Source organism: Mesoplodon bidens, assembly GCF_964165515.1.
Source record: "Mesoplodon bidens genome assembly, chromosome: 9".
Lineage (NCBI taxonomy): Eukaryota > Metazoa > Chordata > Mammalia > Artiodactyla > Ziphiidae > Mesoplodon > Mesoplodon bidens.
In genome coordinates, this window is record NC_138166.1 from 393,211 (window position 1) to 456,000 (window position 62,790).

The following is a 62,790-nucleotide window of genomic DNA, read 5'->3' on the forward strand; positions in this document are numbered from 1 at the left end:
CACTCCTGAATGTTTGGGTGGGCGGCCTGAGAATACCGTGTGACACGGAGGTACCTTACCCCCCCCTCCCCCCACCACGTGTGCCAGGAGGGGTGCTTTTCTCCTCCATCCTGTCTCATTAAGGATCAAATGCTGGCTCTGCCCCGTGATGCTGGTTCATGGCCTCCTGATGGGTTTCTTCAGGGTTTCCACCGTGGCTCTGAGAGGCATCCAGGAAGTAGGGCCGCCCTGGGCTGCAGAGGGACTTGGCCGGTGGGAAGCAGCAGGAAGCCTCACTGAGTATCTCTGAAATACTCTCAGCTTTGGGAGAATCCGACCTTGGAATCACTCTGGGGTTTGGGTGAGCCCGACTGAATGGGTGTTACCACTTGGTGCAGGGCAACCAGTTCTGCAGAGGCCTTTGGAGTTCTCTGGTGGGTTGGGCTGGCCTGGGGCGGTGACGGCAGGGTGTCCTTGGCTTTGGTAGCTGAGGGAGCCGCGCTGGAGCTGGCCGGGGCTGGGCTGGGTTCACCTGTGTCGTTTAGAGAAGACTGGACACAACTTGTTTCCAGGTGTCACATTTACCAGGTGTAACTTAACAAATAGGTAAGTCTTTGGTATTTGGTTTTCTGGCTCGTGTGCAGCCTGTTGGAAAGGAAGGAAAAGGAGGCCTTCATCCCCCAGGGGTAGGAGGCCAGTGCCATCCGCCGCCCCAGAGAACAGGGTTCCCCGCACCTCCTCCCCGTACCCCCCCGCCCGGGTACGTGACGGGACAGGCGGCGCTGGCAGGAGACCCGGAGGCAGTTCCGCCGCCTCAGCTGGTGGTAATGAATGAGTCATTTCCTCCCGGGCCCTCCTGGGTGCCGGGTGCTCCCAGGACCAGGACGGTCCCAAACAGAAACCCAGCGGACCGCGCTGGTCTGCCCGGCCCCGCTCCTACCCCGGGGCCCAGGGCTCCCTATCCTCACCCTCTCTGCCACTCTCCCCCGGCCCCCCGGCTTGCGCTCGGGGTGGGCCCCGCGGACACCCGGGCTCTGGCATGAGCGGTGACCTCGGGTAGTCACCTCTGTCCCCCAGGTCTCTGCTGTCAGGCAGGGAGGAAGCCGCAGGGAGGTGTCTTGGGCGGGGCAACCGGTTTCAAGAGTAACCTGCTGGTCACCCGCCGCTGCCCGCTGCGGAACAAGAAACCAGGCGTGGGTGGGGCGGGGGCGCCGGGAGGGGAGGGGCCCCGGGAAGGGAGGAGGGGCTGGCGGGAGGGCGGGGACCCCCGGGCAGCCCTACTCCACTCACTCGCCGGTAGCTCTTGGCACGCGTCGGACGCAACCCGTGGCGATCCCTGCGCGCGAAGTGTCTGCGGCCGGCGTCCTGCTTTCGGGGATCACCGACCTGCCGGTGAGACGACTCGGGCTCGCGGACGCGGGGCCATCTGCGGGGAGGCTGTGCGTGGAGGGGGCGCGGGGAGGATGTGCGGGGAGGGCGCGCGGGGAGGATGTGATGGGAGGGCGCGCGGGGAGGCTGTGCGCGGAGGGGGCGCGGGGAGGATGTGCGGGGAGGCTGTGCGCGGAGGGGGCGCGGGGAGGCTGTGCGCGGAGGGGGCGCGGGGAGGATGTGCCGGGAGGGCGCGCGGGGACGGGGCGCGGGGAGGCTGCGCGGAGGGCGCGCGGGGAGGATGTGCGGGGAGGCTGTGCGCGGAGGGCGCGCGGGGAGGATGTGCGGGGAGGCTGTGCGCGGAGGGCGCGCGGGGAGGATGTGCGGGGAGGCTGTGCGCGGAGGGCGCGCGGGGACGATGTGCCGGGAAGGCGCGCGGGGAGGCTGTGCGCGGAGGGGGCGTGGGGAGGATGTGCGCGGAGGGCGCGCGGGGAGGGTGTACGCGGAGGGCGCGCGGGGAAGACTGCGCGGAGGGCGCCGTCTGGATGCTGGGTCCAGCTGGCGGAGGCGATTCGCGCGTGGCGGAGCTGGGCAGGTCTTCCTCAGTCCAAATTGAGCGGGAAGGGAATCGGGAGCACTTGGAACGTCCCCTTCTTGTGGGGGGACAGGGGAAATTACGTTTTGGAGAATGAGTGTTACTGTACTTGCAGAGTTCAAATAGACTCAGGTGAGCGCCTTGAGCCAACAGACAACAAAGTGTCACAGCGTAAAATACTGGCGTCGAGGTGTCCGGCAGGTCAAAAGAGAAACTTCAATCACAGAGTATCTGACACAAATACGATTTGCACCGGGGAGCGGGTCCATCTGCAGCTCTTGTACGCAGCAGGCTGTTCTTAAGACTGGCACCTGGGGCAGCCTCGCCGGCTCCGGGGTCGGGGCGTGACCCGGGGACTCAAGGTCACCGGCCCGCAGCCTCCCTGCCCCACCGCCCCCCCTCCAGGACTGGCGGTCTTTGGCCCTCCTCGCCAGAGGTCAGCCCTGCCCTGGGCGGCTCCCCGCCGATGGTGAATTGCAGAGAAACCCCGTCTGAAATCCAGGTTAGAACGGGCCATCTCCTGGAAGGCCTGCGAGGCCGGCTCCAGGCGTGGCGACCCTGCGCTCCGCACTCCCCTGGGCTGCTTTGCGTCCTTCCGTCCGCCTCTCCGCCACCTTGCCCTGACTAGCCTGGCCTCACTTTGGCCCATCTTTCCCCACTTATTCTGTTTTCCGGGTCAAAGAGACCTTTGGTTCTACTCGTTGGCTGTGACCTTGGCTTTTAAAAGACTTTCGATTTCCCTGAATAGAAAGATTGCCTCCACCTGAGTTTCCCACCCTGCCAACCCCTCCCATCCTGTCTGCTTTCACTCTGCCAGGCTCTCAGCACTGGGCTCCCCTCTCCCACTTCTCAGCCAGTCTTCCATGACTTTTTTCCCTTTTCAGAGGCCAAACTGACATTCTAGTTATCTCTCTAGTAGACTCCTTAATTCACCCAGGTTTATCAGGCATGAATTATATTCTTTCCTAGGACTTTCAGCCCTGGTGGGCACTGAAGTAACACTTCAGTTGAAACAGACAAAGTAGTTTTTCTTTACATTGGCTTTTGTCCAAGTGGACTTTTCCATCAATCATAACATTAATACAAACTCACTGTTAAAAAAAAAAAGAACCAAAACTAACATATAACAGAAAGTGAAACTTCCAGCTTTTCCCACTTCTTAAAGGTAAACCCTGAACATTTCTTTCCCTTCCTCCCTGCCCCCTTCTCTCTCTCCCTTTCTCCCATATACACGCACACAGATTCACTTTTGAAATACATTCATTAAAAAAAAAATGTTATGGGCTTCCCTGGTGGCGCAGTGGTTGAGAGTCCGCCTGCCGATGCAGGGGACACGGGTTCGTGCCCCGGTCCGGGAGGATCCCACATGCTGCGGAGCAGCTGGGCCCGTGGGCTGTGGCCGCTGAGCCTGCGCATCCGGAGCCTGTGCTCCGCGGCGGGAGTGGCCACAATGGTGAGAGGCCCGCGTACCCCCCCCAAAAAAAAGTTATAAACGTTTACACACTTAGCTATATGCCAAAGTAACCCACCTATCTGAATTTGGTTTAGTGGGTTAAAACTAAAATAAAACAGAACAAAAACAAAACAAGAAAACTGAAACCAACTGGAGGGCGTTTTGACTTTGCACAGGTAGTGTTGCTGAGACAGTCTTAAGTAAGGAAGGGGTGGGGTCAAACCAGATAATGTCGTATCTCATGGAAGTAGAACAGGCAACAGGGAAATTGTAACGTGCGCAGACAGGCCCACATTGAGAGCTAGAGTGCGAATTTTGTTCGCACTGTGCTCCCTTCAGTGGTGGCTGGGCGGAAGGTGAGCGATGGCCTCCTGTGGCTCAGGTGGAAACAGAGAGTAGTTCTCAGTAATTAATGATTTAAAAAAGAACAAATAGTTCAGGAACCACCAGCTGTTCTCAGGCAAGAGAAGTCACCATAGACAAGAAATCAGTCATAAAGACTCCCAGTTCTGTTTCAAAGGTAAAGATCGGCCTGAAGCACATTCTTGAGCTGTTTTGCAGGATCCAAACCCCTTTAAGCGCCCAACCACCAGATTAACTGGTGCCTAAGGGATGGTGACGCTGACCTGCTGACCTCTGGGACCCACGTGACTTACTCAATCAGGTGCCTGGATTTTGTCAACCTAGAGTGACCTTTGCCTCTTCTTAACGCTAAAATCTCTGCCCCAAGGGTGGGATTGCCGCCATGTTTGCACATGCACTGTGTGTTGGAGCATGTTGTCCACTGGGCAAGGGTGTCCAGAACTCCAATCTACACGGAAGGTCACGTGTGCCCTTTCATGAGTACGCATGTGCCCTTGGCTTAAAGCGTCCCCATCCTGCTGCTGGGGAGACAGTGCTTGGATGGCTAGCTCCCTGTCTCCTTACTTGTTACCAGCAGTAAAGGCTCCTGCTTTAATCAGAAGCACCTGGTGTGTTTATTGGCTCAGCGCCCCAGGCAGTGGGCCCATCGGGTCCCCTAACAGTCGAGGGACCTGAGACCCCAGAGCCAGGATCAGAGTTCTCTGGGAGGTGGCACCTCCCGGCCAGAATCTAGTGAAACCCTCCTGTTTAGAGAACATGGGGTCCTGGAAGGTGAGCGGAGACAACTTGAGGACACCCGCGGCCCTTGGGACAGTGTTTGTTAGAAGGAATGCTTGCTGAGACAGCTCCAGGTCGGCGGCGTCCTCAGGAGCGGGGTCTCCCGCTACTGGTCGGCTGGGCTGTGGGAAAGCCGTCAGCTCTCCTGGAAGCCCTGTGTCTGGACCAGGGCTCACCTGGGACCCTGCTGCCCCCTGAAAGACAGAGTGGAAAGTCCATGCTTCTCTAGTACTGGACTCGGCCCCAGGCGCCTAGTTCCTACCGGCCCTGTATCCCCCGGCATTTCTGCCTCAGGTGATGGCTGCAGGCACCTTGTGCAGGAACCCAGTGCCCCTGATGAAACGTCCAACCTCACCCCTTGCTTGGAACACCACACTGTGGCCTTCTTTCCCTATCCTCCTACTTGACACAGGCATCCCTGGCAGCCTCACCCTGATACCACCTTCCAGCCCTTTGGATTCGCCTCCTGGATGCAGAAGGTGCCACAATTTCCTGTTCTGATTGCATCTCTGCTCACGCTGTGTGCCTCTCAAATCCAATGGCAGGGAGGAAAAGCTTCTATCCTCTTAGATTCAGTTCTTGGGGGACTGCAGATTAAAAAGACAAAAGACAGATTAGCAAGAGAAAAGACAGATTTTTATTTACGTGTGTATGGGAGAGTTCAGAGAAAAATGTGGTTTCAGGAGGTAGTTGGAATTTGGGGCTTATATACCATCTTAAAAGAGGGTGGGGAGGGCTTCCCTGGTGTTGCAGTGGTTGAGAGTCCGCCTGCCGATGCAGGGGACGCGGGTTCGTGCCCTGGTCCAGGAAGATCCCACATGCTGTGGAGCGGCTGGGCCCGTGAGCCACGGCCGCTGAGCCTGTGCGTCTGGAGCCTGTGCTCCGCAGCGGGAGAGGCCACAACAGTGAGAGGCCCGCGTACTGCAAAGAAAGGGCACTTAGGGAAACACAGAGGACTTCGGAGAGACAAATGGTCCCTTAGGAAAAGAGATGAGATACAAGATAGGACAATATCTGTTTGGGTTTTTTTCAGAGAAAAGAGTTTTTTCCTAGGAGAGGTCGTGACATGTTTGGAAGTCTCTAGGTTCAGGCAGGTACGGGCTTTCGGGAACTCAAAGTCTTTAGCTCAGAATAGTTGTTATGTGACAGTGGCTCATTCTGGAGCCCTTCGTGTGGATCCAATATACAAACCTCTGACCGTCATTCCCTGCTTCCAGGTTTTCCGAGTCCCCCGGTCACCCCCAGGATGGTTGTCGGTGGTGACACGCGGCTGTCTGGGCACCTGGCCCCTAACCAGCGCCCCGATCCTATCTCCCCATGCTGAGCTGGCTGAGCTGTTTGTTCTGCACCCTCCACACATCTCATGGGGTTTCACGTCTCCTTGTTGTAAATACCGTTAGTCCTGTCCTCTCTATGCCGCATCTTTTCCTGGCTATTCCTAGTCAGGGACCACTAAGAAACATTCCTCACGCTGAACTAGATAGACCTCCGGGCGCTGTTCGCACCTTTCCCTGGCTTTCCGTCAGCCGACCTGCATTGCAGCTCATGGTCACTCATGTTTGCTGCAGTGGACTCCAGCTTCTCGGAGCCCTGGGTCTTTCTCATCTCCCTTCAGATCACACACACCACAGCGGGTGCGGGTTCTAACCTGAATAAGTACACCTTGAGGAGCCAGGACAGCTACCTGTTGGTGATTTTACACATTGGATGACTAACGTGTGCAATGCTTAGCACTTCCTGCTATCTTACAGATAATACTCAATTAGAAAGGCATTAAGTTACTAAAAAGGTGAACTACAAGTACCAGGCAAGTGCCCGAATACCCCCTGATGTTGCAGCTCCATCCACAGCCATAGGGGCTGAGGCGGGGCAAACACACCAACCACACTGAGTCTTTCCTGGTTGGACAGCGCTGTGGCGCTAATTCAATGATGGGGTTTGGCAAGCTGGATTTTCTCGGCCACGGAGGAAACGAAGTGGATGCTCCACACGTTTCGACCTGGGATGATGTCCAGGCTGGAAGTCCGCTGTATGATGTCAAGTGTGTGTCCTTAGGAAATGCACATACATACTATCTGTTGGAGGAAGCAGGTCCAGGTGCATGATAACATTAATTCAGGAAAACAATTGAAAAAGCGGTTGTCGGAAACATTCCCTACATTCTCTGAATGAGCTCACCTATGAATGACCGTGCCTAGTTGCACTGCACAAGGGCAGTGCTGGACAGTGCCCGCCCTTGGGCCTCTGCGTGCAGAGCAGACGGTGGGGCATCCCCCCACGAGCGTTTGTCCAGGCCTTAAGTTGTGACCCGGGGTTGAACAGACTGCAGTGGACCCTGGGGGACTCTTCTCCATGTTAAACCCCAGTGGACCAAACTTTGGCCTCGTTGGTAAAGGGACTGCAGCATTCCCTGGGCCTGTTTCCTGATTCCTTTGATGGTTAGAAAAAATAATGCAGCTTGTTGACTGAAAAAAAATGCACAACCTAAAATTTGGGAAGTATGTTCTATGCTGTGGCCTTACTGAGGTCTAGCCCAGCCCACAGCCTCTCAGAAAGCTCTGAGGGACTGCTCTGAAGAGGTAAGGGGGGAGCCAGGATGTAGAGGGGGTTTTGCTGAAAAACAAACAAACATGTAATTAAAAGATTACTATTAATCGGAAAAGCAGGCATCTCAATGATTTCAGTGCTTTTCTGTGTATGGTAAGATGCAAGAGTCTGAGCTCATGGAAGTCAGTCCTTTGATGTGCATCTTCACTACCTGGGGCCAGTGTCCTGCTTTTTTCCATCCTGAGTCCCCTCGGGGTACACCATGGGGGCTGCTGCGGTGGCTGATGGAGGTAACATTCCCCGTTTACAGGAATGACTGGTGCCATGTGTTTGCCTGCAAGTTCATGCACTTTTTCTTTTAACTTGAAAATTTCTTCTGAGACTCCACCATCGCCCTGTGCCCCTGCGTGGTTAACGCTCCCTTCTTAATCATCACCAGGGTCTCCTTTCACAACAGTGGGGCCCGCTCCCCTCGCTAGTGGCCTCTGGAATGGAATAAGGGGGAGTCTGGGTGAGCGACCAGCCTGCCAGTGAGAGGAGAGTGTCCCTTGGGCTCCCCCTTCTGCTCTCACTGGTCTCAGGGGAAGTAAATTGAGAGGTCCACCTCCTCCCCACCTTTGACCTGTTTCAGTGGGCGGGGGTGGGTGGTGGGTGGTGGTGGCCATATCGTTGATCCTCCGCACCCAGGTCCTTCTGAGAGCAAAATGTGGCTCTGGTGATTTTACCGTGACTCCCAGGTGAACCCGCCTGTGTGCTCACTCCACCTATAAGTGTCGTAAGATATTTAGTGGGGAAATTTCCAGTTAGAACATTGCAAAAGTCTGCGGTTTTCTCTGCAGAGTTGGTTCAGTAAAGCCTTGCTGCCCGCAGGATCAGGCCCAGGCCTAAGGAGGAGTTGCCTTGGGGGTGGGGGGGAGGGCGGGGTCGCAGCCTGGCGGGGAGCACTCCCCCGGCACTGGGAGGACAAGGGCAAGCAGACCCCGAGCCGACTCAGGAAGGAGCCCAGGTCTGGGGCAGCAGAGGGCAAGGCCGAGGCAGGGGAAACGGGTTCTCTGGTTCAGGGGCAGGAGAAGCCACCCGGCCTAGAGAGCAACACTTTCTCTGCAAGGCCAGACAGGATGTCTTCTCTGCGGCTGAGCTTACTTTCCTGGAAAATAAGGGTTGGGGACCTTCTGGGGTGCACTGTGCACCTCTGATTCAGCTGCTGCCCTGTGGGAAGGCACCTCTAACTCTTCCTCTTTCTGAGCTCCCCATCCCGTACCCCCAGAGGAAGAGCCAGCAGCCAGGAGGGGACGGATTGCAGGCGGAGGTGACCCCAAGCCCTGCTTCATCTCTCAATGGACAGGGGAGAGCCGCTAATGAGGGCTGTGGGCTGGCTTCCCCGCAAGGCACGTCTGCACTTACTGCAGACAGTGAGGTGGATCCCAGAGGGACAGCGGCTGCTGACTGCAGGATGGAGGCGCCGAGGGTTGCATTTCCTGGAAGCCAGACTTCTTCAGAAGCTGGGCTGTCTGCATCAGTCTGTCTGATGGATGCTGTAAAGGCAAACTATGACCTAAGATTCTGATCATCAAGTAGAATTCTACTTTGTTTTCCCCACACCGCCAAGCAGTTCTCCACACCAGCTCCTACACCAGGAGGTCCTACAATCCAACTCAATTCTGACACTGTCTACCTGGGGACAGTGTCAGACCCCAAAGGCTGAGGGCTCAGTCCCATAAGACTGCCCGCCTGCGCCCCCACCGCCCCGCATCACAAGTCCAGGTTATCATCTGTGCTTCTGACCCACTGGCTATAGAGAGGAAGCTCCCATAACCCCCCTCCTTGGGGTCAGTCAATTTGCAGTTGACTCACAGGCTGACGTTTCCTCAGAAGTGTCCTCTAAATGCTAAGGGAGGGTGAAGGCTAGGTGAAGAGAGACAAAGCAGCACTCCAGGAAACTCGGTGCTCTAGACCCAACTGTGACAGTGTTCTTTGGTTTTCAGAATTTGCCAGAAATGGTCAGGATCTAAGTGTACGAGCGGCCACCAATCCTTTTTTCCAAAACGAGGGCTTTGGGTTTTAGCTTCGTGAGGCTGGTTTTCTGGTAAGTGGCTGGTGAGGGGTAGCAGGTAGAGAGCCTGACCTGGGGATGGGGGAGCTATAGCTCCGCTGTAGACCGCTCACTGAGTTCACCCAGCAGGTGCTCGGGCGCAGCTCTGCAGGCACTGGTGCCGGGTCAGTGCACTGGTGGCTGAGCCCCAGTAAGAACTGCGGTTGTGTCTCATGGTTTTCCCTTCCTCTGGTTCTGGAGCGGGACCAGGGCAGGGGTTGATCCCTACCTGCCTCAGGTCTTTCCCTTCCCTTCATGGCAGGCCCTCAAGAGCTGGTGCCTTTGCCGGGCCCCTCTCTGCCCCCTGAGCTGTCCTTGAGGCCTGCTGGAGGAGAGTTAAAATTCTAGAAGCGTGAGGCACCCAGGTGTGGTCTGTTGGGTCAGGGCAGTCTTGGCTGAAGGACCAGGAAGTGAAGAAGGGTTTCCTACCAGAGTAGGAGATGCCAACCCAGGCTCGCTTTGGGCACATTTCTGCCAGCTCCGCTCTGAATTAGCAGCCCTTCAGGTCTTATACATGTGCGTGTATGTGATGTGAATGTGTCGGGTTCCTCTTGATGGCACTAACCTTCCACAGGTTAGTGTGGCCTTGCTGACGGTCCGAGTGACCTTGGTTCCTGTTGGATCCACTGGTGTTCAAGTAATTAAACGAGGAACCCATTGCCCTGAGGTGTCTCTAATGCCGAGGCAGCCTGTGTCAGCAAACTGAAATCTAAGCTGTAAATGCCTCCAGGCTACAAAGTCCAAATGCTACAAACAACCAATCACACAGGCCTCCTGGGCCTCACGCTGCAGCCGTCAGTCACGTCCTTGCTTTGCTTCCACCTTCTCTCCATCTGCCGCTCCCCTGCGCCCTTGACTCCAATCGAAATGCCCTCAAATAAGCTCCTAAAATGTTGACTATTACTTCTAACAGACTCTGTGCTGTTTTCTCCTAGGGTCCTGCCTCAGCGGAGGGATGGCCTCCCCAGGGGCTGAAACAAAGAAACCTGGAAATCACAAGTAAGGCTCTGACCTGCATGCGGCTGGGCTCAGTGATCCTCAGGATCACTGTGATGGCTTTGAGCCACACAGTTTTCTAACAGCGGACACACGTGGACACCTTGGTTCTCACGTCAGAGCCTGAAGCCCGGAGGACTGACCACTTAGTGGGCATACAGCTGAGCTGGCTGAAGACCCCTGGCCCCTGGTGCCAGGGCCGCTGCTCGTAGCCTTGGGATGTTTGTTTCCCAAGGACGTCTGGGCACTTGCTCGGGGTGCCCAGACCTGTGTCCAGTGGGGTTTCTTTACACCTGGACACTCTTCTGAGTCACAGTCCCTGCTTCTTTCCCAGCTCTCTCTTGGTTCTGACCTTTCAATACTTTCCTTATTTCTTTGCAGTTTTTCATTATTCCACTATGTGATTCACATGGCCAGTCTTTTTTTTCTTTTTTCTTTTTTAATTTTATTTATTTTTGGCTGTGTTGGGTCTTCGTTTCTGTGCGAGGGCTTTCTCTAGTTGCGGCAAGCAGGGGCCACTCTTCATCGCGGTGCGCGGGCCTCTCACTCTCGCGGCCTCTCTTGTTGCGGAGCACAGGCTCCAGACGCGCAGGCTCAGTAGTTGTGGCTCACGGGCTTACTTGCTCCGCGGCATGTGGGATCTTCCCAGACCAGGGCTCGAACCTGTGTCCCCTGCATTGGCAGGGGGATTCTTAACCACTGCGCCACCAGGGAAGCCCCACATGGCCACTCTTTTATGTATATTTGTGCATTGCTGGTGTTGATGAAAAAAATTACTCAGTAGTTGATCTAAGAAGAGAAAAGGAAAATTTTATTTGAGCCAATCTGAGGATTATAACCCAGGAGACAGTTTTTCAGAAAGCTCTGAGCATTGCTTCACCCATAAGAGGTCAAAACACGGTTATGTATGTTTTTGAGACAAAGGGTAATAATACCAAATTATGTGTTACTGACAGTTTACACAATCCAGATCTACGTGTGCAGAGTAGTGGGCATGGTCATCATGGCCCCTCACAAGATTAAGAAGGAAGGTTATCTCTTAAGGAGTCCCGACCCTTGATGAGATTAAAAAGGAATGCTGTTTCCTAAGGAGGTCTGGCTAGTACAGAGGCACAACCCACACTAAAGGGAAGGGAGGAGATCCAAATGGACAAAGGAAATGTTATGTTTAAATTTTTCTCATTTTAGATTTTAAAATAGGAACTTTTTCATCAGTTTCTCCCTTCTGATCATTAATCTTTTGATAGAAAGCCTTAGGTGATCAAATATTTGTTCCTTTGATGCCAGGGTGGTTGCTTACCTGCCCTGGGTCCATCGTGTCCCTTGATGTCCAGACCTAATAGCCTGCTCCTTTCTTTCCTCTTAAGGGGTTGTATTAGTAAGATGTCTGGCAAGGACTGTCAGTTCCAAGTTGTCCAGTAGAATTTATGCCAATTCAACCTCGCATGTACCTTGTGCATGTTCATTAATTTATAGTGAGCAATAGATGTGATCAAAATTGACAGTAAAATTAATGTCATTAGTAAGGGTTTCAGCGAAGATCCTCCTAAACCAAACCATTTTCCTAGTACGTTTACTAAATTTGGAAGATGATCATTCAGAACAGAAATTTGATTCTTCATATGTCATAAGGCGAGGTAACAAATATCTCAGCCAAATGGTCATACCACTGGAAAACCGATAGAAACCCAGAGTCCTCATATTAAAGGCAGATTGGCAGGGGTTGTTTTCAAGGATACCTGCAGGTGAACTTAAGCCCAAGGGAAAGCAACTATGCATCTTCCTAACCAACCCAGGGAAATCCGAGGCCATAAACTTTTCCGTAGGTCTACTGAGTCCTGTTAAGAGCTACCCAGTATTTAACGTCTAGTGAAAAGGAGTATTTATGGCCAAGTTCAGAACAGGTGTCATTAAATTGGCCAGGTAGGATGGTCTCACTTAGTGATATTGGTGGTAATGTTAGCTTGAATGGTGCTGATGGTGTTGGTCTTAGTGGAAGTCTAAGAAGGCCTGATACGGTCCCTTCCAAGGTGGCTGTAAAGAGTCCTTTATCTGATATCTTTTGCCATATGCATAATCCCCTGGTTGCAGGTCATGGCACGTGTGATCTTCATCCGAAGATAGATGACTGAGATAAGTTTCAGAAACAAACTCTACAGTAATGTAACATAGCAACCAGGAGTCATCTGAGAAGTGAGTCTGAGGTAGGAAATACAGACCTCGGTTAACAATTATCAGGTAATTAATTTTATTACCTGATAAAGCTGCTGGGCACCGAAGAGTTGCCAATTTCTGGAGAGATCAGGTAGAAAGAAAAGATAAATGTCTCAATTCCACTTACAAGGGAGTAATTTACCCAAATTGCTGTAAGTCATAATTAGCTTGAGGAGAAGAGTTTCCTGACACCAGGAAAACAGATAAAGAAACCACCAACCAGGGAATTAATTCCCTGGTGGTCCAGTGGTTAGGACTCTGCGCTTTCACTGCAGGGGGCTTTCACTGCAGGAGGCACGGGTTCAATCCCTGATTGGGGAACTAAGATCCTACAAGCTGCACAGCGTGGCAAAATGACAACAAAACAAAACCCCAAACACAAAACCACCAACCAGGGATTGATCCCAGATCCCTGCAGTGAAAGCAGCTAGTCCTAACCATTGGACCACCAGGGAATTCCCAAAAAGTCCTTTCTATGAATCTTTTTGAAGATGAAGCAGTCTATAAATGACAAAAAACTTAAAAACACAAGGTTAAAGATCTGATTACAATGCAATTGTCAAAGAAACTTGGTTATTGCTGTGTTATACAACATTTTAAGACAAGAACTAGAATTATGACTATAAACATTTACCAGGACATATCAGATTCTTAGGCGCTCCATATAATTTCTAGAATATGTATATTAATAATATTTACCCATACAATATAACCTAAGAAGGTTTATCACCACTCATTTGACAATGCTTCCCATGTAATTTAACATACCAAATAAGCTTAATTAGTTTAATATTCCTCCCTCTGAGATGCGTCAGGGGTCCTCTCTGAAGAACCCCAGAGTTAGCTAGAGGTCAAAAGAACTTCAGGGAGAATTTGATATTTGGGAGTTTGTCAAAATATAAAAAAAGTTTTAAAACACTTGGTCAAATAGGATATAGGTCACTGTGGAACAATACTTAATTCACTTAACTAAAGTGACAATAAAATATTTCACAAGCAAACACAGCTCACTTAAAAGGCTCACTTAAAAGGCAAAGAAACTTACACAGTCCATTACCAAAAGCAACTCAATGTTCCAAGAAAACTTTATTCTCTTAACAGAGAGAGAAAACCAAACTCCAGTCTTGCATCAGCTACTCTTAATAACAAATGTATTTAATTCAATTCAATGCCATCCCAGTCTCACCACACACAGAACTCTTTTCTCAGTGTTCCATTTTCCACACACCTTCTATAATGTTCTGTCTTTTGTCCCTTACTTTATTGATTATGCAGAAAAAAAAACAGCTCTAGGACAGAATTAATTTCTTTCCCTTGAACAAAATGATTTCCATTCCTCATACCTTCTTTGGCTGAAAACATGCCTCCTACTTTCCTTGCATACTGAAATGTTTCCCTTATTATTTTAGTGGCTTTAGTTACATATATATTATAATTCTTAACCTTGAAACCTGGTATCCAGCAGAAACCAACAAATAGGCAATTATGAACTGTCTTTTACATTAGCATCCCAAACATTAGCATCCCACACATTAGCAGACTTATACATACTATTTACCATTTCTAGAAAACACATCGTTTTTTTTTCTATCAGAAAATGTCTTAGTGTGGCACCAAATATATTTTTATTAATAGTCCTAAATATCTTTAGTTTCTCTGTAAAAGGAAGCCTATGTTCAGTAATTAATGTTTCAGTATCTTATTTGGAAATAAATTCTGGATAGTCAATGAATTCCCATCATTTAACTTAATCTAACAAAACTCTAAAGATTCAAGTTATCTAAATCTGGAGAGACTATTTTTAAGCAGACATTCCTAAAACATAATTATTCCTTTAGAGTTTACACCAAAACTCTCATCATTTCCATTTAATTCACTTAAAAGTTTAGCATACCAAGTCATTTTTCTTGCTGACAAATTTTGTAACAGGAATAATAAGATCTTATGTAATTTCTAGTGAACCTGGGTACAGTAAGAGTATTATACTTAATGTTGGTGACTGTAAAGACATGTCTATTAAACCATTTGCTTTCATTAAAATTAATTTTAATGAAATTAAAATTAATCCTAGCTCACACGATTCTGAAATTCATTCGAGATAGTTTCTTTTATATTTCTAGGTATGTATATAAGTAGCAGCTAACTTCCTTTAAGTCAATTAAATAGAGCTCTTATACAAATTAATTTTGGCAATACTACACATCGACAATACAGTTAGACACATACAGACACACAGACAGAGACCCCATAGATCCCAAAGTTCCGCAATTTCAGCCCTGAGTCAGGAACAATAATAGAAATCCCTTCAGTTACAAAAGAAGTTGGATTCAGATTGGGTTTCTGGCAGATGCAACAGGGTTGCCTGTCTAGAGGGCCAAACCCTTTTTACTACTATTTATGAAGAAGACACTTAAGATTTGTGTGTCCTTGACAAGTCAAGTTCCAAATTACCTATCCCCCTTTTGTTTTTTTCTTTGGATAAGAGTTGCTTTCCTGAAATCTGCATTTTAAAAAGATTTTGAAGAGATAATCCGTTCTGGAGGTGATCAGGTAGAATATTTGCATCTCAAAGGCATAGAAGGAGAAAGGCAAGTTCCTCCTAGGAGGACTTTTTCCCCTTAAGGCCAGGATTTTTTTTTTTTTTTTTTCTTCCTCAAACCTCTGAAGATAAATAGGGGAGGATTTTGGAGTGGTGAAAGGATTGGTAAGCTTTGAGATGTTTCTGAAGGCACACCTCAGGTCCTGTAAATACTAGATTTGTAAAACAAGGGCAGCTGTGTTTTTAATTCCTCAAAGAATTGGGTGGCCTTCTCAGTGTATCAAACGACTGACATGCCCATTCATTTATGTTGGAATGTTGACTTTCCCTCACTTAGCTTAGGGGAGAACCCCCCCCCCAAAAAAAAATTCCTATCAAGCTCTGAGTATCAGGTCTGGTCAGTTTAGTCAGACCACAGACCAATGGCCTCCCATCTTGGTAATCCGTTCACAAAAAATTTGAGGATCCTCCCTGGCTTTAAGAAATTCTTTAACTATGGCCCTCAGTTCCAACTTTTTGAGACAAAGGGTTGTATGTCAAATGATGTGTTGCTGACAGTGCACACAATCCAGATCTACAGGTACAAAGTGAGTAGTGGGTCATGGGTCGTCATGGCCCCTCACAAGATGAAGAAGGAAGGTCATCTCCCAAGGAGGTCTGGTTAATGCAGATGCACAATCTACAGTAAAGTGGGGGGGAGGCGGAAACAGGCAGAGAAAAATTTTATATTTAAAATGTTCTCATCTTGCCCTAAAATACGAATTTTTTTCATCACTGGAAAAACAAGAATTTTATGTCTTAATATCAATTCCTACATGGACTTGAAATCCACCACTTTTCCCAGTTTCGTCCCCACCCACCTCTGCTGGGGTTCCCTGGGAAACCCCATCCTGGGCGGTGACCTCTCCTGGTTCTGGTGGCCTCTCGCCTTGATGATGTCCAGGGCCGTATGCTGCCTTCTGGGAACCCAGCTTAGGGCTCCTTGGTTCTCTTCTGGGAGGTCCCTCAGGAACTGCTCTGGATACTCACACGTGTGGGTCACCTAATTCCACATGTACACCTGTCCCCCCCTTTCCTTCCCCATGGGTTCTGAGGTCCATTTTCAAGTTTTGGAGCTGCCCTGAGTATAGTACTTGCAGAGAGAATTTTTTTTTTTTTTTTTGTGGCGGTACGCGGGCCTCTCACTGCTGTGGCCTCTCCCGTTGCGGAGCACAGGCTCCGGATGCACAGGCCCTGGACGCTGGTTCTCTAAACTGCCTCCTTTCCTGTTTTGGGACAGCGACTTTGTACAGCTTTGCAATCCCCACGTGGCTGCAATGGAAGAAGATGTCCTCTACCATTTCAGCCTTAGCACCAGCACGCACGACTTCCCGACTATGTTTGGAGACGTGAAGGTAAAAGCAGGGGTTTTGATTCTGGGCATTTGCCCCAAGATAACCCCCCTTTCAGGTGACACATGTCGATTGTGCCACACAGGGCAGAGGTGACAGAGGACGGGCTCTTGAAGTTATATGTTGATCGGATTTTTGCAAATTGTTACCTTTCAAGAATATGAACTATTGAGTGCAAGAAAACGATCACAGAGGCTGCCGTATTTGTTCCTATAATTGAAACAATGTAAAATAAATTTCCTAATGCTTCACTGAGAGACTAGAAAGGAGCAGACACTAATCCTTTTCTGGGGGGGGGGAGGGATACCCAGGAGGAGCAGCCGCATGTGTCTGCTGTCTGTCATTTAAGATGCACATCCATCTGTTTAGCTAGTTTGGTCCTGACTTATCCTCGCAGAGGACTTTTAAAGTGTCTAATCCCCGTGTGGAAAAGTGGGCTAACGTTTAGAATTCAAAACTGAAGCAAGCCAGTGACCCTAGATCCGGGGCTGCCTCACGCGATCGTAAAGTCATGACCAGGTCACGTCCTGTCAGCCACCCAGATCTTCTGTGCTGCTCGTTTCAAAGCGAGGGATGACTTTCCATGTGCTGTTGTCTTTTTGTTTTTAAATTTTTAGTGGAGTCTAGTCGATCTACAATGTTGCATTAATTTCAGGTGTACAGCAAAGCGAATGAGTTTATATATACATGTATCCACTCTTTTTTTAGACGCTTTTCCCATATAGGTCATTATGGAGTATGGAATAGAGCTCCCTGTGCTCTACAGTAGGTCCTTAGTAGGTATCTGGTTTATAGACAGTCGTGTGTAGACGTCAATCACAATCTGTCAATTTATCCCTTCCCCTCTTTTTCACGTGTTCTTAATTCATTCAGTTTTCATTTTTTCCTTAAGTTCAACCTGTAAGTTTTTCTAGGCTATAGAAATTTTCCTTTTTATGTTAAGGGACTAATAACTATTTGATCACCAAGTCCTTAAGACTGGCTTATTTGCCTGTTTTTCTTTTGACGCTTTCACGTATGGCACTTTGCAGATGAAGGATCTACTTCTAGAGCCACCCGCTCCCCGCGCAGCTGCGGCTCCCCGAGCCCCCAAGGGCCCCGGCCCTTTCCACAGGTTGGCCATTTGGGCCTCTGCCGGCCGGGGAAACAGCGGTTAGAAGCCCATGTCACAGATGGGCTGTGGGGCCCTGGCTGCACCTTGAGGGGCCCGCAGCATCTCATTCCAAACGCCGGCTCTCTCCAGTGCCGTGGGCTGCTGTGCACACGATGCACGGAGCCCGGGCAGGCGTGGAGCCTGGGCTTTCCTGCCCGGAGAGGGCAAGGGTGTGGTTGTCCTGCCTTGTGTGGAGCTGATTGCTTTGCACTGCTGGGGCCTCTTGCTCCGAGCTGTGAGTCCGTGAACCAGTGCTTCTTAAACTCGAGGGAGCTCCAGAATAACCAGGGGGCTCCTTAGCGCACACATTACTGGCTCCCCGGATGCGGGGGGGCCAGGGAAGGGACCTGCATTTCTAGCAAGTTCCAGGAGATGCTGCCGCCGCTGGCGGGGGGGGCACTTTGAGGACCCCCGCTGTACAGACGGGGTGCAGTGCCTGTGCTGATGGGGGCTCTGTTCTCTGTCTGCAGTTTGTGTGTGTTGGGGGAAGCCCTTCCCGGATGAAAGCCTTCATCAAATACATGGCCGTGGAGCTGGGCCTTGACCACCCAGGTGCAGAGTATCCTGACATCTGTGAGGGCACCGACCGCTACGTCATGTATAAAGTGGGCCCGGTGCTGTCGGTCAGCGTGAGTACCTGCCCTCGTGGTGGGCTCAGCCCTTGGCCCTGCAGGCCCCATCCCCGCCCTGCACGCAGCCTGACAGAGGAAACAGGAGTCGAGGGGAGGCTGGGGCTGGGCTGCAGAGGTCGTGGAGCCCGTCTCCAGGAGAGACAGATACACACGTACAGACACACGCACGCACCCACCCAGCTGTGCGCACACGGTGAGCACCCAGGTTGGAGACCCGGGAGGACGCTGCTCTGCCTGAACCAGGGCCATGAGGAGAGCCGGGCACCAAGTGGCCCCCTCACTGGCCGCCTGTGTTACTTCACACACATGCGGTTCAGCGATGGGTGAACACAGAAACCTCTGGGGTTCTCGTTTTCCAGTTTTGGTTCCCTTTGCAGAGAACATTTTTAGAGGAAGTGCTGCCTTACAGTAAGGCTGCCCCTGAGGCTAGGACAGGCGCCCACCCCTCTGGGCAGCTGAGACGTCTGGTGGCACCAACCACCCGCAACACACCCAAGATCCAAGACGTATTCAGGTCCAGATAATCCACGGAAGCACTTCCCACGGGCAAGACTGCAGGACTAACACGTTCTCCAAAGAGCGCTTGGCCGCAGAGGCAGCTCCCGGCAGACGTGGCACCGGGAGGGCCTCTGAAGAAGGGCGGTTTCGGGGATGCGGAGGCGGAGGAAACGGCCCAGGCGGAACCGCGGAGGTGGAGCCACCAGCCAGTTACCGAGTTTGGCTGCAGCGGAACGTGTGGAGAAACGGGAAAACGTGTGCGGGGCTTCCCACGCCAGGGGCTGTCTGTTACCTAGCAACAGCAGCCCTCTGGTCCTCAGCTGCCATCTGTTCCACGGGTGGTGTGGATCAAAGGGGTCATCCATTCGACAGCGTCGTGCAAACCTTTACACTTCCCCAAGTGTTCATAGTTTTTAAATGTACGTTAGGAAGTTCATCTGCTTTACCACCAGTTAGCAATGCACCGCAGAACCCACAGAGGTGCTACCAGAGTGTGACGCTGGCATTTCTCCCCGGTTCTAGCACGGGATGGGCGTCCCCTCCATCGCCATCATGCTGCACGAGCTCATCAAGATGCTGTACCACGCCCGGTGCTCCGGCGTCACCCTCATCCGCATCGGCACCTCTGGCGGGATAGGTTAGTGTGCAGAGCGCCACAGGGAGCCGGCTGGGCAGCGTGGGGACCCAGAGCTCCCTCCTGGGCCGTGCTCAAGGAGAGCTCAGCAGCAGCAGGCGTGTTGCTATTTGTTTTTCTGGTCCAGCTACTTCTCCCAACCCACCCCCCAGAAATAGGCACAGAAAGGCACCAGGTCACGGGCACCCGAAAACCCGTCCTTTTGGAGTTATACAACGTGTGCGTTCTTGTTTGCTTGCTTCTCTTTTTATTCTTGCTAATCCCTCTTTTCTCTGCCTTTCTCCTTCACTTTGCTCACTCCTCTTTATTCCTGAAAGGATGTGAAGCACCTTATGAGAAAACCTACGGGAAAATCAAAGGGGGAAGAGAGAGGCACATACAGATTTCAGATGTGCCCTTAGGTTGCCTGAAAGCACCCCCTGTTCGCAACATAATTTTTTTTAACATCGCAAAGGCAACAAAGAAAGAAGAGGATGCAGTGAGAAAGTAAAACGCTAAACATCACGTTGAGTTTTCAGCCAAAGTCTTTGAGGCAAACTTGCTTTACTCTGATGTCCCAACTCTGGGCCGGTTTTTCTGCTGAAAACTGGGTTCTAGTAATTCTCGCTCCCGCCAAGGAGCTGGGAGCTGCTGAAGGAGGCCTGCTGTCATCAGCCTGGCCTCTGTGCATTTGTTTCGAAAATTTAGGTTTTCTCGCTATGAAAGAGGATTGCTGTAGGTCCTAAATCTTCTCAATGCGTTATCTCATTTTTCTTTTCACTATATAGACAGATTGATGGATAGCATCCGTGTTTGCAGATTGTAATTCAAAGTTGAAAGGAGTTGTTCTCGGGAAAACACCCCAATGACCGCGAGCTCCCAGGCTGTGCACACTTAGTCTGTGATACCATCGACCCAGCGGACTCGCGGCTGTGCACATCGCACCAGCGTCGGCAAGGAGCTCCAGCAAATCCTTCCTGAGTTCCTGCTTTGGAGGCATTTTAAAATAATAATCAGAGAATTCTGGAGGGAGTGGGGTGGATTTTGAGTCACCCAGAATCACCCCATAAAAATGGAGAGATCAACTATAGAGCCAGACCCCAAACCCCTGGCAGCAAAGTGTGACATGGTGTCCCCACAAACCCCAAAAGAGGAACAGTGGGTGGCTGGCATGGGCCGCCACTCGGGAGGGAGCACTGGGTGACTCCAGGGTTTCTGCCAGATGTGAGAATTCTGAAATGGCCAACAGGTATCCCGGGAAAGGGCAGGGCCTGTGTGAGGAAGATAAGCTGACACTGGGAGGGGGGCTGCACCCTCCAGTTTGAGGGCTGAAGTGGCTTGAAAATCCTAGGCCCCATGAATTCATGAAAGCCTCCATCTGAGTTTTCTTCCAGGTCCGCACTCGGTGTGGGGAGGCACCTGAGGAGAGTCCACGTTGACCAGAATAGGGACAAAGCGGCAAGGGAGAGGAAGTCCAGATGAACGTGCAGGGGGCAAGCAGAGCCCGAGCCTGGCAATTGGCCACATTTTTTGTTCTTTAAACTAAAGTAGAGACACAATTTATACTTTATTTTTTAAAATTTATTTATTTTTGGCTATGTTAGGTCTTCATTGCTGCATGCAGGCTTTCTCTTGTTACGGCGAGTGGGGACTACTCTTCCTTGTGGAGCACAGGCTTCTCATTGTGGTGGCTTCTCTTCTTGTGGAGCACGGGCTCTAGGCACACGGGCTCAGTAGCTGTGGCTCGTGGGCTCTAGAGCACAGGCGCAGTAGTTGTGGGGCACAGGCTTAGCTGCTCCGCGGCATGTGGGATCTTCCCGGACCAGGACTCGAACCTGTGTCCCCTGCATTGGCAGGTGGTTTCTTAACCACTGTGCCACCAGGGAAGCCCCTGTTTCATGAGAGCGGCAGACGTGGGGCTCTGGGACAGATCTTCCGGCTCCTTCCTCCTCCCTAAATGTTTAGGAAAACCAGTATCACGTTAAAGTAAGCAGTAGCGTAGTAGTAGGAAAGGCTCCTGGTCAAACCCCACGCAAAGTTATTACAAGACCAAAGAGCAAGGAGCAGAGTGACGTCTGTACAATCTTGGAAACGCCCAGAGAGGCACAGGAAGCAGGACCTCCGGTGGGTCAGTCCTGGAGGGAAGCCAGGGCGTCATGAGCTGGTGACCGCAGGAGCCGGGTTTGGGGTGCCCCAGTGCTCCTTACTCAAAACCTGAAATAATAAAAAGGTACAAAACAGGGACCAGCTGAACACATACTGGTAAAGGGAGCCTCGGACAGTTCCAGCAGCAACTGACAGACGCTGCTCTGCGGGGAGGGGCCACCCGTCAAGTTCACTGTCTTTGCACTTTTCTGTACTTTCTGCAGCGTCTACGCATTGGAAAAAAAAATCTGGTGCTGAAAAGAGATCCTTACCTATTTCTGTTTAGGGCATTACTGACCCTTCAGTGTTATAGTGTGTGGACGGGGCCCTGCCCTCCCTGACCGCCCCTTGCAGCCGGGACACCCGCTTCTTCCTGCAGGTGTGGAGCCCGGCTCCGTGGTCATCACCAGGCAGGCGTTGGACGCCTGCTTCAAGCAGGAGTTCGAGCAAATTGTCCTCGGGAAGCGGGTGGTCCGGAACACGCACCTGGACGAGCAGCTGGCGCAGGAGCTGGCGCGGTGCTCCGCGGACCTGGGCGAGTTCCCCACGATCGTGGGCAACACCATGTGCACCCTGGACTTCTACGAAGGTGAGGGGTGCGCTGGTCTCCCGCCCGGGGGTCCTCACCGCTGCGGGCGTGTGTCTCAGCACTGGTTCCCTCGCGGGCCGGTGGGTCGAGGGCAGGCGGGGCCCTTCGGGCTGGACAGCATCTCTGTCTGGGGGGCGGGGCGGGCATGCAGTAGGCGTTTACTGCATGACCGGGGGTGGGGGTGGCGGTGGAATGGGAGGTGGGAGCTCCCGGGCCATCGTTGGCTCTCCACGTTCCCAGGGCAAGGCCGCCTGGACGGGGCGCTATGCTCCTACGCGGAGAAGGACAAGCAGGAGTACCTGCGGGCGGCCTACGAGGCCGGCATCCGCAACATCGAGATGGAGTCGTCCGTCTTCGCCGCCATGTGCAATGCCTGCGGCCTCCGAGGTGGGGTCCCTAGGCCGCAGCTCCCCCAACTCCCCGCCCCCGCCCCACCCCCCAACTCCGTCCTCCCGGGCCCCGCCCATCGCCAGCCTTGGCCTTGCCCCCGCCCTGCCCCCAAGGCGTGTTTCTGGACCCCTGCGCTCAGACCTCCTTGGATTGTCACGTGGTCCAAGGCAGGGTCCTCAGTGTCTCTGCAGGGATTCACGTGCCACTCAGAGACCAGAAAGATGAGAAAGTCCCCCCTTCGGCTCTGGGCAGGCTTCGCTGCCGGCCTCTACAATGAGTCTGGCCTTCAAAGCTCTTCGGATTTCTGAACTGGGGCTAATCCACTGCAGTTCCTGGCCTCACCCTTGGAGGTCCAGCTCTGCCTTCCAGAACACCTGCCTCACAGCTCTCATATCACCTTGCCTTTCAAGGCGGTGCAGGGCCCCCGAGCTGGTCCTGGGGTTTGCTTGGGAATCCCTGGGAACAAAGGCAGGAAAGGATAAGGACAGGACAGGATAGTGCGGCCCTCCTGGCTTTCTCGTGTTCTCCGTCTATCAGAAGCCACTGTCAGCCCCTTCCCTTGAGGCCTGGACGCTGGTCTCTGTGAGCTAAGCTAGAATCCCGCTCTTTGCACTGACCTGGCGTTTGCTCTTTGCAGCGGCCGTGGTGTGCGTCACGCTCCTCAACCGCCTGGAAGGTGACCAGATCAGCACCCCCCATGAGGTGCTGGTCGAGTACCAGCAGCGGCCCCAGCGGCTGGTGGGCCACTTCATCAAGAAGTGCCTTGCGGCAGCCTGAGGTCCCCAAGTCTCCAGACGTGAGCGTTGGTGTTTGCAGCAAATAAAATCATTGCCACAATCTCTTTCTGTATGACTTTCTGCATCCTTTGTAGAAGAGTCTAGGGAACTGATCGTGTTTAAGAGGCAAAGAATCCTGCATTAACTACGCAGGAGTTTTTGTTTTTTTAAAGCTTCATGGGAGAATTTCCACCACATTAGCCTGATCTGGGTTTTCTTTAAGAATGTTCCTCTGAGTATTTGAAATATTTTTAGGGAGGTTTTTCAGACTTGTAAATTCTGATAGTTGTCAGATTTCACTCACTAAGAGAGAAGTCACGTCTGCCCTGGCCTGACACCTCCCCTGCATCTGTGCCCCCGTGTCCCTTGGCTTCTTCTTGGGGAGTCAGGACCCCCCAGATGGGAGACTGGAGGGCAGGCAGAGGGAGAATCCAGTGTGTCCCCCCCTGTCTCAGGTGGGTCTGGCAGCTGCTTTTGGGCTGTCCCCGGGTCCCCCCAGCCCAAGGACAGTTGCCCCAGTTGTCTTCTCGGCACGTCTACACCCGTGTGACAATGTTTGGTTTTCGACTCTTTTAAGTGCCCGAGGCGTGCTATTTACTGATTGCACATTTGTGCTACTTGGCAGGTAGCTCTGTGACTTTTCGGGGTGCGGGGAACCGTCCGGGGACCCTGGTGTTGACGTACGAGTATGGTCCACACACTCTTCAAAAACCCTCTTCCCTGAGATTCTTAGGTTCACCCCAAAATGAGGGTGGGTAATCAGGTCATTCGAGACCCACTGAGCTGGGCACCGGTCCAGATGCTAGGACCCCCTCCTGGCCCAGCTTCTGTGCTGGAGGCTGCAGTGTGGAGAGGGAATGCCTGCGGTTTCTCCCTCGGCACCCTGGAGAGGTGTCTGCTGCACCCCAAAATTGAGGCTGCCCAGGAGGGAGCCGCCTGGAGAACCCCGGAAGGCTGGCAGGTCCTGAAATGTGTGTGTCCACTGGCTCTGGGCGGCCTCCAGCCCTGGCACAAGCTGCAGGAGCTATGCCCAGGTTCCTGTCACCGGGCTCCCATCTGCCCCCAAAGTCCGAGTGACCCCGACTTCAGCAAGACATTGCCGGTGCCTCTGGACGCACGGCTGCCCGGCTGACCGGTGGCCCCTACAGCCCACGTGTCCGGTTGGGCCCCCGGTGCTTGTAGTCACTAGGCCCCAGGCCAGGGTGAGGGGCCGTGGGGGACCTGCGAGCTGGTCCTGTGTGCGCCCCTCCCACGCAGGTGTGGCCGCGGGGTCCCTCGTGGTGAAGCTGAGGGGTAGGGGGTTGCGGGGAGGCAGAAGCTGGACGGTTGGCAGCCCAAGGGGCTGTTACAGCCTGAGAAGGGCCGGTTCTCCTTCGGCCGCTGTCGTTGCGGCATCTCCCCGTCCACGGCCACACAGCCCCGCGTCCACTGCTGGGAGCTACCCCGGAACCTGCACACCGACCCCCTCCTCTGGGGCGAGGCCGCGGCAGATGAGTCTGGACAAGGCTCTTCCTACAGATGCTGAGGCCCCGCGGAGGCGCCCGGGTGGGCCTGCGCCGCCCTCTGCTGGCGGGGAGGGGCCCTGCCCATCCTTCGGGAGAGACCCCGCCCTGCCTCACCCGGGGCGGGGCTTGTGAGGCCACGTGACGGCCCCACGAGGGCTGAATGGTGCCCACCCGCGGGGAACACCAGGATCCGCAGGTGAGGGTCACCTGGCTCCGTGGGTGTCGGTTTCTCTCACGCGACCACGGTGGTGCTCCTCCCATCAGGCTCGCACAGGCAACGAGGGGTTCCTGGGATGCTCGCTGCCTCGAGGAGACCTCTATCGCGATCGGTCCTGAGGTGGTGGCTGGACTGCCTTCCAAGGTTCTCCCTCCGTTGCTGTGGTTGCTGCTGGCCTTGCTTTACTCTCCTCTGCGGATCCCCTGAGGCCATGGAGTGGAGCAGCCCCCCTCCCACCAGCACCCCCGGGCCCGGCTCTGGTCTAGGAGTCAGGGATGTGCAGATGTCAGTGAAGATGTTCATTGTCTGGCTACTTGTCTAGGGCCCAAGGGCTTTCCAGCTTCCCCAGGATCGGAGGTTATGAGAGTCCCCTAAACCATATGGTTAAAAAAGTCAATACGGGGCCTCCCTGGTGGCGCAGTGGTTGGGAGTCCGCCTGCCGATGCAGGGGATGCGGGTTCGTGCCCCGGTCCGGGAGGATCCCATATGCCGCGGAGCGGCTGGGCCCGTGAGCCATGGCCGCTGAGCCTGCGCGTCCGGAGCGTGTGCTCCGCGGCGGGAGCGGCCACAACAGTGAGAGGCCCGCGTACCGCAAAAAAAAAAAAAAAAAAAAGTCAATACGGCAGTTCCTCCAAGAGTTCTACATAGAATCACCGCGTGATCCAGCAATTCCATGTCTGGGCATTTGCACAAAAGAATTGAAAGCAGGAACTTGAACAGATGTTTGTACACCTGTGTTCACAACAGGCAAAAGGTGGAAATGGCCCAAATGTCCATCAACAGATGACTGGATAAACAAAGTGTGTCAATCCATACCATGGGAATGATTCAGCCTTAAAAAGGGAGGAAACTCTGTCACGTGTTATAACACGTGATGAACCTTGAGAACACTATGCTGTGTGGAATAAGCCCGTCACAAAAGGACAACTACTGTAGGATTCTACTTACATAAGGTCCCTAGAGAGTCAAGTCCATAGAGACAGAAAGTAGGATGGCGGTTGCTGGGTCTGGGGAGGGAGACGGGGAGTGAGTGTTTAATGCGGACAGAGCTTCCGTTTGGGAAGAAGAGAAAGTTCTGGAACCCTCCCCCTAACGTGCTTCTCTGACAACCTCCAGCACTGGGTGTGTGGGTGGCCTACAGATTGATTCGATTCTGACAGTTAACTACCTGGAATTATGTCAGGTCCCACAGGTTGAAGGACATGGTCTTGACTTGACGATACTGCTCTTGTTTTAGACGCCAGCTGCAAGCGGGGTCCCCAGGTTACCCACGCTTCAGACTGGAGGCTTCCCATAACCCTTTCAGGTTTGACAGTTTGTTAGAATGGCTCACAAAACTCTGGAAAGTGTTATACTTACGACTACCATTTTATCATAAAGGCTGTAACTGAGCAGCACAAGAAGTAGGCCAGGTCCAGGAGGGTCCCGGATGCAGGCGCTCCTGTCCGCAGCGGTCAGTGTGAGCTTCCCTCTGTACATCCACATTTTCACCAACTGGAAGCTCCCTCAAGCCTGGCGTTCGGAGTGTTTAAATTGAGTTTTCAGTATCTAGACATGATCCAATAAACCACTGGCCACAGGACTGAACCCAATCTCCAGATCTGTTCCCCTCCCCTCCCCGGGGCTCAGATACGGTGGCAAGGGGTTTGTTATTATTCAGTTGGCTGGGGACTGCCAAAACAAAATACCATAGACTAGGGGCTGAAACGATAGGAAGTCATTTCTCGCAGTTAGGGAGGCTGAAAGTCCAAGGTCAAAGTGCCAGCTGATTCAGGTCCCTGGTGAAGGCCCTCAACCCAGCCTGCAGATTGCTTCTGATAAGAACATTCATCTTATCACGGGGGCCCCACCCTCATGACCTCATTTAACCTTCATCACCTCCCAAAGGCCCCACCTCCAAACACCATCACGTTGGGAGTTAGGGTTTCCAAACATGAATTTCAGGGGGACACAAACATTCAGTCCATAGCAGTTGTAACAAAAGACATTCCAACATACAGTGTTGTATTAGTTTCTGCTGTATAACAAAGTGAATCGGCTGTATGTATACATATATCCCCATATCCCCTCCCTCTTGCATCTCCCTCCCACCCTCCCTATCCCACCCCTCTAGGTGGATCAGCACCGAGCTGATCTCCGTGTGCTGTGCAGCTGCTTCCCACTAGCTATCGGTTTTATATTTGGTAGTGTATATATGTCCATGCCACTCTCTCACTTTGTCCCAGCTTACCCTTCCCCCTCCCCGTGTCCTCAAGTCCATTCTCCACATCTGTGTCTTTTTTTAATTTTTAAATTTTATATATATTTTTTATACAGCAGGTTCTTATTACTTATCTATTTTATACATATTAGTGTATATATGTCAGTCCCAATCTCCCAATTCATCACATCTGCATCTTTATTCTTGTCCTGCCCCTAGGTTCATCAGAAACTTTTTTTTTAGATTCCCTATATATATGTTAGCATACGGTATTTGTTTTTCTCTTTCTGACTTACTTCCCTCTGTATGACAGACTCTAGGTCCACCCACCTCACTACAAATAACTCAATTTTGTTCCTTTTTATGGCTGAGTAATATTCCATTGTATATATGTGCCACATCTTCTTTATCCATTCATCTGTTGATGGACATGTAGGTTGCTTCCATGTCCTGGTTATTGTAAATAGTGCTGCAATGAATATTGTGGTACATGACTCTTTTTGAATTATGGTTTTCTCAGGGTATATGCCCAGTAGTGGGATTGCTGGGTCATATGATAGTTCTATTTTTAGTTTATTGAGGAACCTCCGTACTGTTCTCCATAATGGCTGTATCAATTTACATTCCCACCAACAGTGCAAGAGGGTTCCCTTTTCTCCACACCCTCTCCAGCATTTATTGTTTGCAGCTTTTTTGTGTGTGTGTGGTATGCGGGCCTCCCACCTCCATGGCTCCTCCCTTTGCAGAGCACAGGCTCCGGACGTGCAGGCTCAGCGGCCATGGCTCACGGGCCCAGCCGCTCCGCGGCATGTGGGATCTTCCCGGACCGGGGCACGAACCCATGTCCCCTGCATCGGCAGGTGGACTCCCAACCACTGCGCCACCAGGGAAGCCCTACTGTTTGTAGTTTTTTTGATGATGGCCATTCTGACCACTGTGAGGTGATACCTCACTGTGGTTTTGATTTGCATTTCTCTAATGAATAGTGATGTTGAGCATCCTTTCATGTGTTTGTTGTCAATCTTTATATCTTCTTTGGAGAAATGTCTATTTAGGTCTTCGCCCATTTTTGTTGTTGTTGTTGTTTTGATATTAAGCCGCATGAACTGCTTGTATATTTTGGCGATTAATTCTTTGCCTGTTGATTCGTTTGCAAATACTTTCTCCCATTCTGAGGGTTGTCTTTTTGTCTTGTTTATGGATTCTTTTGCTGTGCAAAAGCTTTTAAGTTTCATTAGGTCCCATTTGTTTATTTTTGTTTTTATTTCCATTTCTCTAGGAGGCGGGTCAAAAAGGATCTTGCTGTGATTTATGTCAAAGAGTGTTCTGTCTATGTTTTCCTCTGAGAGTTTTATAGTGTCTGCCCTTACATTTAGGTCTTTAATCCATTTTGAGTTTATTTTTGTGTATGGTGTTAGGGAGTGTTCTAATTTCATTTTTTTACATGCAGCTGTCCAGTTTTCCCAACAACATTTGTTGAAGAGGCTGTCTTTTCTCCATTGTATATTCTTGCCTCCTTTGTCATAGATTAGTTGACCATTGGTGCATGGATTTATCTCTGGGCTTTCTATACTGTTACATTGACCTATATTTCTGTTTTTGTGTCAGTACTATAATGTCTTGATTACTGTAGCTTTGTATTATAGTATGAAGTCAGGGAGCCTGATTCCTCCAGGTCTGTTTTTCTTTCTCAAGATTGCTTTGGCTATTTGAGGTATTTTGTGTTTCCATACAAATGAGAAATTTTTTTGTTCTAGTTCTGTGAAAAATGTCATTGGTAGTTTGATAGGGATTGCATTGAATCTGTAGACTGCTTTGGGTAGTATAGTCATTTCCACAATGTTGATTCTTCCAATCCAAGAACATGGTATATTTCTCCATCTGTTTGTATCATCTATAATTCCTCTCATCAGTGTTTTAAAGTTTTTTGCATACAGGTCTTTTGTCTCCTTAGGTAGGTTTATTCCTAGGTATTTTATTCTTTTTGTTGCAGTGGTAAATGGGAGTGTTTCCTTAGTTTATCTTTCAGATTTTTCATTGTTAGTGTATAGAAACACAAGAGATTTCTGTGCATTAATTTTGTGTCCTGCTACTTTACCAAATTCATTGATTAGCTCTAGTAGTTTCCTGGCAGCATCTTTAGGGTTCTCTGTATAGAGTATCATGTCATCTGCAAACAGTGACAGCTTTACTTCTTCTTTTCCGATTTGGATTCCTTTTATTTCCTTTTCTTCTCTGATTGCTGTGGCTAAAACTTCCAAAACTATGTTGAATAAGAGTGGTGAGAGTGGGCAACCTTGTCTTGTTCCTGATCTTAGCAGAAATGGTTTCAGTTTTTCACCTTTGAGAATGATGTTGGCTGTGGGTTTATCATATATGGCCCTTATTATGTTGAGGTAACTTTCCTCTATGCCTACTTTCTGGAGAGTTTTTATCATAAATAGGTGTTGAATTTTGTCAAAAGCTTTTTCTGCAACTATTGGGATGATCATACGGTTTTTCTCTTTCAATTTCTTAATATGCTTTTTCACATTGATTGACTTGCTTATATTAAAGAATCCTTGCATTCCTGGGATAAACCCCACTAGATCATAGTGTATGATCCTTTTAATGTGATGCTGGATTCTGTTTGCTAGTATTTTTTGGAGCATTTTTGCATCTATGTTCATCAGTGATATTGGCCTGTAGTTTTCTTTTTCTGTGGTATCTTTGTTTGGTTTTGGAATCAGGGTAATTGCGGCCTCATACAATGAGCTTGGGAGTGTTCCTCCCTCTGCTGTATTTTGAAAGAGTTTGAGAAGGATAGCTGTTAGCTCTTCTCTAAATGTTTGATAGAATTCGCCTGTGAAGCCATCTGGTCCTGGGCTTTTGTTTGCTGGAAGATTTTTAATCACAGTTTCAATTTCCGTGCTTGTGATTGGTCTGTTCATATTTTCTATTTCTTCCTGGTTCAGTCTTGGAAGGTTGTGCTTTTCTAAGAATTTGTCCATTTCTTCCAGGTTGTCCATTTTATTGGCATAGAGTTGCTTGTAGTAATCTCTCATGATCTTTTGTATTTCTTTGGTGTCTGTTGTAACTCCTCCTTTTCCATTTCTAATATTGATTTGGATCCTCTCCCTTTTTTTCTTGATGAGTCTGGCTAAAGGTTTATCAGTTTTGTTTATCTTTTCAAAGAACCAACTTTTAGTTTCATTGATCTTTTCTACTTTCCTTTCTTTTCTTTGTTCACACAGCTCCAATGTCTCCTTTTCATGAGGGCACAGTTGTTTTGGGTTAGGGCCCCATCCTCCTCTGGTATGACCCGTATCTCAACTTGACTAACTGTATCTGAAGTAACTCTATTTCCAAGTAAGGTCACATACTGAGGTGCTGGGGGTTAGGACTCTACTGCGTGGATCTGAATGGGGACCGTCCACCCACGACAGAGTGTTAACAGGGCCCAGCCTGGGGCTAAGGCACGCTAGCTCCACTCCAGCCTCAAGAGACACTTGGGAATTTGAAATAACACTGAGCTTGTTGGTGGATTGGGAGTCAGGTGTGCCCCGGGCTCCCCCCAGCCCCCCGCCCCCTGAGAAATAGGCTGGAGCAGATAAAGGGGTTCACTGGCACAAGCCCCCTCTTAATGTTCTCTGCTCTGGGAGGGGTGAATGATAACACGCCCTGCATCCTTCCCCTCCAGGCCGTAAGGCTAAGCTGCAGCCTCAGGGCTGCTCTGGGAGGGGCTGGCCAAGGGGCCGGTGTTGGCCCCACCACTGGCTGACAGCCTCCCAAGCTGCACATCCAGGGCCCCCCCAAGACCAGTGGTCTGTGTCCCACCAGAATGGCCGCATCAGTGCAGGAACCGGCTGGGTGACACTGAACTCTGGGACACAGGGGCGTCCACCACCAGGGGGCCCGAGGGATGCCCTCACGCCGAGTCCTCGCTGCCCTCTCAGGACGTCAGAGCCCCAGGACCTCTGGCCTCATTGGCTTTAGTCTCTTAGGAGGCCCTAGGGTGCTCCGTGGAAGGACCTGGGCCACGTGACCCAGGTACACAGCCGGTGGCCTGGCTCTGCTCAGACACTTCTGTTGGTATGTCTGGCACAGGCCACGGGACAGAGCATGGTGGCCCTTGCCCACCCCCGATGGCGGTCAGGGTGGCGGTCACCCTGCTCCCTCTGGTGTGCCTGTGCCTGGCAGAAGCAGACAGTGACTCAGTGCTTCTGTGGACAGAGATCCCTGCGGTCGGGGCATCTTCCCTGGCCAGCTGGTCAGCAGTGGAGCCTGGGGGCAGTGACCTGCTAGCCACCTCCTAGCAGTGACCTCCCCCCCTCCAGGAGACCTCCACCCATGAGCCCACGGAGCTGCAGACTCGGCCTGCTGAGCGAGGTGAGTACAGGAAGGCAAGGGCATCCTCGGGGCAGCGTTGGGGAGCCTGCATGATTCTGTGTTTCCAGCAGTTGCCCTGCTAAGGTCACGGGGACAGCTTACAGGGCCCTCTTCTCTCCCTTTGTCTGGAGTCACATCTCAGGCAGGTGCCCATGACCTCAAGGGAGCCCCTGGAGGCTCGCTAGTAAAACTGGAAAACCATTCAGCAGAATTCTGTCTGGCTTAGAGATGAAGCTGATCATCTTTCTACCAGTCATTGCCCCTGTGAGCTATGGGGTCCTCAGCACTGGCCTGGATACCCTGGACCCTGGGAGGAAACAGGCCCAGTCATGGAAGGTCACTGAAGGTCATTCAGGTGTGTTTCAGTTTACTCAGAGCAGTGATCTAGGACATGCGGTCCAGAAATTGAACTACGGGAAAACAGACATCGTTTTAGAGGGTGGGGCTGGCCCCTGCTAGGCTGGTTGGGTTTTGTTTGCTTTTTCCCCTGGTCATAATCATGATCTCAGCAGGGCCCTTTCTTTCATTATGATTGATCTGGATTTGCTTCTGATCCTCTGACTTTAGTTCCATTTTCCTCCCATGCTCTTGTTCAAAGCACTGGTGATTAAATAAACGACGGAACATAGAAACAGCTTTGAAGGGCCACGGGGGTTGCCTATAAAGGAAGGGTCTTATGCAGAGTTCTGTTTGTCTGGAAGCATTCCTGATGTCCTGCATCACTGCCTGAGTTTAAGATGTCAGAATATCCAGTCTTTTAAAGGTATGGAAAACTGACCCGACAGGATTTCGAAAACAAGGCGTCCAGTTCTTCATTTTCCAATTGGGTTGTTTGTCAGGGTGAAAGGGTGAAAAAATAATCTTTTTACATTGCTCTTTTGCTGAAATTGCTACCAGAATATTGGAGGGAAGATGACAAGATTATCAGAAGGCTAGTCGGGAAGGTTGTTTCTAGGACGGTGGGTTTGTGTAGCTTCTGTGGCAAAAAAAAATCTAACAACAAAAAATCACAAAACAAGCTGCCTCCTTCTTACTTGGTGGGAATCCTGTTGTTTCCCTGGTTTGTTTATTAATAGTTGATTTCTTTGGCCCAGATAGGCCTGGTTTTTCAAGTATAAGAAGGATTAAGAAAACCAAACTAACCTCCTAGTCACAATAACTACAGAGCGAGAGGCAGAGGACCGCGAGGCTTGTTGATGAGGTGGTATTGTAGCTGAGGCTGCCTCCTGCGCAAGCTTCCAGACCAAAGAGCACGTTTTCCAGCCAGGAGCTCCGAGGACCGCTTTGCACGGCCTCGGTCTGAGGTCAGCTCTGCGCTTTGCACTCGGTGTGCGCCCTTCTCTCCCCCGGTTCCCACCCGCTGGGGACCGTTGCTTGCTGTAGCCACATCAGCGCTCCTCCGAGGGCCTCCACGGTGCCTGTGCGCCCTGGTCCCTGGGGTGTGCCCACCAGCAGGGGTTGGTTTGAAGCTGAAGCTCCTGGCAGATTCTGATCTGCGTACCCTAGACCCCTCCCACCACCAAGGGGGAGGGGAGGCGTGGTGCCTGCTTCCCATCTTGACCTTTGTCTCAGACTTAGAGAATCACCGCTGGGTGTGGGGCAAGGGGCTGCCGTAAAAGACTGAAAATGAGAGTGAAAGCAGAGCTGCACTGGACCTGGGGGGGCCTGTGAGCATGGAGTCTCTCCGCGGCCAGTCCCCTCTCACCTGCGCCTGGGTCACGGCTGCCAAGCCCAGCGGGGTCAGACCATCATCTTCTTTAGACCAGGATCGGGGCTCGCCTGGTCTCCCCACAGCCTGCCTGGTGGGCCTTCCCGCTCCCATTCCACCGCCTGGGTCTGGTGCACGCGGCCTGGAACCCCAGGGCTCTCTCCCAGTTTCCTCCAGTGAAGGGCTTTGAAAAAACACGTGTTGGGTATATTTGTTCAAGACTAGCGTGGCTGAATAGGACAAGACGCTACAAACAGCAAGGATTAGGAACTTCTTTCTGGCTGGGGATGGTTTGGCAGTCTCTCCGAGGGGCTGCTAGAGGGACCCGTCTCCAGCACAGCCTTGAACTCTTGTCAGTTGCGCAGCTGGTGTGGCGTGTCAGCCCCAGACACAGGCGGGACTGAGCTCCCCTCTCGTGGGGGCTGCCTGGTTCCCAGCCTGCTTAAAAGTAATGGTCTTAGAATAAATCCGAAATAGTAATATAAGCCAAAGGGGGCTCAAATTACCATCCGTCTCGATGGTTCATGCTCCCTGTCGGTGGCTTCTTTCCAGAAGGGACGTCAAGCCCTGTGATGCCTGCTGGCGTGTCCAGGCTCTGTCTTCTGGCCCTGCAGTGGTTCTCCAGCTGTGAGGGTGTGTGTGCTCTGTGCTTTTGCAGGTTTAAGGCTTATTCAGTATTCTATCTTGAGGGCTTAGTGTAAGAAGGAGCATTTTAAAAATTATGTATCATCCCTTATATTAACTACACATCAAATTCTCCTACAATTTCATAATTAGAGGCTTGGCAGTTTCTCTTGCTGTTTGGTTATTAAGACCTTGCTACATGTATTACCAGTGTTTCCACAGCTACTTGTTCTTTTTTTGTGTTTCCTTATTTTTATTGTTTAGATAAAATTTGTATATCTTACCATCTCTCCTTCTCTTTGAAGTATGTCTTTTGTAATTCCAAAATTGCAGGAATTATATGCTTCATTCATCCATAGGTTTGACCAATATTCTCCTCCTCTCTTCTAGTTTTTCTACTACTAAATGTACTGTTCTGGACTTCTGTCTACGGAGAGTGCACTTCTGAGCACTGTGTAAGGCTTTAGTTTATCTTTGTGACAAAATCCGAATTCAGGTGGCCTGACACAATGGGTGAATTCTTCCTTGCTTCATTGTATCAAAAAGGTTATTTTGTCATGTGTTTTGAAACTCAGTAGAGTCTATTTTTGGACTTCCCATGCTATTTCATTGATCTGCATTTTTGCACCAGTTTCATTTTTTAAAAAGCATCTATACTTTAATATGTTCTACTATTTTGTAGGATTATAATCTTTCATAGCTCTTCATTTTCATTCAGAATTTTCTCTGCTTTTGGAGCATATTTGCTCACCAATTATATTTTAGTATCATTTTTGAGTTAAAAAACAAGGCCAGTTGGAATTTGGATCAGAACTGTGTTCAGTGTGAGCAGGTGCTTGGGGGGAGAGGGTGGTCTCAGCCCTCCTCTCTTGTGTGCCCTGCGGTCATTAGGGCCATCTGTGTCCCTATGCACAGAGCACGCCGTCCCTGGACGCTCGTCCCCTTGCCCTTCTCCCCTCCTGTGACCTCAGTCAGCCTTTTGGCTGTAGCCTTCTGTATGATCACTGGACTTAACTGTGGCAGGAAACAATATCAAAATCACTTTTTTGGGAGGTACATATTTTCCAATTGTCTCCTTAGAAACATCCATTGAATTGGAATCTTTGTTTCAAAAAGTCTACACATCTACTGTTTTGAAACATATAGTTCACCCGACTTCCAGAAAGGTGATACCAATGCGCATCTCCTACCAGTGTTCCCTTTAACTTGGGTGATTGTTTGCTTGTTTCCTTCGAGTCCTTGAGGGAAGAATTTATTTCTCATTCAGCGTTATGACTCACTCTGAAGTCCCCCGAGCAGCGCTGGAAAAAGCCAAGTGTTAAATGAATGTTTAATGCATGTTTGTTGAAAGAAAAGCCACTGTTTTTCAGTATAAAGCTCAAAAAAATTAAGGAAAGGGAGAGTTTATTCATGTCTTCCTCTCGGTACCAAACTAACTCCATAGCCAACATAAAGCTTTGGAAAAGGTCCTCTTGGGGAGGGAAGTTCGGGCTGTGAGGGAGAGACAGTCAGAAGCCCCAGTTCTGAGCTGCGGTGGACTTGGACCAGCTCAGCTGGTGGCTGCCGTTGGGCTTCGGCTCAGGCTTCTCTTGCAGTATTTTATGGCAAGGACCTCATAATACTTATGGGAAAGTCTTCTCTTCTGAGCGGCTGGCATCCAGAGGCCCAAGAGCCCCAGAGAGACACAGTAGAATTTCACGCTCATTGCAAAGCCCTTTGTTTCCAGGGAGCAGGGCAGCAGGCTAATTCTGCTGGACTGCGGCTTCCTCCATATTCGAACCTTGTTAGGCTGTTTCCCTCCCTCTCAACCAGTGAGATCTCGTGGCCTGTTCCTCCCTCCAGGGACCCCTCTTTCCTTCTTCATTTGTTTACAATTATATTTTATTGTATCGAAGAGTTTTATTCTATGTGGTTTTCAGTTGTAACCAAACCCATATGCTGCCCGAGCAGCTTGGAGGATTTAAAAAATGGATTTCAACTCAGTCTGTAAGACGTTTTGTTCAAGTGAGATGGAGAGTTAGCTTATTGAATCTGCAGGCCTGAGACTCAGTCTCCAGATTCAGGTTCCATCACAAGCTGGTTCAAGGACGCCAGGGAAAAGAATTTTCTCCTTGGTCCCCAGTGTGTAAAACGGGCACAGGGTTCCCTACCTCCCTGACGTTGGGGGGATGAAGTGATGGATGAGCGAGACCTCGTGAGTCCTCAGGGGATGCAACGAGAGGCGGGAGGAGGGCCTGGCCCTCTTTACAGCTGCATCCCCAGCAGCACCTGCTTCAGGGGCTCTGGGCTCCAGGGAAATCCCTCCACAGGCCTTCACACCCCCTCCCCCGTGTGTGTTCACTGCCCTTTCCCCAGCGCCTTGCCGCTACACTCCTCCTGAGGAAGGAATGCGGTCACTTGTTTTACTGCTCTAGTGCACCAGCGTTTATCGATCCAGCCTCCTTTTTTTTTTCTTGCATGACTTCCTCAAATTTTTTTCATTCACAAATAACGCTACTCTCAGCAGGATTGAGCACACCTTTGGTTCACACTTATTTATGTCTTCTCAGAAAGTAACTATTAGGTGGAACCTTTTTTATAGGTTAAAGCTAGTCTAATACAGGTAAACTAATATGGTTCAACCTCTTACAGAGTTGCTGAATTACTGAGCCATAGAATTTGCACTTCTTCAGCTTAACAATGTCGTCAGGCTGCCTTCAAAGATCCTGCTGATCTGTGTCCTCACCAATACTTTTTATTTTTCCCAAACTGGTAGATGTAAAATGGTATCTCCTGGGGGCAATTTGTGTCTGCCTGAGTCCTACTGAGATTGAATGTCTGATCGTATATTTCTGAGGGTCCATAATTTGCTCTTCTTTGCTCCTGTGTTTTGACTGTTTTCTATTGGATTATCTCCTCATTGATTTGTAGGCATGTGTATATATTCTGGATACTATCTTGCTGTTGTGTATGTTGAAATAGATTCTTCAAGTCTGTGGTGCATCTCACTTTTCAAATAGCTTCTCTGAGGATCAGAGATTTTAATTTAACATGGCTTAATTTTCCTTTGTGGTCTATGGGTTGTGTGTGTGTGTGTGTGTGTGTGTGTGTGTATTATTTAAGACAAACAAAACTGAAGGAGATGCTCTGTTTTCTTGCAAACATTTAACAATTTTCTTTTTTCCACATTAAGAGTTTTGTACCCTCACTCTGAGGATAACCAATTATGTGGCACAATTTGTCAAGTTTTTCTCCTATTGGTCCGTTGACCACCTTTTTTCCTGTATCAAGTTTCCAAGTATACAAACCTCTGTTCCTAGGCTCTATGCGCGGTTCCCTAGGTCAGTTTCCATATTGTTGAAGTAATAGCAAGTGGTCTTACTTACTGTCATTTTATATAAAGTCTTGATGTGTGGGAGGACAGATTCTTTTAATCTGTTGTTGAAAATTGTCTTGGATATTTTTTGGTCTTTGTTTTCTTTGCTTTTTTTTTTCTCACATTCTCTACTCTTCTCCCTCTGTTTTTTTTTAAATTATTTTATTAGTATTTTTATTTTTGGCCATGCCATGTGGCATGTGGGATCTTAGTTCCCCGGCCAGGGATCGAACCTACACCCCCTGCCTTGGAAGCACAGAGTTTTAACCACTGGACCACCAGGGAAGTCCCTTTGTTTTCCCAAATAATTTTATGCATTAAAAATATGTCAGCTAATTAAAGTTGACAACAACAGCAAAATCAAAACAAAACAAACAAAACCTTGTTGGAATTCCATTGGAATTGTATTGAACCTATGGATCAATTTGGGTTGAATTAACATCTTTATGATATTGCTATTTCTTATGAATTAACAATGTTTATTCATTTATTTAGGTTCTCTCTGGTATCTTTTAATAAAGTTTCATAATTTTCTTCATGAAATAATTGCACATATTTTGGTTAGATTCCCCCCACCCCCAGTTACTTTAACTTTTCATTGATAATATAAATGGTATCCTATTTTATTTTTGTATATACTGCAATTGCACAAACAATGCACAAACAAAGTTAGCGTGTAGGAAATTTAAATGAAACAGTACGGTAAAAATAGTAAAGAATGAAAAACTCTAAAAAAGGAAGTACACTTAAAGCATGAAAATTCAACATGTATTAGTGTTTCATCTTCAGTTTTGATTGACACTTTTGAAACAAACTTTGCGATCATGATGACTATTCTGAAGAGATTTCAGCACCAGCACTAAGGTTGGTACATTCAGTTGGTTTGTAATTGACTTTTTAGCCATTTACATAGTGTATAGTACAGATTTGTCACAGTGTTAAAGGAAAGAAGGACCTTCCTTTAATTACAGAGGATCCCCTAAGTTGCACTCAGATTAAGACATCCGATGTATAAGAGCACAAAACCATCATAATAATGTGCCTCCAAGGAACATAATTTTGATAAGGAAAATCACCTAAGCTTCTGTTTCCCACTTTAATTACTGAAATCTCTAACAATGAAAAAACTGTCACATAGGACAGTAAATGTATATAGTTATTCAATCAGGCTTCTCAGAAAGAACACATTTAACAATCTGGGATAATGCAGGATGACAGGAAATAAAACGTGATTCAACACTGGTTCGTTTTGTCATTTTACACAGACATCATGTTAATACTAAACCAAGGCACAAAATGTTTAGTGCATAAACCAGTTTCTTTTTTAAGATCTAGCATGTTTATTGTAGTCTTTTATCTTGCTTTGGACCACTTGTGCCCAGTACTTTATCCTACTATAGACTGTTTAACTCAGTCAACAAAATCAAAAGTGACTTCTGACCAGATTTATGGGGGACATAAAGATTTATATCATCAAAGTGTTTGCATGACCGACAGTAAAATAATAAAGATGAAAATTCCTTCTATTTCTTTTAGAAAATAGTACTTTATAAGCTTGCTGCATCTTTAATGTCTTTACTCTTGGATGACAATGAATAGTTGACAGAAAAAAAGGACTGTAATGGTGTTTTATTTTAAAAATACACTTTCGGGACTTCCCTGGCGGTCCAGTGGTTAAGACTCCCTGCTTCTACTGCAGGGGGCACAGGCTTGATCTCTGGCTGGGGAGCTAGGATCCCGCATGCCATGTGGCCAAACAAACAATCAAACGAACGATTTCTTACTGAAAATTATGAGAATGACGGTGAGATAGGATTGAATCTCCTACGAAAGTAACTTTGGAATTTTCTTTCTGTAGTTCTATCAGTTGTTGCTTTATATACTTTGATTACATTTATTAAGCATATAAATGCATAAAATTATTATATTTTCCTATTGCATCACTTATTTTATTATGTAGTGATCCTCTCTGTATCTAATAATGCTCTGTGTCTTCAAGTCTCTTGTCTGATATTACCGTAGTTAATTTGTTTACTATTTACCTAGTATATATTTTCTGTCTCTTTACTTTCATCCAGTCTGTGTCCTTATGTTGGATAACTTGGTTTCTGATTATCTGAAAATATTCTTTTACCCTCATTTTTGAGAGATGAGTTTTCTGGGTACACTATTCTAGATCAACCAAATTTCTCCAAGTAATCTAAAGATATTTAATTGTCTTCTGGTTTCCCGCTATTAATGAGTCTTTGATAAGTCTAATTATTCCTTTGAGGTAGTGTGTCGTTATTTCTTGAATTGCTTATTGGGATCTCCTCTTTGACTCTTGTGCTGAAGCTGTTAATGTGGATTTATGTTTCCTGGTACATGTTATATTTCTTTTATCAGTGAAATTTGTGCACTTTATATGTTCTGGAAAATTCTCAGCCATTAGCTATTTAAATGCCTTACCTGCTTTCTCTCCATTCCCCTTGAGGTGTGCGCTTTCTTTTGTAATTCAACCTTGCAGTTAAGGATTCAACTCATGACTTCTTTATTCTTTTTAATTAATTTCTTTTGTCAATTCTCCCCTCCGAGCTCTTTGGAGGTTTCTTTTACTCTCTCATTTCTGTAAGATCAGCAATGCAACAAAACTATGTTCTTCCAGCAGGCGTTGTTGCCTTATTGTTGCTGGTCAGTGTATTGGAAGCAGAGTGATATTAATTGGATTTTTAGTTTTGTCCCATTTTCATTTCAGCTGGATTTCATTGCTAAGCCTTTTTCCCCTTAGGGTTCATGGCTAGTAATCATCTGTGTTCTTTTATGGTTGAGAATATATGTATGTTGGTTTTATTTAAGGGTCATTTTGGCTGGGTATTATATTTTTATCACACTTTCTTTCTCTTAGAACTTTGTAAATATTGATGCATTGTTATCTAGCATTGAATATTTTGAGGATATGTTTGAGGCCAGAGATATATTTCCTCTTGTGTGGATATTTGTAGTATATTTCCTTTATCTTGGAAGTTCAGTAGCTCTAGTTCAGCTGCAGCATATTTTTCAGAAATATGGCATACTCTTTCAGTCTTGAAATAAAGTTTTCTCTGTTTTAGGGAAATTCTCCTGTGTTATATCTTTGAGCATATTTTTTGTTCCATTTGTTGGATTCTCAAATTGCCAGGGATGGCAATTATCCTTATGCTGTGGAGTCTTTTGTTTTTCAAAGCTGACTCTGTTAGTTTTTGTGCTAATATTTTTACCTTTAAAACTGTTTTTTTAAATCAGTGTCGTTATCTTTGTTTTGTGATTTCTAAATCATTTAGAGTTCCACAGTAATGATTTTTTTGTTATTTTTATCCCTTAGATCTGCAACTTCTCTTTTCATTTATTTATTTATCATCTTTTTTTAATCAGCTCTTGTTTTCTGAATGTTTGTTCTTATTAAATTGTTCTTCTTTATGAAACAGTTGTAAAGAAAATCTGCATTTCATTTGAGTTGTTTCTTTTCCAGCCATGGTCCATGGCTTTCTTTTGCTGGCTTTGTTTGTTTGCTTCCCTCCAGAATGTTTAGATAGCTGTTTTACTCTTTGTTTTCATGTGTCTGATGCTTGGGCCGCTTAGCCCAGGTGTTGTATTTGTCCTTGACTCTCTTTTCAATAATCCTGAGACAAGTTTGATTTCTCCTTCAAACTCTGATGCAGTGTCTGAGCATATTCTATATGTGCCAGTTTTCTCCAGCATGCGGGATGGTTGGGATGCTGGTGGGGATGAGATACAGGCATATTAGCCTAGCCAGGCTCCATGCTCTCCTTTGAGATTTTGTTAAAGGTTTTATACCACATTTACCTATCCAGTTAGGGAAGTGAATCTCCAACTTTGGATTCTTTTTCTGTTTTTATGTGTAGCCCTGGGAGCATCTCCAGCAGAGTCAGCCTCCTTGTTCACTTTCTGTGTGTCACAGTTTGAATGTTCCAGAAGCCATTTTCCCACCTCCACTGTCAGAAGAAGGAGAAAAGGGGTCCTTCAGGGCCCCTGACTCCATAGATGCGTGTATGGGGGAGAGTCCCTTGCTCTGCAGATTTTGGGTCGAGTTGGGACTGACCGGGGTGGGCTTGTGAGACCCCCCTCCCCCCACAGCTGTCTCCTCTGACTTCATTTCTTTTCCTTTTCCTCCCTCTTATTTTGTCTGGGAAAAGAAAAAGTCTGTGAGGAGGTTTCAATACACCATTTTACCCAGGGCTCCTTTATATATTTATGTATTTGTATGCATGTATTGTTAAGGGCCCCCAAAATGCTGTGGTGTCTCAGTTGTTCTGAGGGAACCCAGGAAAGGACATCCATAACCATAACTGTGGGATGTGGAATTTGGGGGTGCAGGACTGGCACTTCTGCCGTCTCCCAGGGGAGCTTCCCTCCTGGGACTCTTGGCAGGAAGGAGGGGACTTCGCGGTTGTTTGGAAGGGCGGCCACTCCCTCGTAAGCACTGGTACAGACAACCAGATGGTTGTCTTTTTCACAAGCAGAGCCTGCAGCAGCTGTTCCTCCTGGCTGCCTTTGGTGGCACTGATGCTGGTTTTGGGGCCCCTTCCTGCTGTTAAGAAGACATGACATGGTGGAGGAGGCCTGAAGAGAGGGAGACCTGGGGAAGCACACACATTCACCAGAAAGCAAGATTCAAGGATGATAGTAACACATGAGAAGAAAAAACAGGATGCAAAATGTGATGAAAGAGAGAAGGCTGCTTTTGTGCCCCTGCAGAGAAAGGGTCCCATGAAAGGCGGTGATTCACTCACTCACAATGGACAATGACACAGCAGAACTGGGTGTTTCCATATTTTTCTTTTGAACCGAGTAATTTCAAATTCAGATTGATGGGAGATTTTTCCTCCCTGTGCTTTTCAGAGGGTCAGTGATTGGCTTGTAAATAAAAATCAAATATTATAATTTCAGGTCTAATTGGAGTTTTATCTTTATTTCAAGATCTTCAGAGAAACTTCTCAATTATAAGAGGTAGAGCTTTATTTTTTTAAATAATGTTATTCTCATTTGAAACTAGAGATTTGCCGTTGATTTTATGACTGGTTTGACAAATATTTGTAATTTTTTCATAAGTTTCCATTGCTATTTTAATTTGGCCTTGACAAGGTGCTTTAAATCATGCTGGTCTTTGTAGGGAAAAAAAGTCCAGATGCTATAAATAAAAAGATTGATACATTGATTGCATAAAAGATTTAGATGATAAAAAGACAAATAAACAATTGGAAAAAGTATTAGCAGTACCTAAAAAAAACCCAAAGGGCCGAATTCTTTAATTAAAACAGAACAAAACAGGAAACAATGATTTACAAGCCAGTAAAAATGAAACAAAACAATTTAATAGAAAAATGGGTACAGGGAAGAACAGAATTTAATAGAGAAGGAATCACTATATGCTTAACTTATGAAAAATGCTTGATCTTAATAATTAAGAAATATTTTTTGCATATGAGTTTGACAAGACTGATAAAAATTTAAGTTTGTTAGTCTCAGGTGATACTGAAAGTGTTATTAGAGTGAATAATGACTGGTTTGGCTTTTACTGAGGGCATTTTGGTTATATCTACCCAATAAAAATCTAAATTAAAAATCGTATGTACTTTGAGTCAATAATCTTGTTTAGCAATGCTACCTCATAGATATACTTACAAAAGTCAGCCAATTGTACAGAAAACTCATGATAGCACTGGCCCCAAACAGAAAACTTTGCAAATTCCATAACTGGGTGATTGGTTAAGTAACTTAAATTCTACAGTAGATTATTATATAGTCTTCAGAAACAATGAGGCTGATCTATAAGTGCCTATATGAGAAATTATTTCCAAAAACCATTTGTTATATTTATTTATGTCTTTAAAAAATGAATTAAGAAAACCGTTCGAATAATTTATCTTTTGGGAGAGTGGTTGTATTCTTCCTGTACTTTTTGAATTTCCTAACCATACATATATTTACTTATTTATAATATCAAAAGTAGCTATGTGAGTCTTGGCTCTGTTTTCTTTATACTTGTTTGTCTTAAAAATGGCTATCTTATATTATTAAAAATATTTTAAAAATCCCAATTAACTATATATTTACTCTTCTTAATGGTGTGAAGTTATTGTTTAATCTGAGGTATATTTTCTATTTTGCACATTTATATCCAGCCAGAATTAATTACAGACTCCCCACCCCCCACCCCATACTCCAAGAAATGACTCATTTGTTACAGAGAATGAACAGGTGACTTAAGTTTTATGAGTTTTATCATCTTCTGTGTGTTTGTGACCCTTATTTCTGGTTTAATTGCTACCCTTTGAGCCAGAGGGTGCCCTTGTGTGGGTGTTTTCTCTGTTATCAGGGTGGATGGTATTGGATATCAGCACTTTCTCAGAGAACTTTCCATAATGATGCACTTTCTGGCACAAGAAATGCTTCCTCATGACCCGTCTCCAAGAGGGTGATTTCTTTTTTTCTTTAATTACACCAGGGATGGAAATATTCTTTCCTATCTGGGTTTTGTCTTTATGGTTTCAGGCCACATAACACTCACCTGGGCACACGTAGGTCTATTTGCTCGACCTTACCAGGAAGGGCTGGGACAGGGGGATAGGCCTGGCAGCCCAAAGACCAAGGCAGTAAAGTGACAGGAAGTTCACTTTAGTTCAAAGCATCATGACTCAAGAGTCTGAAAGAACAAGACATGCTTTTTAGTGTTGACAGCATCCTTAACCTAACCTGCAGATTTTTAGGTTTTTGTTTGTGCGGTATTGAATGCCTTGCTTGTTCTGTGTCTGGCTGTAAACTTCTGTATTTACAAACTGAGTGGAAGCCAATAGAAGAACATTGTCCACCAAAAAACAAGTGAAGGGGCCTCCCTGGTGGCGCAGTGGTTGGGAGTCCGCCTGCTGATGCAGGGGATACGGGTTCGTGCCCCGGTCCGGGAGGATCCCATATGCCGCGGAGCGGCTGGGCCCATGAGCCATGGCTGCTGAGCCTGCGCATCCGGAGCCTGTGCTCCACAACGGGAGAGGCCACAACAGTGAAAGGCCCGCTTACCGCAAAAAAATAAATAAATAAATAAATAAAAACAAGTGAAGAATGATGACAATAAAAATAATCTTGTGATAATTGAGGGTTTTCTATTAATTAATTTTTCACTGGGCTATACCTTAGGTATTTCTTTCTCAAATAATTAAATTCTGTGTATAGATGGCAGTTCCCTTTCTTTTGACTTTGAAAATTCAGGGTTATACAGATTATTTCAATCGTTATGGGTAGCTCTTTTGCAGTTTGTGTCAAGAGATTTGACTCCAATAACCTGACTTTTCAGAGTTTGTTCCAGTCTGAAGAAAGTAATTTAAAAGAAAAATTATTTATACACAAAAACTTAATTGATAGAAAAATGTGAATTATGATATATTCATTTGTAAGAATGTTAGATAACCAGTAAGATGATGGTTATGAACCTTGTGTGGCATCATTAGAAAATATTCTTAAAATGAAGGTAAGTGGCTGCCACAACCAACTTTGGGAAAATATCTACTTGGATGGAAAAGTCAGGAATGTTAAAAAAATTAGAAAAAATAAACCAGTGAATTTGTTGGAGTGTGAGAAATATGGACGAAGTTGTTTGTTTAATGTCTTTAATGTCATAAAGTCTGCAATAAATAAATATGTGGAGAAACAGGGAAGGAGCAGAAACCAGGTCTGGTGGGAGAAGGACTGGGAGCTGACAGCTGTGGATCTGGATACAGTGACAAGGGAACTGGGGCCGTCTCTGTGGGGCCTCATCTCAAAAGATTGTTCTCAGGGACACGCAGTAGGGATGACAATGACCTCCTTTAAAGGAAGCCTGGTCTGGCCTGTAAACCCTCCTTCAAGAGGTGGAGATATTGTAAAATGCTTTTCAATTCATTCAAATACTAATTTTTTTTTTGACAACTTTCCAGGTCCTCTCCCTGGCTGAATTCTTCTGGCCGTGTATTCTGTTCATGATTCTGATAGTACTTCGTTTTCAAGAAACTCCCAGACATAGAGACAATTGTGAGTTTTACTTTTATTACACTTTTGAATTACAAACGTCTGAAGAAGAAAATGCAGCATTCTTTTTTTGTTGTTGTCCTTTATAAATTCTGAATCCTGAGTGAAATGGATGGATAGAGTTCTGCTGTAATATCACAATCTCTGTTTCTGGGGTATGTGCCAGTAAACATCAATTTAGATTTTTTTCTCTTAAGAATGATATTCACACGTTTGCTCTATCTAGCAGATAGATTTATTCCTTGAACTAAACTGCCTTAATTTGGGAATAGGTATATAAGCCATTATAAATATAGAAAGAATAGAGGAAGAGGTAAAAGGGGGGCAGATGCATTTCAGTTTTTCAATATGATAGTGATGGTGATGGGATATTGACGATGGCAATGATGGTGATGATGATGGTGATGGTGGTGAGGATGGTGAGGATGGTGAGGATTGTGAGGATTGTGATGATGATGACAATGGTGATGACGGTGATGACAATGATAGTGATGATGATGGTGGTGATGGAATGGTGATGATGGTGAGGATTGTGATGGTGATGATGATGGTGGTGATGATAGTGATGATGATGATGGAGATGACAATAATAGTGATGATGATGATGGGATGATGATGATGATGATGGTGGTGGTGATGGTAGTCATGGTGATGGTGATGTGATGATGGGATGATGATAATGATGGCGATGATGGTGATGGTGGTGATGGGATGATGATGATGATGGTGATGGTGATGATAGTGATGGTGTTGATGGGATGATGATGATGATGGTGATGGTGATGGTGATGATGGAATGATGATGATGATGATGGCGATGGTGATGATGTGATGATGACGATAATGATGACAATGATATTAATGATGCTGATGGTGGTGATCATGGTGATTATGGTGATAGTGATGATGGTGATGATGGGATGATGATGGTGATGGTGGTGATGATGGTGATGATGGTGATAACAATGATGGTAGTGATGCATTGAGAAACTATTATTAGTAACTTCCTCTGCTCCAGGAGCTCTATCAGCAAGACCGTTTTGTTTATCTGGTTTGAAACCTCAACAGCATCACTCCTTGAGAAATGATTGCCTATTTTGTTTCTATCAGACTTACGCCAACTTGAAATATGGATAATGTGGTTAATTTAAAAAATGTTACATGAATAAAAATTACTAAGGGATGGCTTTTATCTAAAATAGTATGTCACCATTCACAATAGTGAATTAATGTATTTATTCATTTGGCAAATAATATATATATATATTTTTTTGCGGTACGCGGGCCTATCACTGTTGTGGCCTCTCCCTGTTGTGGCCTCTCCCGTTGCAGAGCATGGGCTCCGGATGTGCAGGCTCAGTGGCCATGGCTCACGGGCCCAGCCGCTCTGCGGCATGTGGGATCTTCCTGGACCGAGGCATGAACTCGTGTCCTCTGCATCGGCAGGCAGACTCTCAACCACTGCGCCACCAGGGAAGCCCGGCAAATAATATTTTGAGTGCCTTCGTGTCCCAGGCCTTGCTGAGGATGAAGTTGTGGACAAGGTATCTTCCCTGCCCTTCCAGGACTTACTGTAGGGCCAGACTATTATGATCAGTGGGACAATGGCATGATGGGACTCTGTAGAGGGTGCATGTGAGCACAGAGGAGAGGTGGCCGCTCCATTCTAGGGAAAGGCTTCTGAGGAGTTAGCAAATGGGAAACTTTTTCAGATGAAAGAGTTCAAGGGAGGCAGGATCTGGGCAGGGCAGACAGCGTGGGGAGGATTGGAACTAAAAGGAGTTCATTCTGACTGAGGAGCAGAGATGTGGCTGGAGGAAGAAGCAGGTTCAGATCAGCAAAGGCTTTGAAGGATGTTGAGGGTGGTGACTTCACAAAGGGCACTGAGCAGCCACCAAACGGTTTCAGGAAGGCCCTCCTGGGAGAAGTACGTGGGGCAATGCTCTAGGTGCAGGCAGAGGTGCATTTGAGATGGGGGGGCTGGACACCGGGGAACACAAGGTGAGTCATGGGGCACTTTGTCACCAGGCCTGGCCTGAGCGGGCGGAAGAGGACAGGTTCCTTAGAGGCGAAGGGGGGAACACCTTGGGCTGGGTGTTGTGAGGAGAGGGGGCCTCCCTCTGGGCAGGAGGGGCACTCTTCTGAACTGAGGAGGCACAGGAGGGGCTCGGGGGCTGTGCTCCGTGTGGCCGGGAGGACCCCCAAAGGGGAGAAGCTCCTGGGACCAGGCCTCTTGAGGGGCACATGGGGGGCAGGCCAGAGGGACAGGAGGAGGCCGTGGAGCCACGTGAGGAGCACTCAGGGTGGCCACGGTGAGCAGTCACAGGTGTTGCCACCTGGGCGTAGGTGCCATCGCCCAGCGAGGCTCGGTGGGTGGGGACATGGAAGGCAGGCTGCAGTGACATGAAGAGTGATGTGGAATTTGCACTGAGAAACTGCAAGGTCTGAATAAATAATTCCTTCTCAGTTATATCAACTGTCAGTCTTTTTTTTTTTTTTTTTTTTTTTGGTCACACCGGGCAGCTTGTGAGATCATAGTTCCCTGACCAGGGATCTAACCCACACTCCCTGCAATGGAAGCATGGAGTCTTAACCACTGAACCGCCAGGGAAGTCCTTTACTGTCAGTCTTGATCTAAATACGCATTCTGAAAGTGGACAGGGGTATTTTGGAAACGTCTTTTTTTAAAAATAGCGTGTCATTTATATACTTTAAAACTGCAGGGCTTCCCTGGTGGCGCAGAGGTTGAGAGTCCGCCTGCCGATGCAGGGGACACGGGTTCGTGCCCCGGTCTGGGAGGATCCCACACGCCGCGGAGCGGCTGGGCCCGTGAGCCATGGCCGCTGAGCCTGCGCATCCGGAGCCTGTGCTCCGCAACGGGAGAGGCCACAATAGTGAGAAGCCCGTGTACCAAAAGAAAAAAAAAATGCAAGGGTACAAAGCTCCTTTCACAAGGTTGCGTGCATGCATATTTGAGGACCTGTAGCAAATGCACTGGGTGCTGGCTTGCGTCAAGGGCTGGGCAGGAAGCGGGGAGGCAAAGGGGAAAATGAAAGTGAAAAGAGACAACAAACAGAAGGGCCTTGCATGGGCCCCGAGGTCAGGGAACAAAGTGCAGGAGAAGTAAGGCAGGGCCGCTGCTGGGGGCAAGACAGCAGGCGGGAACGTCGGTGTCACAGGTGGATGACGTGCCATCAAGGACTGAGGGCCAGACCCCGGGCAGCAGCGGCTGATGAAGATCTTGAGTGATTTCATTGTTGATAACAGAGCATCAGGTCTACAGCACCGTGTGTTACAGGGCAGCCCTGGCACGTGGGACCAGCAGCCTAGGATGTTCCTTATGCTAAAGGATGATGCCTGTCCTGAAGCATTTACCCAAGCTTTTACTTTTTGTCAGGAGTACAGTCCCGACGAAGAAGTGGCCCTGGGAACATCGGAGATGTTTTTTAGAGGCTGACGCAGATGAGCGTGTACAGGGAAGAGAAGCCTTTGTCTCAGTCTCAGAGGGGTCCTGAGCCCAAATCACTGAGGATCACAATTTGAAGCCCCATCTGCCACACCCTGATGTGTGAGCCCAGACGAGGGGTCTAGCCCTGTGAGTCTCTTTTCCATAAAAGCAGCCGATTTTACCTGCCTTCAGGGCTGCACCGAGGACTCAGTGAGAAAGCCGGTCCCGAGCCTGTGCCCGGCACAAGGTGTGGCCCAGAGGAGATGACCAGCACACATCCACGCCCGTCCCTCGCTCGCCCGCTGTCCTGGGGTGGCTGATGTCACTGTACACCCCGTTTAGATGACCACCATCCCTGCCGTGTCCCCGAGGGAGATGGGAACAGAAATCACAGTTACTAGCTGGAATGTGGCCCCATCCCTTCGTGGTCTCCAATGCTAGGACAGGGCCGGGTCCTGAGTTGAGAACTCCCCTGCCCCCTCAGCTTAGAGGCCTACTCATCTGGCTTTCCTTCATTCATCGAACATTTACTGACTGTCACGGGCAAAGCACTGAGCTGAATGCTGGGCGTAGCGGGTTCCCAAATCCCAGAGAGTAAGATTCTCGCCCAGACCAAACCAGAGGGGAAAGCCTTTCATCAGGGTTTTACGAGCTACAGCATGCTGGGTTAGTGCTGGCTGAGCTGTCTGCACTCGTCAGCACCCCGACTCTTCCGTCCATATGGTGATGTGAGGGGGGAGTGGGGGGCACATGTGACCAGCATTTTATGGAGGAAAGTGGCTTATTTTAATTTTATTTTTTTACTGAAGTGTAGTTGATTTACAATGTGTGTCAATCTCTGCTGTACAGCAAAGTGACTCAGTTATACACATATAGACATTCTTTTTTTTCATGTTCTTTTCCATTATGGTTTATCCCAGGATATTGAGTATGGTTCCTTGTGCTGTACAGTGGGACCTTGTTGTTTATCCATCTTATATGTAATAGTTTGCATCTGCTGAGCCCAAACTCGCAATCCATCCCAATCCCCCCCACATGCTTGGCAACCACAAGTCTGTTCTCTATGTCTGTGAGTCTGTTTCTGTTTCATAACTAAGTTCATTTGTGTCATATTTTAGATTCCACATATATAAGTGATATCGTATAGTACTTGTCTTTCTCTGACTTACTTCACTCAGTATGATAATCTCTAGGTGCATCCATGTGGCTGCAAATGGCATTCTTTTGTTTATTTTTATGGCTGAGTAATATTCCATTTTTATATATGTACCACATCTTCTTTATCCATTCATCTGTCAATGGACATTTAGGTTGTTTCCAGGTCTTGGATATTGTGAATATTGCTGCTATGAACATTAGGGTGCACGTCTCTTTTTGAATTATGATTTTGCCCAGATATATGCCCAGGAGTGGGATTGCTGGGTCATATGGTAATTCTATTTTTAGTTTTTAAGGAAGCTCCATACTGTTCTCCATAGTGGCTGCACCAACTTACATTCCCATCAACAGTGTAGGAGGGTTCCCTTTTCTCCAGGAAGTGGCTTATTGTACCAACATTTGTTCTGAAAGACCTTGGACCCTATCCAGTTTTTCTAAACATCTCTGCATTAAATCATCTTTAGCAACTACACTTAAACATTAAGAATCCAGGTGTGTGAGACTTGAAAAATTTCCCAGACTAAGAATTCCTCCATTTTTTGTATGAGACGAGAGGAAGTGTCAGCTCTGATTCTTCCCACCTACGGCTTGTTCACAGCATCCGTAGGTGAGGGTGCCTGACAGAGATATTGACGCTCCTCTGGCAGGAAGATGCGACCAGGCAGAGCCATCCTGGCTTGAAGCCTGTGTGCAGACCCTAGGGAAAAGGGGTTATTGCATATGGTTTCTTACCTTTTTTCTTTTTTCTGTTGGACTGCTCAGATCTCCTTTAAATAAACAACAGGATTAATAATATAATAACATGGTATTACATGTTACTGAACTCACTAGGTATTCCATTTCTGGGACCAGTCATATGGACTCATTTCTGCCTTGTATCCACATCCAGATGTGCAACCCCGGGGTCTGCCCAGCCGGGGCGTTTTCCCCTTTGTCCAAGGCCTTCTTTGCAACACCGGGTCATGGTGCAGGAACACAAGCTATGAATGGGCCACGGAGCAGCATTTCTGGTAAGAGAAACACAAACATCCTTTTCAGAATTCCTGGGAAGATGCTGTATAGAACAGGCATGAGGCTTTTAGTACAGCTTCCATAATTTGGGATGAGCCAGAGATCACAAAAAAACACAGAATGTAGAGTTACTAGAAAATCAGTTTTATTAAATTCAGACTCACATGAAAACAACTCCAAGTAATGGTTCATTTCCAGTAGCAGGACTTTCCACTGTTGTTAAAAGAATCACAAAGTGATCGCTGATTAGCAGATGCCATTTGCTTGTCATAGTTTGTTTTCTGTAGGTTAAAACTCTGACCTCAAAATTACCTGCTTAGCCAGCTATTCATTTTGGTGCCAAATGCCCCAAAACAAGTATTTGTTTGAGTTACCCGCTGGGCTTTTCCTGCTGAGCTGTTTTGGACCAGCATCCTGTTCGCAGCTGGAATACAATCTAGCCACTCACCTGGGCCAGGTGACAGTAGGTGTTGTGACTCTGGATGCTGAACCAGACTTGTGTTCGCCTGTGGCAACAGTTGGCACCAAAGACCAAAAAGAGAAAGAGCGAGAGGTATTTTGTGTGAAAAGAGTCAAAGTAAAGGAGATTTTAACTTAGAGCGCCCTGACGGCTCTGGAAACGTCTCTCAGTGGAGTTAGGAAGGACAGGAAGTGACCGATTCATCAGATAGTTTCAGTTTTTCTCGTGCGAATAATCTGGCTTTGCTTCCTCTCTCCTTTCTGGTGTTGAACAGTCTAACATATTTAAGTGTAAAGCCTGTTAACATATGTGATCTTTATCTTTCAACTGTAAGTTACAAGAGGAGAATGAAAAGTTTCTAGATAATTTTGGACACATCTGGTACAATATTTGTCAACGGTTCTTATATTTTTTTGAGAGAGGTCATATAAAAGTATGATAGGGCTTCCCTGGTGGCGCAGTGGTTGAGAGTCCGCCTGCCGATGCAGGGGACACGGGTTCGTGCCCTGGTCCTGGAAGATCCCACATGCCGCGGAGCGGCTGGGCCCGTGAGCCATGGCTGCTGAGCCTGCGTGTCCGGAGCCTGTGCTCCGCAACGGGAGAGGCCACAGCAGTGAGAGGCCCGAGTACTGCAAAAAACAAACAAACAAACAAAGTATGATATTAAGAAAATCATTTGGACATAGTCTAAAATCATAACCCTGAAATACTTGGTGATCTTTTTGCATGTGTGGAGAAGAAAGTGCCCTCCTGGGAAAATTAGAAGCGATTGAGGCTGATCAGAGTTTCCATTTCAGGTCTTTCTTATATCTCTTCATTGCTCAGAGTGGGAAATTTGAATGTAGTTGAAGTCGGAAAAGTGGGGCTTTGCACCCAAACTCTACCTGCCCTGTCACTTCTTGTGTGCATCTGTGCAAATTCCTTACTGTCTCTGCATCTGCTTCTCACTCACCTCCTTCTCCTGTTGTGAGTGTTGAAGTAGGTGGTCAGGAAGCCCTCCCGTGGCGGGAGGCAGCAATAACCCATCCCTATTGCTCTGGCTGTAGCAGTCACACTGGAGTCTCCACATCGGGAAAGAGCTCTGCCCTTGGCCTCCCCGTCCACTCTGCATCCTCACCTCCACGAGCTGACACCAGGTGATCCCACAGCCTGGGGATGCCTCTTTCCATGTCCTGTTCTCACACAGGTTGTTTCAGAGCCTTGGGTGCTGATGGCCAAGAACAAAGTTCCTCGTGGGCCTAGTGGTGTCTGAGGCTGAGGTCTTTTTTTTTTTTTTTTAAATTGGAGCATAGTTGCTTTACAATGTTGTGTTAGTTTCTACTGTACAGCAAAGTGAATCAGCTCTACATATACATAAATCCGTCTTTTTTGGATTTCCTTCCCATTTAGGTCACCACAGAGCACTGAGTTCCCTGTGCTCTACAGTAGGTTCTCATTAGTTATCTATTTTATACGTAGTATCAATAGTGTATATAGGGAAGTCTCTGTTCTCCCATATAAATCTTACAAACTTGTTGTCAAGGTCAATGAAAAAACTCTATTGGGATTTTGATTGGAGTTGCGTCAAATCCAATGACATGACACATCCTTTAATTTACTTTATAGCTTCATAATATTTTTGCATAAAAGCCACACATATTTTTGTTAAGTGTGATATGATTATAGTTTTCATTTGCATTTCCTTAATCATGAATGATGTTGAGCGGCTTGTCGTATGTTTATTGGCCCTTTGAATTTTTTTGTGTATAAAGTGCTTGTTCAAATCTTTTTACAATTTTTAAATTTTTGGTTTTACTGAATTCTTGGAGTTCTTTACATTTTTGATGGTAAATCATTTATCAGAAAGATGTATTGTGAATATTTCCGTCAAGTTTCTGACCTGTCTTTTGAAGAGCAGAGGTTTTTCCATTTTGATGAAATACAGTTTATCACCTTTTTCTGTTTTGGTTTGTGCCTTTAAAAAATCTTTTTTTTTAATATAAATATAGTTGATTTATAATGTTGTGTTAGTTTCAGGTGTACAGTAAAGTGATTCAGTTATACATATATATATATATATATAAATGTGTACATTATTTTTTTACGTTCTCTTCCATTATAGGTTATCACAAGATATTGAGTTTAGTTGCCTGTGTAGGGAACTCTAGTAGGTCCTTGTTGATTATCTATTTTATATATAGCAGTGTATATATTTTAATCCCAGACTCCCAATTTATCCCTCTCCCCTCCCTTTGGTAACCATAAGTTTATTTTCTATGTCTGTGAGTCTATTTCTGTTTTGTAAATAAGTTCATTTGTATCTTTTTTTTTTTTGATTTTTTTTTTTTTTTTTTTTTTTTTGCAGTACGCGGGCCTCTCACTGTTGTGGCCTGTCCCGCTGCGGAGCACAGGCTCCGGACGCGCAGGCTCAGCGGCCATGGCTCACGGGCCCAGGTGCTCCGCGGCATGTGGGATCTTCCCGGACCGGGGCACGAACCCGTGTCCCCTGCATCGGCAGGCGGACTCTCAACCACTGCACCACCAGGGAAGCCCTGTATCCTTTATTTAGGTTCCACATATAAGTGGTGTGATATGATATTTGTTTTTCTCTTTCTGACTTACTTCGCTAGTATGATAATCTCTAGGTCCATCCATGTTGCTGCAAATGGCATTATTTCATTCTTTTCTACGGGTGAGTAATATTCCATTGTATATATGTACCACATCTTGTTTATCCATTCATCTGTTGATGGACATTTAGGTTGCTTCCATGTCCTGGCTATTGTAAATAGTGCTGCTATGAACATTGGGGAACATATATCTTTTCCAGTTGGAGTTTTCATCTTTTCCGTATATGTGCCCAGGAGTGGGATTGCTGGGTCATATGGTAGCTCTGTTTTTAGTTTTTTAGGGAACTTCCATACTGTTCTCCATAGTGGCTGCACCAATTTACATTCCCAGCAACAGTGTAGGAGGATTCCCTTTTCTCCACACCCTCTCCAGCATTTCGTCTTTCTGATGATGGCCATTCTGACTGTTGTGAGGTGATACCTCATTGTAGTTTTGATTTGCATTTCTCTAATAATTAGTGATGCTGAGCATCTTTTCACGTGCCTTTTGGCCATCTGTATGTCTGGTTTGTGCTTTTTGTATTTTTCTCTAACAGTGAAATATTTGCCTAATTGAAGATCATTACAATTGCCCACTACACTTTCTTTTAGAAGTTTTGTAGTTTTAGCTTTTGTTTGGGTGTACGATCCGTTTTCAGTTAATTTTTATATATGATGTAAGTGTTGAGGTTTATCTTACATATGGTTGTCCAGGTGTTCTAATACCATTTGGTGAAAAGACTATTCTATGCCCATTAAACGCTGTTGGCATCTTTGTTGAAAACCAACTGATGTGATAATACCAGGTAGATCTGTTTTTGCCCTCTTTTATTTCAGTGGTCTTTAGGACTGTCCTTAGGCCGATAATCTAACTATAGCTTTAGAGCAAATGTCTTGAAATCAGGTACTATAAGTCCTTCAGCTTTGTTTTTTTTTCCCCAAAAGTATTTTAGCTCTTCTTTGAATTTCCATATATATTTTAAAATCAGCTTATTTAGTTCTACAAAAAAGTCTGCTGGGATTTTGATGAGGATTACATTAAAAGGTAGCCTTATAGAGATTTACATCATATACCATAAAATGACCCATTTGAAGCACAAAATTAAATAGTTTTTAGAATATTTACAGAGTTGTGCAACCGTCACCACAATCAACTGTAGAAAATGTTGAATCACTCTGAAAAGAAACCTGTGCAAATTAGCGTTCACTCCTTTTCTACCGTCTCCCCTGCTCCTGGCTCGGGCATCTGAAAACTGACTTTCTGTCTCTGTAGAACTGACTGTTCTGGACATTTATAGAAGTGGAATTATGCAACACTGGGTTTCTGGTAACTGTCTTCTTTCATGTAGCATAATGTCTCAGGGGTTCATCTGTGTTGTAGCAGGTGTCAGTACTTCACTTCTTTTTATTGCTGATCAGCTAACATCCCATTGTATACCATATTATTTTGCTTATCTTTTCAGAAGTTGATGGTCATATGAGTCGTTTCTACTTTTTGGCTATTATGAATAATGTTGTTATGCATGTGCTACCCTTGGACAGTTTTTTGTATGGGCATGTGTTTTTTTCTCTTGAGTATACACGAGGTCATATGGTAATTCTATACTTAATATTTTAAGGAACTGTCAGGCTGTTTTCCAAAGGCTCCGCCATGTTACCCTCCCACCGTCAGTGTCTGGGGTTCCGTGTCTCCGTACACTCAACAGTACGTATGCTTCTTTCCTTCAGATTATAGCCGTTCATGTGTGTGGTGCCATGTGAAGTGGTAACTCTTGAGGTTTTGATTTACATTTTCCTAATAGATAATGATGTTGATAGTCTTTTCATGTACTTATTGACCATTTGTATATCTCCTTTGGAGAAATGTCTGCTCAAATTCTTTGCCCATTTTTAATTGGGTTATCTGTCTTTTTATTGCTGGGTTGTAAGAGCCCTATATATATTCTGGATACAAGTCCCTGAACAGATATATGATTCACATGTATTTTTTCCTGTTTTGTTGGTTGTCTTTCCACTTTCTTAATTGTGTCCTTTGAAGCACACAGTTTTGTATTTTGTTGACGTCCCACTTATCTATTTTTTCGTTTGTTGCTTGTGCTTTTAGTGTCATATCTAAAAGGCTTTGGCTAACTCATGATCATGAAGATTTACTCCTATGTTTTCTTCTAAGAGCTTTATACTTGTAGCTCCTATATTTTGGTGTATGATCCATTTTGAGTTGACTTTTGTGTATGGTGTGAGGAAGGGGTCCAGCTTCATTCTTTTCCATGTGGATGTCCAGCTGTTTCAGGGGATTACATTTAATCTGTAGATTAGAGAATTGATATCTTAGCAACACTGAGTTTTCTAATCCATGAGCATGATATATCTCTCTATTTAGGTTTTCTTGAATGTCTCTGAAGAATGTTATTGTAGTTTTCAGTTTTATACACATTTTGTTAGATGTAGTCCTAAATAGTTTGTGTTTTTTGGTATTGTTTAAAAAATTTTAAATATGGGCAATCAGTTCTCATGGCTTTTTAATATATCTCTTAAGATTTTTTACATACATGATCACGTCACCTGGAAATACAATTTCACTTTATCCTTTCTTACGTGGATGCTTTTTCTTTTATGTACAATTTAATGTATTCTTTATTTACCTTCTTTCTGTTCAAACTTAGATCATCAATTTTAGACCTTTTCTAATATAAAGATTAAAAGCCTTATCATCCTTTCTGAGCACTACCTTAACTTTATCTCACAAATTGTGATTTGCTGTCTTTTTGTTTGCATTAAGTTAAAAGTATTAACTGATTTCTACTGTGGTTTCTTCTTTGACTTATGGGTTATTTGTAGGTCAGATGTTTAGCTTCTAAATATTTGAAGGTTTTCCTGAAATCTTTTTATTACTAATTTATGCTTAATTCCACTGTGGTCAGAGAATTCTATGTGATTTAGGTCTTTTAAAATTTGTTGAGACATTTTATGACCCTAGCATCTAATCTCCTTTGATAAATATTTAATGTTACCTAAAGTGACTACTTGCCTTCTGCTGTTGTTGGGTGGAGTGTTGTTTAAGTCTTCAGTATCTTTACTAATTTTCTGTTTGTTCTGTAAATAATCAAGGGAGGATTTGAAATCTCCAATCATAATTGTGGATTTTTCCGTTTTTCTTTTCAGTTCTACTGGTTTTTGCTTCATTTACTTCGGAGCTCTGGTATAAGAGCATACACATTAGGATTGTTAAATCTTTTTTATATTGACTCATTTATCATGATATAATTTTATCTAATTATCTCTATTATACATTATGCATACAGCACATTATATATGCAATGTGTCATGTAAAATACAATATACACATTACATTATGTCCACTATATAAAATATTATATTATAATACATAATACATAATATATTATAAAGTGATATATAATCTTTTTATCCCTGGTTGTATTTCTCTGAAGTCTACTTTGTTGATATAAGTACTGTAGCTTCCTTTTGATTAGTGTTATATGATATATCTTTTTCCATCTTTTTTACTTTTTGGCTATCGGTTTCTTTATATTTAAAATTTAAACACCATATAGTTGGTTCTTTCTGTATTATTCAGTCTGACAATCTTTGCCTTTTAGTGTTTAGACCAGTTATTTTTAATATGTTGGATTTTCATTTTGCATTTGTTTTCTACTTTTGCTGTCTCTTTTGTACTCCTATTGTGCTCTTTGTTGCCTTTGTTTATGTAAATTGAATATTTTGTATTCTTTAATGTTTCTCTACTATTGACTTATGAACTGTACCATTTGTTGTATTTTTCTAATGGTTTATGCAATTTCATACTAGTGTACATGTATCTGTAGGAGTCATTCCTAGAAGCAGAACTGCAAGTCAAGAGGTAGATACATTTTTTATCTTAATGGCCTTTTCCAAATGCTCCTATATGGGGATTGTAATATATTGCACTCTATCTTCAAAATATGAGGCTATCTCTTTCTCTAGTAAGGCCAATAGAGGGTCTTGTCAAAGTTTTAGATTTCTGCCAATCTGATTTCTCATTAATTTCTTGATGAGAAATTATATCTCAGTGCAGTTTTAATTACATTTTTCTCATTATGGGGGATGCTGAACCTATTTTCATATCTCTGTGTACAATTTATACTTACTTTCCTGTGAAATATTTTTCATGTCCTTTGTCAATTTTTCTCTCGTTTATTATTTTTCTTCTTGATTTCTAGAGACCCTTTACATATTAGGGAGTTAAACCCTTTATCTGTGACATGAGTTGTAAATATTCTTTCTGGAGTTTGTCATTTATTATTTGACTTTGCTCATTTTTTAACTTTCATTTTGAAATAATTATAGATGCAAAGGAAGTTGTTAAATAGTACATCAAGTTCAGCTTCTTCAAATAGTGAGATCTTGTATTACTATAGGACAATATCAAAACAGGCAATGGGGGCTTCCCTGGTGGCCCATTGGTTAAAACTCTGTGCTTCCAATGCCAGGGGCCCGGATTTGACCCCTGGTCAGGGAACTAGATCCCACATGCATGCCGCAACTAAGAGTTTGCATGCCGCAACTAAGGAGCCCGTGAGCCACAACTAAGGCCCAGCACAACCAACCAACCAACCAACCAACCAAACAAACAAACAAATAAATAAAATATTAAAAACAACAACAACAACAAAAACAGGCAATGGACATTGGCACAATACTGGTAAGTAGACTGCAGGTCTTATTTCCCCAGCCTACCCTGAAAACAAATACAGGAGCTCTTCATTTTGGGAACTGGCTTGGAAATCCCTGTTGAGAATTGAGCAGAGCAAACCAAGAGGGTGCTGGGGACAGAGACTCTGAGGTCCCATTAAGCATGTGTAGCCAGCGTGTCTGGTCTGGAGTTTAGATTTTTAAAAAAATAGATCTAAAGAAAGTCCCAAAGACTTCTTGCTTGCTTTCTTCTTTCCTCAGATGTGAGTTTCTCAAACTTTGCCTCTCTTTTAGACCCTAGACCTATTACAGGTTTCAAAAGCCCTTACATCCTCGCAAGCACCTGCCCTGAGTTACAGGTGGGCGGTGAAGGTAGGATCTGGCTGCCACAAGGCAGCTGTGGGGCACCCAAGACAGCGTTCTTAGGAGAATTAGTTTTACATTTGGATCTGGTTGTCTTAAGAAATAATTCTAATTCTGTAAGAACTTGTGTCATTTGTAAACCAATAAGAAAAATTAGCACAGCTTATCATAGAAATAATAATCTTATTCCTTTAGCTTGCTTGCTTATTCCTGCAGCTCCTTTGCTGAAAATGTGTCTGTTCCAGAATCAGCTATATTATTATTGCCCTTTGTTCTTCTTTATAGAGAGCTGGGAGCTGGACTCTGTACTAATTTACACAGATTCCCTCTGCTGACCCTCCAACAACCTTATTAGGTGGCTCATGTTATGATCCCGTTTTAAAGATGACTTTCCAAGGGAGACATTGCTTGAGAAACATTTGGCTCCGTGGGACCCTCACTGGGCCTCAGTTTCCTCACCTGCGGACTGAGGGAGGGCCCTGAGCAGCTCCTCCCACCTCTGCTGTCCTCAGGTCCTTCACTGAAATCACACAGGTATTGCCGGATGGTTCCTGGCCCTTTGAGAGGGTGGTCTCCTACTGGTCTGAGGGCCACCAGACCAGTAGGAGATCTTTTCTTGTCTTCCTGCCTCAGATCTTCTTTGTCCCCCTCTTCCATTCACAGCTCTTCCCATACCTGGCAGGGAGCAATGTCACCTGATAAAAAGACCAGAGAAAGGGACTCAAGAAGGAGGAAACTGGTCTCCTCCCAAATCCTATTACAGCACTGGGATTTCCCTGGGGCTGCAGAATTCATCCTCTCTCCTCTCTCTCTCTCTGTCTCTCTCTCTCTCTTTCTCACACACACACACACACACACATTTAATCCAGGATTTTCTATGTATTGTTTTCTGCTATAAACATTTCTCAAGTTAGTAATAGTTCATAACTAGTTTTAAGGACAAATTGAGGTAATTTTGGAATAATAATTAGAAAAATAACATAAAACCAGGTCGTTATCACAGGGAAACTCCCCTAGAATTACATCAATCTCTATGATCTGGTGATTCTGTGGTTCCAAGGGGGCGACCAGGTGTGGGTGAGGCAGGAGAGTGTTGTCCACAGCCTCCAGGGGTCATCTTTATCCTTTAATCCGAGGCCACAACAGAAGTAATAACTGATTCCTTGTGCTTCTGGAATTCTGAGTCACTCACGGTGAAGACCACATTTTAAACAGTGAGATTTCCATCAAGTGTAGCCAGCGCTGGGCTATCAGGGCCTAGCCCTGGCCCTGCCCTATCCAGCCCCTTGCTTTTGGCAAATTCATTTTGATTCTCTGGGCCTCATCTCTTCACCTCTGAGTGGACTGACCTGAAAGGAACTGAGTTTACTTTATTCGTCACTAAACCCTTGTTGACCCTGCTTTACTTCCTTATAGGTGGTGACGGTCTCTGGTGGGCTTGGGGATGATGCAGCTTTGCTTTTCTTCTGTGGTGAATTTACCTGTTGACAACTCTTCATTCAGTCACCGTGTTCAGGAATTTATAAAATAAAGGGTTTGGGAGTTAAAAAAATTTCTCATGGGTTCTGTAATCTTTTAATCAAGAAAAATTTCCCCCTTTTTTTCCTCTCGGATATGCTAAATGTAACTGGACCCTGACTTTCTTTAACAGGCTTTCAGCAACTTGTGAAATGATTCCCCATCTTATTTTAAACCAGTGTTTTCTTTCTGATTAAGATAAGTCCCCACTGAATTTGAGATCAGACGTAGACATGGTGGATAGTGCTGATTTTCAAGGTCGTGAGAACGTTTTCTCTTGTTTACTAGAAAAGAAATCTTTTCCCCCCATACATGACATGTATAAAGTTAAGAAAAAACATAGCAATTTAATCATGATTTTTCCATTAGAATTACATAATGTTTTTAAAATAAAAATTCACCCGAGCATATTTTAAAGGTCGAGTTGGCTTTATTGAATGATTCATGAATCGGGCAGCTAGTAGGTAGAGGGGCTCCAAAGGGCTACAGAAAGGGAGAGGCTTTTAAAGGCAAGACAAGGAAGCCACACAGAAGATTATTCAGGCTTAGGTCACCCACCTGTGTCGGGGCCAGAAGGGGCCTATGTGGCATTATCCTTCTTTGGAGAGTGGAAGGGATTACCTCCTTGGTGCTGGTCAGAACACTTCACACTGACCAGGGTTATATTCCTGGGGAAATCTGTAACTGCAGTTAGATTAGGTATTAAGTCTTGGTTTTAGCACAGGGGACTCCATCCAGGGCCTGTCATTTCTTTTCTAACAGCGTGCCTTTCCCCACACCATGGGGTGAGCGCAGGATCGTCTGTATTAGAACCACTAGGAAGTGTGGGTTACAATGCAGGGTCCTGGACAGGCTCCAGGCAGCGGGTGGGAGGTGAGGCTGAGAGTCTGTATCGTCACAGGCTCCCTCAGCTTCGCATCAGCCCACTCGAGTCTGACTCTCTCTGCAGGAGTCTGTTTCCAGGAGCCCCATTTTTAAAGACAAAAGGAAATCCTTTCACAAGCATGTACTGTCATGCGTTTACCTCTTCTCCTAGAGCTGGACATTTACCTCGTGTCTACGTCTTGCTCTTTTAGATCATTGCTCTGATGGACACTATTGTTTACACATTTCACACTTACTAGTGTCTTCTAGTAGTCAAATTACTCAAAGCTGAAATAAAATTAAAGGTAAAAAACCAAAACAAAACCTGGAGAGGATGTTTCTTACAAATTCAATAAAGGGAAGCTGTGTTTCAAGCGTGAGAAGACAGGGAACATCCCAGCAGAAAACGGGGTCACGGCCTTGACCAGCCAGCATGGGTGGCACCCCTTCCTGCTTGCCAGCCTGTGTCACCGAGCCTGACTTCTGTCCTTGGTGTCCAGGTGACCGTGGACTTGGGTCTTGGCAACGCCCCCACCTCTGCCCCCCAGCTGACCCCTCACAGGGAGGTGCCCCCCGACCCTCCCTGGACGGCCCCCAAGGGTCCCTCTGCCTGACACCCTGTCTTCCCCGTGCCATAGCGGGGGGCAACCCACCCTCCCTCCGCTGCAGACTTTCCTGCTCACTCCCTATCTCACTGCGTTTGACTGTCCTTAGGGTCCTCGGCCCATCGGCATTTGTAATGACGAGGCGTCACTGGGGGCTCATCCCGTCCCCTCTGCGTGCGGGGCCCCTGTTCACTGCTGGGTTGGCTCCCAGCACCTGGCTCGGGGAAGTGGTATAATATGTGTTGAATAAGTGAATAAGATGAAGTGACTAGTAAACATATAAAATGGTCGAGCCTCACAGATAATAAGGCGATTGAGGACGACTTTCTAATTTTAAATTGGCCACAGTTTTTTAAAATGACAAATTCCATTCTGGACGAAGATCCAGTAAACTGGGCTGTTGGGGCGTTGGTGGAAGTGTACGTGGGCACAGGGTTAGCTGAGAACACTTTGGCCTTGGGTGTGAAGCACCTTAAACTGCTGAGGAAACTTGTGCCTGTAGAAGAGTTCTACTCGGGTATTTACTCCATTTCTTTAAAGTTCTTCTAGGCTCCCCACTGCAGTTGCCTCTCACAAGAAGGCCGATGACCTGGCCTTCTTAAAAGAGGGATAGGACCTCGCCCAGGAAGTTTATGAAATGATGGACAAGCTGAGAAACTTACAAAAACTTTGGGTAGAAGATCCAAGACTCCAGGCAAGTAAATCTCTGAACCTCTCCACCCCATCTCTGGTCACAGGCTTAGGTGGGGCCCCGTGAGGCCGTGACAAACCCAGGATGTCTGTAAAATCCTGTTCATGCTTCATACGCCCTCCAGCGGCCGTCACTGTGGGTCTTAGAAAAAGCCACCCCCCTCCAGGGATGAGGCCTGGCACCTGGGGTGGGGTTTGGGAGCCTGTGCTGCATTTCTGCTCCCTCGCTCACGGCCCTGGGCACAACCCTCAGAGGGGCTGCAGCCCTCCCC

At 46.7% G+C, this 62,790-nt stretch overlaps 1 protein-coding gene across 2 annotated transcripts; it reads left to right on the forward strand.

Annotated features, from left to right (window-relative positions):
* Nucleotides 1–1,254: 1,254 nt before the first annotated feature.
* Nucleotides 1,255–23,175, forward strand: UPP1 (uridine phosphorylase 1). 2 transcript variants are annotated; one of them, XM_081244968.1, is made up of 9 exons: nt 1,255–1,371; nt 2,058–2,444; nt 10,110–10,173; nt 16,203–16,317; nt 17,938–18,096; nt 19,120–19,234; nt 21,735–21,944; nt 22,185–22,331; nt 22,972–23,175. In XM_081244968.1, exons 3-9 carry the CDS (start codon nt 10,130–10,132, stop codon nt 23,109–23,111), a joined length of 930 nt encoding a protein of 309 aa, XP_081101094.1. In that variant the 5' UTR covers nt 1,255–1,371; nt 2,058–2,444; nt 10,110–10,129; the 3' UTR covers nt 23,112–23,175. The 2 variants fall into 2 exon arrangements, with proteins under 2 accessions (XP_081101094.1, XP_081101093.1); XM_081244967.1 differs by lacking the exon at nt 2,058–2,444.
* The last annotated feature ends 39,615 nt before the right edge of the window (nt 23,176–62,790 follow it).

What these genes read in the sequence shown, in the direction of transcription:
- UPP1 (XM_081244968.1), top strand. Translation starts at nt 10,130, where the DNA reads ATGGCCTCCCCAGGGGCTGAAACAAAGAAACCTGGAAATCACAA. An exon ending in CACCCTGGACTTCTACGAAG is followed by an intron (nt 21,945 to 22,184) that starts GTGAGGGGTGCG and finishes CCACGTTCCCAG; the next exon opens with GGCAAGGCCGCCTGGACGGG. An exon ending in CAATGCCTGCGGCCTCCGAG is followed by an intron (nt 22,332 to 22,971) that starts GTGGGGTCCCTA and finishes TGCTCTTTGCAG; the next exon opens with CGGCCGTGGTGTGCGTCACG.